The following is a 60,846-nucleotide window of genomic DNA, read 5'->3' on the forward strand; positions in this document are numbered from 1 at the left end:
TGAAATATATTGCGACTGTACACTAGAGCAAAGATGTTGTTCTCTTTTTACTATAGGCCTAAACGAATGTAAGGTGACAGTAAGTAACTTTTCAGCAAAGAGTGCAAATTTATACGAAAACATAAAGTCATTTTCAACATCATGTAGTTCGAAATGTGGCCCAGCTGTGTTCATGCTGAAGTCAATTTTGAAACTAAGAACGAATTAAATGTTCAAACAGGTAAAAATGAGATTTTGTTATATGTTGAAGACCATTATTTGTGTAAGCCAATGATTTTTCAAAGGATATTTTCATTACCTTTAGAGATCAGTTCTGGCGAATGCATCAAAACGCTAAATAAGTTTCCAATTTTGACGATCTACTGAAATAGTGCGGGCTACATCTTCCGAGGTACGCCAGCTCTTTGTTCTGTACGTCGTCAAAACACTGTATATTTATTTGTACAATTAGGCCATGGCTTTCTGTATATTCTATAAAATAGTTTAAAAACCTCTATCTTGTGTCTAACTTAACAGTTACAACGTCTGATAATTGTTTGTAATTTAACTCTAATATTAGGAAACCAATAGTTTATATTTACGATAGTCTATCACAATTTGTTTTCAGGCAGATGAAGTAACATGTGTATTTGAACTCTGGTACACAGATCCAAATTGGCTTGATCGAATATGAGACTTAAATACACGATGTGTTTGCCTGCGAAGACTAAACAACCTTCTTAGTTCGTTTCGGAAATAGGTTCCTGTGATACAGTACAGGAAAAAGTTAGAGCAGTAGTTGAGATAGAAAACTGTCCTTGCTATGTTAAGGAGACCTATCCAATAGTCCCAGAAATGTTTGTCACGAGAGACGGATGGTAGATGTGGCCCGTTGAGTACTTGTAATCTACACCACAGCACGAAATAAGGCATATGAAAGGTAACGTAGAAAAATGTAATGGCAAACAGAATTATAGTAAACTCTAGACGGATTTTCGTGTTCTCTGCAAATAGGTCATTGGTGTGTCGGTTTCGTAAGTACAGAGTTCGTACAATAAGTACATTTAGTGTTGTGATAATAGCAAGAGGTAGGAAAAATATAACTGTAACAAATATTGTATCCAAAACAAAGGATAAAAATATGTGTTTGGGAATGGAGGTGCATGACGTTCGTTTGCCAATTTTATATTCTCCACTGAGAAACGGTTTGTAAATGACGAATATGGCTCCTGTCACGAGAAGGCAAAATAAAATCCTCCTTGACTTTCGATGCATTGTGTGTAACGGAAAACACACGCCACTAAAGCGCTCTGCGGTAAATGCCACAATAATCCAAGATGACATGAACCTAGCGACATACGACAAGTAAAGCAACACTTGACAAATGCCATCAATGTTTAACAGTCTCACAGATATCCCCGGGGATAGATATGGTAGACCTCTTCTAAGCCATTCAGCAAGTACATATACCAGTAAAGTACATATATCCGCCATTGCCAAGGCTGCTAGATAAACACTTGCGGACATCTTTTTCATTGTTGGCGTTCTAAACACAACTATAGAAAGTCCATTGCCGACCAGCCCTAGCACTAACACAAATGGGGTTACATACGTAAATATATCAAAACCGGCTTTCATTAGTGTACTTGGTTCCAACTTGGAACGAGATCTTCCTCCGACTATTAAATTTGGAAAAGCGGCTTCGAGACACGCGTTCGTTGAATTGTTGGACGAAGGCATCCCATCATCTAGCAATCCACAATGCCACTGGCTGTCACTAGCATTCGGCATCTGAAAGTCAAAAAAGCATAATCATTTAATAACATAGATATGACATTGACTCGTCTTCACCAGAACATGTTTTATTCAAATAATACATTTTAAGCTAATGTTTGGGATAAATTAAAACGTTGACACACCTATTAATGAAGACGAGATTTTAGGAAAAAATTATATTTTCAAACCTGAAACGTAAATACTTAAAAAATTGCAATTGAATGACAAAAGCAGGAACTAAACATGACAACAAAAGGTTTGTTCATTGAAGGTTCATTCTTAAACAAACAAAATGAATAATCAATTCAATGCATAACAGATAAGGTGTCTTAAACAGCATTGAAAAGTAAACAAAAAACAACACTTAAACATTATTTAGAGTTGCAGCTAAAATTGATTTATTTAATTCATGATCGAAAACAGATATTCGAATTGCATAGGCTTGTTAAACAGTGATTCTCTTTTTCGCATTTATTTGGTACCAAATTTTGTTTTTAATCTTCATGGTTTCTAGTTTAATCCCTTATGGAAATTTTGAAGCAATTCCAAGATAATTAAAAAATGATAAATTGCTCATGGGAATACAATCAGAGCATTATTGAGATTTTCAATTTGGGTTTTTACTGTTTTAAGTGGTTGTTTCGTTTTGTCTAGTCCGCTTAAAGAATCACGTGTTTCTTTATTAGCGCAACTTTAATTTAATTGATACCATCCGGAAGCGACCGAGTTCTATCAGTTATTTCCGTAGTCACACGACAGGTTTAAACCGATCGGAGTGGTTAGCCTTATACAGCAGTCGGGAAAAGGCGAGTGATTGCAGTATAAAGGGTGAAATTAGTTACTTCTGTCAAGTTTTTATTGATTCGAAATTCACATTATATGTGTACATAGATCGGTTAAATATCTATGAGTATAATAACAATAATTTGATTATCAAACTTAATATATCCATAGATTAATTTCTTTCGCTCTTTGTAAATTGTATAATTATGTCCGTCTGATTATGAAGTTTAGAAATAGTAAAATAATAAGTCCGATACCTGGTAGTAACCAGCAGCCAGATGTATAAAATTTGGATAAGTTATCCACAAAGTATATTGAGTCTAATTTATATGTTTAAAGGAGTATATTTGTTAATATAACTTTTTGGATAGATATTAATCAATTTATAAACATTTTGGTTAACTTTGACAAAATCAAAAAGTTAACCAATTATTAGGTATATATTAGGTTGTTGTTGACCTTTAAAGGGCCAGAAGAATGTGACACAAGTCAGGTTTAAACCAAAACGCTTAATGATAGGCGGATCCTTCATTTATTTATACCAGTTGACCACTCACACAAGCTGGTGGCGGTTGTCAATGAAACAATCAGTTGATATTTTTAGTAAAATGATATTTTGTTAATAAAGAATAACATATGCTTGGATTACCCAATACATTACCCATTCAACCTCCGCCTAATGATCTCGAAGACTTGCAATACTTGTTTTGGCGACCGTAAATTGCCCATTGTAGACGGTAAAAGGCTCATGGCAGACGTAAAATTTCTAATGAAAGACAGTCGATTGCTCATAGCAGACGTTCTTATTTTAGAGATTTGAATACGGAATCACCGAACTAAGCTTCCAAGGTGATTGCAATTGCATTGAAGTTCAAACAACACTATTTTGTTCAGGCCTCTCGTCTTTCGAATTGTGAGTTAAGGTTTTGTTAACATATCAAGTATTTTTTTTTTCGGAACATAAAAATAAGTATATTTTGATTTAGAAAGATCATGAGAAGTCGTTTATAGTAACAGAAAGTGTCAGAAACATAGCACTATTGGGGGCGAATATGTCAATAGCTAATCTTGTTTTTCTGTTATTAATCACCTACAAACAGTTGAAGTATTTCGCCCAATTGAGCTATGGCGCTGACAAAAGTCATGTTATTGAAACATTAAGGTGGTTATTGAATTGTACCCGTGTGTTTTTCTCTTCGGAATGTTTTTTTGCCGCCTGAAGCAACAAGTTAAGTAGTTTGTATTATTAGCAAAATGCTATTAGAGTACTCTTTGCGAAAACCTACTGCTTAAATTCAAGGTTACAAATGTCCGAGTATGTTGACTATCGATTAAATGTTTGATAATTTAGTAATTGAACATCAGAAAGCAAAATCCTATGTAACTAGTAATGTTTTAATCGTTCTAATGTTTTTAATTTTATCAATCAATATGGTGGATTTACGAGTCCAAATCAGGCAAATGATAAGTGTTATATTTTTTCGTTTTTCTCCATTATAAAATGAGTTATAAATACCGCAACCGCTACCCAAATTATTAAAGTAATTAACAGGCACGAAACGCGAGTTGTATTATTTAAATCAAGAGGGTAGTTTGTTTACTAACTTATTATTGCACGGTAGGAGATTTGCCTATTGATTTCTTTTTCGATATGAGAATAAATGAAGGAAAAAATATGCTTTCCAAAATAGTACAATAACAACTTGTTCTCGTCTGTAAAAAAATAATATCCATGGTGTCTCAATTACGGCATCATGGCAACGAGGATGAAAGTATGTTAATTATCGCTGACATGTTTGAATTAATACCTCTTGCAGCACAAACATGAATGACGCTAGTGATCTTTGAAACCCTGTCTTTTCCATCCTGGAACTATTAAGAGTTATGTCCCGGTTATTTAATCGGGGAATTGCAAACACTACGAAACTGATCAACCTCAGAACAGTTCATCAAATATGATTGTTGTTATTGTATTATTTATGCTGGCCGTGGACCAAAACGATAATGGATTAGAAATTGAAACTGTCCCGAGTGCAGGAAATGTGTCAATTCAGAAGCCTTTGCTGACGTGTTTCCTGGACGAGTAGAATACAATTGTGTATTAAATGACGATGAAAGGTGTTGTTGCGTTGATTTATTCATCCGACAGGTTAAAACTAAGTAAGAAATGTAATATGTAATTTTATTCGATGCTTTTCGGTTGTTTATAGAGATTTATCATGTAAATAAAATTGATGTTTGAACTAACATTTTGATATTTTTCACTTTTATTTTTAGCCTACAATCCATTCCAATATTTCAATGAAACACTACAGAAACAAACTCAGTTGTCGAAAGTTTAAACATAATCAAATGTCAGCGCGGAGAAGGCTGGTGCACAAACTCGATGACGTCATTTTAATTTTTAAATAACGTAACGTTCGAATATATTTTGGAGATTTTTCTGAAAACAACAACAATGAACTGTCTTTAATATCATTTTAAGGCATGTTATAGAAATTGTTCGTTTAAGAATAAGATTTTAGAATTTCACTTTTTAAACCACCAAAAATTGTCCACATGTTTCACAGATTCATGGTTACGCCACTCGTGAAATATAGATTTAGGTGCTCTCTCATTTACATATATTACGATCTTACACTGAAACGAAACTTTGTCAAACCAATAACCGAATCGTTTTAATACCCATTGCTGCTAGAATTTAGAAAAAGGTACGGCCGGTTTTTTCTTATCAAATCTATTATTACACTAGCTATATTGATAAAATTACTATGAATATATTCCTTTGTAATCCTATCAATTCGAAAGGAAAGGTTAGAACCCGGCCATTAGTCCATACCTAAAACATACTCACCACACAACTGCGAAAGGAGATAAAGGGCAATCATTGGGCAAACGATGTATTAGGAAAATATTGACAAATGAAATTGGGGCACTGTCATTATATTATATTTATGTCACACACGCTAGCCATCACCTTACGTATGTAGCCATAAACATACAGTATATAGACTGTTTAACTTGTAGTCGTATTATTGTTTAATTGTGACTCGGACAATCCACTATTTGTTTGACTGTTTGTTCTTGTGCCATTTGACCAAGTTAAAATAAATTCTTAGCTACTAAAAGTCTTCGCGTAGTTTCATTTATACTACAAAAACGTAGTTTTTTGTGTGTGTTTTTATATACTCCGTAGTATACAGTGAAACATTTACTTAAATTCATAATGAGAAATTCAAATTCATTGCACAGCTCATGATAAATGTATTTGATGAAGATATATCAAAGGTTCACAATACAGCTTTATTGAAAGATAAATATGAACAGATAAATACTATATAGGGTATATTTTGGCGCTTTTTTACTGGGGATTTTGTGGCAAAGTAGCTTTTAATATACAAAAAAAAATAAGGCTTATTTTTGTTGATCTGTACAATAATCATATGTGTTTTTGGTTTTGATAATTTAAAGTAAATGAGTAAAACATGACAATGTATTAAAATTTCAAACAATATATTTTTGCATCAACCTATAGTGTGAAGATTCTGCCCGTTTCTTTACGAGTATTGCCAAGCACTCAAATGCAGCATAACATTTACGACTTAGATATCATATTTTGAGAAGCGGCCACGCTTGATTTGTTTTGCAGCATAATATTTTTTTTTCCTTTTCTTTTTTGTAACCGTTATGCAGTGTTTCAGGAATGAAATAATGAGTAGGCCCCTTTCCCGATCGAAAGAAAACTGTGTCTAACCTTGATGCAAATAAAACCTAATAAAACTACGTTGAAATAAAAATGTGCATTTTACATATTTAAAATAAATACATGGACTTGTTTTAATGCTCTGGCAAATATTGATAATGAACATATCCTTACTAGGTGTTTACATTCAGAAAACAACTTACAGTATATCAAATAAAACACGGGATTTTAAGGGCAAATGTTATGCCAAATAAAATAAATATCATAACTTTAATTCATAATGTGGGCTCAACATGATTTTCGATTTTGTTTTGTCAAGTTTAAATACATGTTCGTACACGTTGCTCTTTGACAGGATAAGTTATAACGGGAAATAACACTTTGTAATTCTCATGTGAAATGAATATGTAGTAATTAATTTTCAATCCTGTTTTGTGTTTCCGATCAGTTGAAATTTAGTTTTCAAAACCCTTGAGAATGTTATTTGCAACATGTTCTTACTATTATTTTCTTCGATGTCTCCGTTCGTACATAGTTTGATAAGGATTGTTTCTTCGCTTAGTGGCGTCGACCTTTCCGGAATATGTAGGATGAAAAACGAACAAGAGCGTCGCACGCTGAATTGTATGTTTAGAATGTTTCATAAACCTGCTTTGAAGTTATTAGTTTGTATCTTGGAAGTTGTAGATATAATCCATATAAAGAAGACTCCAGTCGTATAATTTACTATTCTTTTCAAGGTTTCGTATATAAGCTGAAGAAGCCAAAATAATTTTATGTTCATAAAAACGTTTGTTAATTTTCGCAGTAAAACAAATCAGAAATCATTTATTATCGGTGACTTCCAACATTCTAAATAGATAAAGGGGGAAAACCTCGCATTTTCCTGTAAAAATAGTATTATAATAATCCATTCTTAACGACAGTTTCAGGTTGGTCTTAAACCTTATACGACTTCATACACTTTACATCTTCTTCAGATCTTGTACCTGATTTTATATTTCAATCATAAGGTGAAAGCAATTGTTTTTGGCTACTCTTGTTCATTTGGTAAGTTAGTTTAAACACATTGTATTCAACATTTATATCCAACATTGTAATATTGTTATAAACATGCTACAATGAAATGGATTAAAACAAAATCATAGCTTGTAATTGATGTTTCTCGCCGCATAGTTTTACTTACTCAAATAAGCAGTGAAATACTTTATAATCGTATATTATATCATGAATGAATAAGTATTTAATATGTTAAAAATATTTCATTATTAACATGGTCGTATGCAAGGCATCTAATTTAGATTGGGAGATGTCCTTGATTCAATTTTGACCAATAGTTAAGACTTTGCAGTTGTTGTTGTTTTTGTTGCCGAGGAAATTAATTTCATTGAGAAGAAATTCAACATTTAATTCTGTTGTTTATACATTGCGCTTGACATTTACGTTTCTGATACGTGAAAACGCTCGTGTGTTAGATTTGCGTGCTTCGTGACCCCATTTTATAATGGTAACATTTCAATGATATTACATGATTATTTTTGAGAGCAAACATGTAAAATTCATACCAAATTAACATTTTATGCATGCTGTTTGGATTTTTTAACAAAGCAAGTTATGTAAATTTAAGTTCGATTACTGTTAAAACAATGACAAAACATCCAAATGCAAAATCAATTAGCTATACCTTATTTTTGATCATTTATTATTATGGTACATGTTCTCATTCGGATGTTTAAACCCTTTAAGGCATACAATATTGAAATGGAATCACAAGTTTTAACATATACCCTTGTTTTATTAGTTTGTAAAACGCCTGGTGTAAGTCAAAATGGTTCTAAAAATAAGCGTTTCGTTGAATAGCTCTGTTTGGATAACGCTTGTCTTTGATGGATGTATGGTTACAATGACATAACCATAATATTTCTTGCTTTCTTACGAAAATTGGCAAAATGACCTGACACTACGTATCTACGTATGTCACACTGACGTCGTTTTTACTGCACAGTTATAAAAGACATGTATTTACATAAACATTGTGTAAAGATGTCGATACTTGACAAAAATTATTCGACGAATTGAGATTTTGTTCTATATTTGTGCATGCCATGTTCTTTTAATTTATTTTTATTATTATTATTATTATTATTATTATTATTATTAGTAGTAGTAGTAGTAGTAGTAGTAGTAGTAGTAGTAGTAGTAGTAGTAGTAGTAGTAGTAGTAGTAGTAGTAGTAGTAGTAGTAGTAGTAGTAGTAGTAGTATTTTTGTTATTATTATTATTTTATTATTATTATTATTATTATTATTATTATTATTGTTTATTTATTTAATTATTTATTTATTTATTTATTTATTTATTTATTCATTCATTCATTCATTCATTCATTCATTCATTCATTCATTCATTCATTCATTCATTCATTCATTCATTCATTCATTCATTCATTCATTCATTCATTCATTTATTTATTTATTTATTATTATTATTATTATAAATTTTATTATTATTATTACTTTTATTAGTATTAGTATTATAATTGTTATTATTATTATTAGTATTATAATTATTATTATTATTATTATTATTATTATTATAAAAAAATATTATTATTATTTTAGGCCATACCAAATTAATAACTTGTTCATCGGATTTCCCGCATCTATTTCTTCAGAAAAGCAAAAAATATATTTTTATTTTTTTATCACTTGTGCCCGCACCATCTAAAAAAAAAAAAGTTATTTTTTTTACGAGCGCTAATATGTTTAGTAGAATGTAGCCTTTTCCCTTATAACCGCGTTTTTCGATCGTAACAATTATCAAAGCACCGGCTCAATCATGCAGCCGCTCTCATTAGAGTCAATGAACGATATAGACAAGCGTCTAGATGATCGAGGGTAAATTGGCAACATTGAAAACATTTCATTTTCTGATTCTTGAAAATAACGTCAACAAATGACAATTCTACCACCATTTAAAGTTTGATTCAATTTTGGACAAATGTGTTCGTTTTAATTTGGCTCACGCTAAAAGTAAACGTATATATACTGGACAAGAAGTGCTTAATTATATCGTGAATGACAGTGATTATCCAAAGTTTGAATTTGGTTCGGACATGTTTGACGGGAATTCGGATGACCGATACAGTGAAAAGACAGTTTCCAATCGTTCATCTATACCTACTGCACCTGTCCAGGTAAAAACTTCAGTGTGTATTTTAACTGCTTTGTTGTTTTGCTGTTAATATAGCAAATATGATGTATTTTTTGTATTATTTGTTTCCTTCAAAAATAATTATACATTTAATGATTTATGCATATTTGTCTTTATTTTGCTACATATCAGAGTATAGTGTTTATTTAATTCATATGCAATGCATGTACAGTAATAAAAAAATAAAGTTTGGCCAAGAAACGAGCACCACCTTTCTTGTGCTATCATCAAACTGTTTCAGTAATGCATACTACATTATACTACAATGAACATTTATGTATAATTTTGCTTATTAAAATTTCAGATTCCTCCGACGCAGCGGATCATGAAATTCCTGTCCCGATGAGGCAACAAGGGCGCTTGTGGTGAAGGCCTTGGTCGCCGATGAGTCAATGTTCGTGGACAGTAGGATGACGCTAAAAATTAACCTGACTGACATTCATATGTGCTTCATGCAATCCCATGAGTTTTACCATTCCCACAAAAACATCAAACAAGCCGGATTGTGTATATTTTGTAAATATTAGTCAAAAAGGATAAAAAATGGTGCCAGACTGTGTGTTTGGAAAAAGGTATTAATCACACTTTGTGTTGCGAATAAATGTTTCTAGATTTTTTAGATGTTCATGGGTATATTTAAACTATATTTATGGAAAACATTCAAGTGTTAAATATTTATGCTAATTGGTTTTTGTCTATGAATTAATATTGCTTATTCTTGTATTTTCTTGAAATATTTTTTGCTATACCCAGTATATGAAAATTGACACAATCAGTATTTGCAGTACAAAAGAAGTAAAAGTGTCTTTTGTATATATTGTTTATGTCTTTTATTACTTGTCTAAATTTGAACAAGATATCTAAAACAATTAAGGAAAATCTGTATATTTAAAAAAGATAGACGTTCAATTCTGAGAAAGCCTAAAATCAAACTGGTGCTGGCTGGAATTTTCTGTGACTTTTTTTCAGCTGAAATGGTTTACAATACGGTGTAGGTTTTTTGTAAATTCTATTCCAGAACTTAGATGGCTACCAAGGCCAATCGTGTAGTCAAAGAAAGAGTGATAGCTGTAGTTTATATTTGACTGCAATTGCCTATATTCATTTTGTGAGTTCAAGTCACCTTGTCTAGCCATTTTCATGGCATGATATATGACAATGTATTTTAATAGAGAATCATTTTTAACCAAGTTTTCCTAGGGAAAAGTGGAAAACCTAGCTTATAGATTTGGATATGCCATTGGGCAGGCAGTTGGCTGTGACCATTGGCGCTTGTATCCAGTCTTTAACTTAGCCATGCATAGGATATTTTGAAAAAAAAAACTTTTCAAAAAGGTTTGAAAAACTGGATTTATAACTGTGGTTTTGAGTTCTCTCATTTATGAAAAAGTTTAAAAAATTACATTTGCTTGATCTCAAATAGCATTTGTTTGATCTCAAAACTAATATTTGTATAGAATTATCTTTTAGTGTTATCATTTTTTCACTGGATGTTTTCCTTGTACTGTTTAAAATATCATTGTTTAGTTAGTAAGTGAATAAAATGTGAGCAAAAGTGACTTAAATAACTATATATATTTGTTCGCTCTTCGCTCGCTCCTCTTTTTTGCTAAATGCAAAACAAATATTTTTATTATTATTTCGCTCGCTCGCCCAATTATTTTTTGGAAAAAATCCAATGAATAATCAATCAATTTGGTGTTGCCTTATTATTATTATTATTATTATTATTATTATTATTATTATTAATAATAATAATAATTATTATTATTATTATTATTATTATTATTATTATTATTATTAATAATAATAATAATTATTATTATTAATAATAATAATAATAATAATAATAATAATAATAATAATAATTATTATTATTATTAATAATAATAATAATAATAATAATAATAATAATAATAATAAGGCAACACCAAATTGATTGATTATTCATTGGATTTTTTCCAAAAAATAATTGGGCGAGCGAGCGAAATAATAATAAAAATATTTGTTTTGCATTTAGCAAAAAAGAGGAGCGAGCGAAGAGTAATAATTATTATTATTATTATTATTATTATTATTATTATTAATAATAATAATAATAATAATAAGAATTATTATTATTATTATTATTATTATTATTATTATTATTATTATTATTATTATTATTATTATTAATAATAATAATAATTATTATTATTATTATTATTATTATTATTATTATTATTATTATTATTATTATTATTATTATTTAAAAAACTGTTACTCACCAGGTACCCAAGAGTTGTGTTCTCAAATAAATCCATGCTTCCGAATTTTCACGTATCATACGATTTTCACGTACTTAGTGTTAATATATGTTTATTTCAAAGTTGATCACTCCTCATATTAGGTATTTTATTTGCAAGGCACATCAAGGAGCGCGGAACTTAAAACCGCCTTCGATTCCCTCTGAATTTCAGTGTCGATGGCTGTTTGTGTGCCACAGCAGAGTATTAGAGAACCCAAGATAATGATATTCATTTCATAGTGGCTTCCTGTACGAAGACCAATACTTATAGAACAGAGATTATCAGTTAGCTATGGAAATTGTAGTACACAAAGGAGCTGTTTCAGACGATCTGTTTATCTAATCTATTCTAGACTATTATACCTTCCGTCATTTTTTACATACTTTTCATTTGATAAATCTTGTGTTTCTTTGGGAGGTTCAAATAGTGAACGTATATTACTAACTTAACATATACAACACAATATAATAATGTCCAATCATTTTGTACTTGGCGGTGTTTTAGGGTCAGTCGGTGAAGGTCACGATCCCCATTCTTCAGTAAAACTTTAATTTTGCAATTACCTAAACGGTGTGATTCGGAGACAAAGACTATCTTCACAGCAAGGGATTGTGCGTTACGCTCCTACATGGGGCAGAGGTAATTATAAAAGCTAGGTTTAAGCGTCTCGCTCCAAGTATACCCTTAGTCACTGGTAATTTAGTTTTTAATGTGAATGGATTGAACGGTATCTGTCGTATTGGTAAGGCAACACTATGAAACTAAGTCGATGGGAACGAACTCTATCTAGGAACAAACCTGAAGATTTTAACAGAAAACATACACGCAAAGGAATATTTATGTGAATTTATCATTTAACACTCCTTTTAGTAATCATTAGGAATCATGTTCACTTCCAGTCCTTAGCTTAATAACATAATGTCCTGATCATTAGTGAAGTTTAACGTAACGTAAGGACTTAACAGAAGTTATAAAAGTTTAATCAAAAGGCAAGGAAATCTGAAACTATTTAGATTGAGAGAAAAGAAATTAAATCAGCCATGCACAATTGTTTCAGTTATTACTTTATTGTAACATTTTAAGATCTCACACCTGAGCAGGAACCTAATAACTTGTAGAGTAATAGGAATCTTCATAATAACTTTTATTTATTGTAAAGGTATTTAAATTGAAATTCAGGCGGATCAGAGGGGTTGGAAAATGATGTCTCAAAGTAAACTGAACAGGAATTGGTATCAACAAACACCTAAGAGCAAAATAATTATGAAGAATCTTATAGCAGGGTTCTTTAAAAACTTACAGAGTTAATAAAAATATGTCAACGATTAACTTAAATAAATAGAATAAAAAACTATCATTCGGCGAATGTAATGTGACGCCGGCTTAGAACGTCGTCCTTTTGGATTGGAAGACAGTAAGACAGTATTTAATTTCGATTGGGTCAGATGTGAGATTATGTTATTTATTTTGTCAATGCATTACATTTCACTTGAACTAACACCTTTGCATTCTCGAGATTAATAACAAGTACAAAGGGGAAAACATAAATAAGATGTGCCTTTATTTCACTATTTCAGCACTAAGAAACATTAGAACGTCATCTTAGTTTATATAATCTGAAACCTACGATTTAAAAGTTTGGTAAAAATTGAATATAAACTTATTGACGTGATGCTTATATACCACTTGACCACATTCGAAAAAGATTGGAATGGATGAAATATGCTCAGGTAAGATAGGGGTTATCAGAAATCAGGAAAATTTGTCAAGGGAAAGAACTCGAAAGATAATTGTGAGATCTGCTACTAATAGGACACAGTAGAGCTAACAGACAACGATGATGTCAGAACGTATGATCTATGAGTGTCTGGCATCATATTTGTGTGAATGATTTAACACTAAAAGCGTACAACTCATCGTAATAATTCAATTCTCGGACCTAAATACATAACTCTACATAGCGTTAAGTGTAGAATAAAATATGCAACAATTTTACACAGTTATGAATGGTTATGTGAAAAGTAACTATGAACAGACGAGTGAAATCCTAATTGATTTCAATTGTTGCATAACAACGTAAGGCAGACATTAATAATGAAATAGATGACAAATATTCCTTACCCCAGAATGCAGATCCAACAATATTATGATTGGTAGACGGGTAAACAAAACTGGTTCATACCTTGCGTATCGTATATATGGGTGCTATTTTTTTCTAATTAAATAGAATACTTTGTCAGCCTGCTAGCAATCAATATATATGTTAAAAAACTACAAAACAAGCTCAGTAGCCAAACGTTTTCACATTAACCCCGTGTAATGGCACAGGGTAAACGTCAAAGACATAGAACACAAAAAAATAATAATCACAAACAAGAAACATCGAACAAAAGCACAAAACTCAACTAACTACACAGTGTATATATATATATATATATCATTTAGCGTTTGAGTAGCTCTTACTTCAAGGACATAAACTCAATTCAAAATAAGCATTATTCAAACAAACAAAAATGAACAATTGTCTGAGCTGCAGGAGAAACAAAAATTGCTTAAGCAGTGCAATCTTCTGTGATAGAATGATTCGCAGTTGATACAGATGTTGTTAATAATCTCCTCTCGCTGCGTCCTAATGTACATTTCAGTGAGACATTACGCCATTGTCACGTTTACTGTTTTATCAGCACCATATGAATCATGAGTTAAGGTTTTATAATGAGGACAAAATACATTTTCTCAGCAGAGCTGTAATTCTATTAAGAATTAGTTTTAGGGGAAACGTGTTAAAATTTAATTCTTAACTTTTGTAAACATTTCAAAATTTAATAACCATCGAATTATAGATTTGAATAAATAATTCAAACCATAACTATCAAAAATAATAGAAACGATAAGCTTTGAATAACGAAAAGTGGTTTGCTGATACCTTTGATTGTGTAGAACACAAAAAGTCGTTTGAACCAAACGACAAGTAATGTCACAGGAGCATGTCTTCAAAGGTCACACACATGCATATTTGATCCAACTATTTTATCAGATACATTACAATTGCATACCGTATCAAGGGTTAAGAGCCAGAAATCATTAATAATTGATATCATTTATTGTAAAAGGAAATGGAATCCATTAGAAACTAGAATGAAATTGCTCGTTCTGAAAGTGTTAACACTCTGAGTCGAATACGTGTGTCATAAAATTTGCCTTTATAAGGGCAGAAAACAGTTATACTACTCAAAATTTGGTAAGGATCACTTGATTAGTTATTTGTAAAAATTTAACCAAATAAGCATGCTTATTTAATTTCAAAGCATTAGTTTTATCCCTTCGTAGGCCTCCAGAATGTTCGATGATTTTGATTGTATTGCTACCAGCGCGTGCAGGGGCGGCACGGAAAACTGCATACCCACGAAATAAGGCGTTTAGAAATATATGAAACAACTTAAAAATGTGGTCATTTCTTATTTTTCGCTTCGTGTATTCGATTTTTACTCGGAACATCTACCACATTTTGTTCAAAATGCCAAACAGAAGACGTTTAACTCCTGATGAAATGCATGTTTGCATTGGAATGCTGAAGGCAGGGTTGTCTCAGAGGACTGTGGCAGAACACCTGAATGTGTCACAAAGTGTAGTTTGCAGGATGTGGAATCGTTATCAAACGAATGGAAATGTTCAACATGGTGGTGGTCGTGCAAAGGTTACATCTGACGTTCAGGATTGTTACATTGCGGTTTTAGCCAGATGTAACCGCTTTCGTAACGCCACTTCGTTACGTAATGACTTCCAGAACGCCAGAAACGTAAGAGTTTCAACGCAAACCATCAGAAATCGTTTGCATAGTGCTGGCTTGATGGCACGACGACCGGAAATTCGCATCCCAGTGACCCGATACACATCCAGGACCGTTTGGAATGGGCACGTCAACACGTTGGATGGCCGTTAAACGAATGGACCACAGTGCTTTTTACAGACGAGTCAAAATTTTGTATTGACTTTACAGATCGACGTTCCAGAGTGTGGAGGGGACGTAATAAACGTTTTGCTCCAGTTTGTGTCGCCGAACATGACCGTTATGGCAAGGGCTCAGTCATGGTATGGACCGGAATCAGCCTGCACGGGAAAACAGTTTTACATGTAATTAAAAACGGTACGTTGACGGCTGATCGTTATTGTAACGAGATCCTGGACGTTTATGTTCGACCGTATGCAGGTGCAATCGGTCCTGATTTCATTCTCATTAATGATAATGTGCGCCCACACAGAGCAAACATCACAAACCAATTTCTGAAAAATGCTACCATCGAGAGAATGGACTGGCCACCTCGTTCCCCCGACATGAACCCGATCGAGCATGCCTGTGACATTCTTCAGAAAGCTGTTTCTGCTCGTCCGGCCCAGCCAACAACGGTTCCTCAGCTCAGAACAGCGCTACAGAAGGAATGGGCCAGACTCCCTCAGCAACAGCTCCGGAGGCTTATCAGCAACATGCGGGGGCGATGTCAAGCTTTTATTGACGCTCGTGGACATCACACACGCTACTAACATGGTCAAGAAAAGTTCAAAGATATTCTGTTGACTTTCCAAATTTGTTAACAACCTGATATACGCCTGCTTTTGACCCCTTTAATGTTAGGAGTCCGTTACGCTTGAACGGAATTGGTTTGGTACTGATATCTTATGACATTTGAAACATGAAACAATGCCATTTGATAACATTTAGTGTTGATATATCGTTTTGTTGAAATACGTATGTACTTTACATTAAAAAACATGACCCCTATCAAATTTTGAGTAGTATATTTGTTGCAGATTAACAGATTAACAAGTTTTAACAATGCAGTCACTTTATATGCATCGGCGTAGCTCCAATAGGCACGGTAGGCCCGGGCCTACACTTCGTTTCCAAAAATGAAAAATACAAAACGTCCAAATCTGCTATAAAAGCTGAAAGGTAAGGGGGATGACAGCTGATGCCTACTTTATATTCAAGTTAACTCTCAAGGTTAACTAAGTATATTTTTTCTTAAAGTTTAGTGCCTTTTTTGAAGACAGTCGAACCGTTTAACAAATAGATTCGATAATATTTATACAGCAACCGGCAAGCGTATAATTTCAATGAGCGTCTGTTTTACTCGGCTTTACAAGTATAAGATGCGAAGCGGGAGTATATTTCGAAAGTCATTCAACATGTTTCCCCCTTACCCCGATCCTGGGATTCCGATGGATCGTGGAATGATGAATTGAAACTCAGACTTTTATCACAGATGTGGGAGTTAGGCAGTGTTTTCAAATTTCCATCGAGGTACGTGTGGGAGACAGAAAGGAAAACAAAATCTGTTTGCGTTCGTTTTGTTTCCAAGGTAGAGGATAGGCATGTCGTTCGTGAACAGTCTTTAGGGTTTGTCACTTGCAAGTCAATAAAGGGAGTATATTTTGCACAAGGCGAATATCTGCAAGGCACCGGCTTAGATATTTTGAAGATTCGGGGCCAGTGCTATGATGGCGCAAGAAACATGGCGGACAAGTACTATGGTGTTCAGGCGCTCATCCGTGAATGATTACCACTTGCTAACTACATTCATTGTAAGTCGCTTTGCCTAAACCTGTCATTTGTCCAAAGCTCCAAACTTCCATGCGTCAGGACCACGATTTCTACAGTGTAGGATATCGCATTTGCGTTTGACTACTCTGCAAAACGCCTCACAGCATTTGCAGATGAACTGGCAGAAGACGTTGCTACAAAGCAAGCGATGGAAAGCTGATAAAAGTTTAAGACCTTGTGTGAAACAAGTTGGATGAGCAGGGCAGATGCGCTTCGTACATTCAAGAATGCCTACCGGGTTGTCGACAATGCGCTCGAAGATCTTCAGGAAAATGGTGACGTCAAAGCCCGCGATCACCTCAACGCTTTACTGTAGTTCCAGTTTATTGTTACTCTTGTGACAACAGAGCACATTTTGAGCAATCGAGTAGGTTTTACAGCAGAACTTAGCGGTAATAGTTTGTGCTTATTACTACATGCGACTTCAGTTACCAATTGAACAAAAATGGGAAAAAACACAGCAAAAACATAGATAATAACTTCAAAAATTTGAAAATTATTCTCAGAACAAAACGTGTTCCATCTAGAGACTTATGTATGATATTTTATAATTAAAAGTAAATCATCAGTTAAAAAGTATCTGTCTGCTTTCTTTTATTTTTCATACACGATGAAAGAGTGAATTTATGCATGAACATAATACATACATATCTCATATACATCTAGGTGGACATGGATCTGTTGGAGGCAATCGAGCAAACGCAGATGGCCATGCAGATATATCGAGCTGAGAGGGTTGACCCCCTTGTATGGATTGCCCTTTATCAGGAAGCTGCGACTTTAGCTGATGAATTCCATGTACATGTGTAAACATATAACCTGTATTTGCAATCCGCCCGGTTAGCTCAATCGGTAGAGCGTTGAACTGTGAATCGGATAACCCGGGTTAGATTCCCAGGCGGACCAGGTCACTTATGTTGTGATTTGTTATGAACTCCTTTCTACGACCATTCGCACTGTACCACTGCCCCTGGCATGTACAGAAGTTGTCAGTTCCCTGCAAATGTGAAGGCACCTAGTACTGGTTAACCGCCTGATAGCCTGCCCAGGATAGGTGTGCGGTGGTTGAACTGTCACTCTTGGACCCTTCAATGTGCTCACACCGGGACCCGGAGTATAAACTACTAACACCACCACCTGTATTTGCATGTTGATTTTATGTGGTTGCCAATAAATACATGCATTGATCCACTGGTGCTTTTAGCAAATCGTCTTAACGCAATAATTTACAATTCAACGGAACACAAATAAATGATAAAAACACGTTTTTGTAACAGTTCGAAATGCATCGAGATCCGTATTCAGATATACGAGGTAAACTTCTATTAGGTATTTTGCATTCTTCTACCTAGAACAGATTAATCGATTCGGCTGTCTTTTAATATCGATTGAATGTTTTATTTTTGTTTTACCTAGATTGACCCAGCAGTGCCAAGACAAGCAGCCAGAGAGAGAAACAGGGTGAACTATGATGTACAGGACCCCGGTCGGTATTGGACGGTTTCCCTCTTCTTTGTTGACCACCTGCTTCAAGAAAGTGATACTTGTATCCTAAAGAATGAAGAGCACTTCCAGACTCAGTGTTTAAATCCGACCAAATTTGAAGGTCTCCAGCCGGCCAATGTGGACAGGATCTACGAGGCATATGAACCGGACATGCCCAAGACTCGGCAAGAGTTCAGCGAGGAAGTTAGAAGGTGGAATCTGCGATGACAGCTGAAAGATACAAAGCCTTCGACACTGCTGGCGATACTCAACAAGACATCGGAGGCAGCTTATCCCTGCATATACACTATACTGCAGATACTGCTGACCATGCCTGCCACATCCGCCTCATGTGAGCGCTCCTTCAGTTCCATGAGTCGCATCAAGACATACCTTTGTTCTACAAAGACCGGCGAGAGGCTATCCTCACTTGGCGTCCTCCATATTCATCGCGATGTTGCGATAGACATAAATAAAATCATAAAGACATTTGCTTCAGTCAAATGCATGAACTTGGATTTCATTTAAAGACACTCGATATACCAACTGGACACGCTTGTTTAACCATTTAGCATTACAAACATATTTTCTATTTTGAAGCTTTTTTGACAAGTTAGTATCAACCTTTGTATTTCAGTTCTGTTTTTGTGAATCATACGTAAGACAAAAACTGAAACTATTTTGAAGACTAAAAAGGCTCCAGATATACGCCAAATCGCACCATATCGGATCTATAGTTTAAAAAACTCTAGGGGGAGGGCCCCCAAACCCCCCTACCAAGTGGGCCTATACTTCTAAATAGGCCCAGCTACGCCCCTGATATGTATGAACTTAAATCATTGATTTCAATTTGTTGGATATATGAAGCAAAATAAATATGTGTTCTCATGTTGACACCACATCAAATAACTCATATGAACGTCAATAATCGCATTAATAGATAAGTGTTCGTTGCATAGAATTTATCGTCTACAAAGGCGATTTTAGCGAAAAAAAGTCGGCTTTCAATAATTGCTTATTTATTGTCTAGTAAAATCAAATATTTACTAGAAGAGCGACTTACTCCTACCACAAACCTAGATATATTTGTTACCTTCGGGCTCATTCACAAAGTTTAAATATCAAAACACGATAACGTGTTAGCAATTGCTATGTGGAGTTGTTTCAAAGCTAGCAATGAATATTTTGAATAAATCTGAAGTTGCTTATATCATATTTCCGATCTAGTAACTTGTATTGTCTGATTTTATATAATTTGTTTATAAAAGAGCTAAGCGACCTGTTTGGATGTATACCTCCCATTGTTAACTATTGTTTACTAAATTGAACAATGCAAATTGTTCCTAGGTGATTGAGTAATGTTTTAAATGTTACCGTTTGCATACTCATTACACAATGTCTAGTCCATGAATAAGAGAAATTCATAAATGGAATAAATGGATTTCGTGGTAGCGAGTCTTCTGTTCAATTCTAATTCACCTATTATAGAACGGGTAAACTGTATAATTCATGAATGCATTGAATCAGTACATTTACAACCAACTTAAATGGAAAAATTAAGTTGTTAGGGAAATTACCGACAAGGATAAAATCATATTAAATTAATGTTGTAACAAGCATACGACCTGTTATCTATAAAATATTCCATTTAATTAAAAGCTCATTTCCTTAAGTCACTTCCTACAGCTTCTTACATAACAAATAGCTATCATTCGTGAGCAGGGAAAATGAGACCTCTTGTGAAAAAATATAACTTCAAGTGGTATTGCATCTTATATGGATTCAATTGAAGCTAAATTGAGACGGTATGAAAATTATGTTGCATTATCACAACGTGATCAGATGTTTCTTTTGTGTCTGCACTGAAATATCGCTTGTCTCAATAGCATAGCTGCGACAAAAAGATGAATTGACATGAATGTGGACTATTTTTATGTTATTTGATTTGAACCACGCGTTGTCACAAAAACATATTTGTTCGTTGCTTTTTGGTCTGACCAATCAGTGCAAAAAAGCATTCGAAATGCTGAAATTTGCACTGTAAAAATGTCTCTGTTGACGAAGAAGTTCCAGACACTTACTTAAGTGATAAAAAGGTGTTTAACTACCTTTCAAATAACAATAAGTATCCCCTACTTTTCACGTTGGGATTTATTCGGTTTGTTTTATCCTTGACAATAAGGTTCTGAGGAATTGAAATCTAAGGAACAATAAACAGCGAACGAAAAGTGATGGAAATCTCATGATAAACTAACTTCACCTCAAGAATAGAATGTCGTTCTGCTCGATACATTGTTGAGCCAGGCTGTTAATGTTCTTAATACAGTTTAAACAAATTTGGTATTATCGTACTCACATAAACATGGCTGCAACAAAGACTCAGTTTGATAAAATCTGTATGATATCTGGACAGCGGAAGGTTTTATTTATTTAGAGAGCGTGCGGAGCATTTTGATTTTTTACGATCGGGTATCATCAATATAGATACTATGCAATGACGGAGTCTTTTCAAAACCATCAAATCTGTATTGACTGATAAATGTGCAGCAGATATGCACGTGGTTATTTTTTCTCTGTATTGAGGACCAAAACACATGTTAGTGTTCAATCCAACACTAGCGTAATAAATACACCGTATAATACATGTTGAGGTGTTTTACAAACTTCACAAATTTTATGATCGAAAGGTTAACAGAAATGAGTTTTTAAGTTCTACAACAATATGAACTGCTTTTAAGTGGTAAACAGAAATATCCAAACAACTGTTTGGTAAATGCATATTTGTAAACAGGGAGGGAATTCAAGCTACTATTTTCATAACTATCACGCAACAATACATTTTGTTTGATCACTTTGGAACATTTCAGCAAACACAATTACTCTCTTATGTTTTCATATTTTTGAATTAAATTCACTAAATAATTGCAAAAGAGTTACAATACAACTTTGATAATTTACTAAATGTTCCTTGGTAAAGTTAATTCGACTACTTCGCACAACAAAACATATTGAACATATAGGTTTTGCCCTTGCCTAAGAGCTAACCTTAAATAAAAAACAATAAGTTGAAAGGTTTTAAGTCATGTCCTTCCCTTTCCACTAAATATAATGGACTACTTTGTTTCATGGAAATGAATACGCTTGTATCAATATTAGGTTGGCATCCCACTCAGTTAAGAATACACTGACCTACTGCCTGGAATTACTGGCGTTTTACCAAGTATCGAATAAATAGGAGTTATAGAAACAAATATATTAATCAACTATCTTCAGTATGTCCGATTGTGTCAAAAATTACCTATTCTTAAAGGAGGTGATTACTTTTGAAAGGATAATTCTTTAAATGTACGAATTTGATTGAAACGGTACTACTTATTTGCACAAATAACACCAGATTCACTCCTTGAAACGCTCAATTTACCAATTTAATGAAATTTTTCTTCCAAATTCATTAATTATTATTCAAATTCATTATGTTTTAATACAATCAGCTAGTTTCATAACACTAAATAATGAACCTACATTGACCAGGAAGTACGAATATTTCTTTCATCTCGCAATTGAATTGCTAGTGTAAAATCAATAAAAGCAAACCCGAGATTGATAGAGGACGTTTTGACTATTTGTTCTAGGCAATCTAGGGAGGGTCTTTCAGTCAACACATTTCCATTTTTCTTCGTAATTATTTATAATTATATATCCTCCTCTGTTCCTAATTCATTTAATATTATACCGCTTCCTTTCATATTCACATTAACATTCCAATTATATGAACGATTATATGTAAATATGCACTTTTTAAACCGCCAAACGCCATAAGTCCCATTTTATAATTCCGGTGCATTAATTGATTTTACTTGTTATGTTAAAGGTTGATATTGCTTTTCGGGACTAAAGTATTTAGGGCTGTGGCCTACAGCCTAAAACTAAGCCTATTATGCCCATAATGTAAGTTTATTTGTAAGCGCTGTGTCCCTCGACAGAAAATGTGTTTGTTTGATTTTTTCAAAACAACGGCTACCACTCCGACTCTTAGAATCGTTAAACATTTGGTTTTATCATTTCATACCTCATCAATTTCTATAACTAATAAATTTCGGATGTTTCTTTCATATTGATAAACAATAACACGGATGATTCACATTTTCATAAAAACAACCAGAAACTACGCAGTTAAGTATTTGATTAAGAATGTCTTAGTATGTTTTTATAATTATTAGAAATTGGAGCGGACGCTGAAAAAAAATTCACATGAGTTGGGGATAATGAAATATGTTGATAGATTATTAGAGACATTAATAATTATAAACTCATACTGGCTCCAAACCGTATTTTCATATATGATTTGAGAACCGTTTGACAACTATAACTGAAAAAGAACACATAACAGTTTTATACGAACTAGGGTTTTAGTGAATACCGGGCTTCCGTTCATTGCACCTGTATTTAGAAAAGTCTTTTTGTATTTATAAACCGAATTGTACCGTAGGTTTTTCGTTTCAAACATATAAGGGTGTTCATCGATAAATAACAACGGTATCAATTTAATATGTCTAAATAGTTTTGATTCCTTTACGAACGGCTAATGTCGAGTTGAAAAGCTTTCATTACAACTTAAAAAAAAATATTTCCTCGCGAATTAATTTAAGATGCAATCTTACTCCCAAATAAGTAGCATCACAATTTATACAATTGTTTTAATTTACCGTAAGGGTTGTGTATTGACTAGATGCAAGGTATTTGTCAAATGAGAAAACGTAAAAAAACCATATCAACAAAGTCTACGATTTAGTGGTACAGCCCTCGTACATATCGAACACAGTGGTTCTCATGAAGGTTACCGTGTTTATGTCAATATGGTAGTTGCAGAAATCCCGACTGGTTGTCTGCTACGCTTTTTTGATTGATAAATAAATAAAAATGATGCTGTCGTATTCTAAATATAAACTCACACCAAGGGGACGGTTTTGTGTCATCTTTCAGCGTTAGCAGGAATTACAAAAACAATATTTAAACGTTTAAACTTTCTCTAACAAAGTGTTCACTGTGTTTTAAAACATGCGGTCAATATATTTTGCAAAACACGACGTACGTTTAATTACACGAATTTTAATAAATAACTCGACCTTCCTGATGGAGCTGATAACCGGCAGAACATACACAGTGCCTCGTTTCCAAGAGACATCAAACACACAGTTTCAATCTTGTTATCAGTAATTGATATTTCTTATAAATGCATTATTTAGTAGTAAGTAGAAAAAGATTTATCACTAAAAATATATGTGTGTTTAATTGAGTATGAATACTGGTATCCTTCAAAGAAACAATATCATTTATATTTAATTTAAAATTTTAAGTTTGTTTTAGATAATTAAGTTTGTAAAATGAACATGTGAACGGTACCGTTGACTGCGCACGGATTTAGAAATACCGGAGACGCAGTCAACTCATTTAACGGTTTACTTAAAGCACGGGCAGAACAGCAGTGTCAGGTTGACGGAATGAAATTGTACTTGATTTTGTTGCTTGGCGGAGCAGATTGACATTTATCCATGATATGTAGAGTAATTGCAGACTCTGAAATGCCAAGGGTAGGAAACGGAGCATTATGTTCCATTGCTAAAAAGTGTTTGCAGTCAGAAGAGTAGTACGAGAGCTAACTATAATACATAAAACAATGGAAGAATAACGCATTATTTATTAAAGTCTAATACAGATATGAGGTGGAGCAATATATATACCCGTCTACGGTTTAAACTTGCCAAGTACAGACAATGCCTATTTTGTCAAATTATAATAAAAGGCCTTAAAAACTCCTTGGTTACTTAAGCCTCCAGTTGGTAATGCAATGTGCCTTATACATTATGTCCAAAATAATGAGTCAAGCGGTGTTGTCGACATGTTTTTTTTATGTTCTCTTTAGTATCAAAGTGTTACCAAACCATTAGAGATCAGCTTATCCTGTCGCGTATTTGATGCATTGCATCACTATAAGTATTGTAATGCTTTTGATTTTTAAGGTTGCTTTTCCATTGGCGACGGGCATTATTTGCCAAAAATTTAACTATAGCGGTAGAATAGCGGTAGATGCCTGAATTATTTCACGATTGGTATTTACGTTTGTAAAATATCGCGTCTGAACAAATCAATGTTTTGCCATTATGAAATGATCGGTGACTTTCACAATATTAATAAGGAAAAGGGGAGAAAGAAACACGTGAAAATAAGATTGAAGTAATTGATTCTTGCCAATAGTTTTATGTTTGTCTTCCTTTGTCATATCATATATCTAATTAGTTTGTGTAATTTTAACTCTATAATGGAAACTATGATTAACTTTGATGCCAGCGTCTGTGCATTATGTCTGTTTGCGTGTGATTTGACCTAAATGTGTTTGAAATCTGATAAACAAAAACGCTAGTATGTGAGTTTTGGATGCCTTGTAATAAAATAATAATTTGGTGTTATAAAAGGTGTGTTATATGATCACTTTAGCGATATCATATCTGGAAGGTATTCCAAAATAATATTTCAAACATGCTTTTTGCGCTTTCAACATAGCAGTTACAAGTTTGATAAGTGTTGAAACAAGGACAAACTATCTGAAAGGCGATACCTATCATGTGTTTCACAAGTACACGTATGGGTATTGACGGCAGCGTTGCATTGTATTGCTCGGGTTGTTTTACTTTGTTCTATCGAAGTAATATGGTATTGGTGTCACAAAATGGTTATTGACGCGAGCGTTGCATTGTATTGCTCAGGTTGTTTAACTTTTGTTTCGTAGTTATATGGTATTGGTGTCACATTACAAATATAAAGTGAGATTTGCTCTTCTTAAAAAGCTGGCTTATCGGTTACGTTAAATTATACATTTATACATTAATACGATAATCCCATCATGGACTTTGGACGAGAACGAACTGTTAGTAAAATCCCCGCCAAATGCCCCCGCACCCCAGGGACCCTAGGTAAGGCCCATTCCCCGCTATATTTTGCACTAAGACAAAACCACCGCATTTACCATGCACTGCGGTGCCACATTGAAGGTAAAAACACGGTCCATTACCCCGGCTATCCCCGGTATACCCCTGGACCTGGGGGCGTGGTTACAATTGACTGGTGTATATGTTTGTGCCTCTCATTCAATATCGTTTTAAGGCCCTTACCTTGTGGCTTCAAACAAATTTTCTATAGTTTTCATTGTATTAATTTGGGATATTGGCTATACAATGAACAAAATAACTTAAATGTTGCATCTGATAACCTTTATCATTGCACCTGTCGATGTTTTTATTTCATAAAAAAACACTAAATATTTCGCCATGACCATATAATTATCACATAAGTTGCAAACAATTTGGCGTTGACCATATCGTTAGTTAAAAAAACAAATATGACCAAAGCCATTCCCCAATGATGAGCATAACGTTCTTACATAACGCGCCATACAAAACGAAAAAAGACCTACCTGTTTTTCGAGGCCTCATCCGTTTCTTTCGCCTGAACTTCGGTTCTTATTATGTTTAATTTTAACACAGTTGGTTTGACGGTATGTCTCTCTTTTAGTGTCTTTATGCCCTTGCTGCGTTATGTGTTTGTCAATGTGAATGCACACTGTTTTACTGTTAGTTAACCAAGTGATTTGACCTTCCGATGACCACATTTAAGATAAATAACGTAAGGCTTCAAGCAAACCATGTGCAAACCATGTGGTTAAAGTAGGTCAATATTGTACATGAAAAACTACAGAAATAAATTCAGTAGTCGAAAATTTGAACATAAGCCCCGTTTAATGGCACAGGATTGTTATATTTCTATCTGAATACCTAATAAACTATATTGTTTACTCTCTTACTTTCAAAAACGAAGGAAAACTAATTATGTCCGAACAGTTGAAAAGCAACATAAGAATAATACCAATGCTATAAAGATGAACCGATTTCCTTTAACAAGAAAAGCAAAAAATGTTTAAACCATATAATGAAAGACAGACAGATAACGGAAACGGTAATTGTTTCCGTTGTGGCACGGTTTATTTGTGGTTCTCTCTAGATCTTTTGAAAAATCAATGCCTTCAATACAAGTAATACACTTAATTGAATTGCTTTTATCCAACCCTACGCTGGTGTTTTACCGGATGGAGCGCAAATAGTATCGAACACATATTTAATATAACGGTCACAGAATCCACAGAATATCAGTTATATCACTTCAAGTTTATTATATCCTATCAACATTTCATACGCATCGCACGTGCACGCAAAATGCACAAAACTGATGTAAGTAAAAAAATTTGTCATATAAAACATATCAAGCAAATTTAAAAATGTGTTACATTTAAACAACCATTTATCTTCATATTTAGTAAATTGGGCATCTAGTTAACCTAGCTTTGGAAAATAATGTCATGATAAATAATATGACCGCTATTTCATGGTTTTCTCGATATTAGTATACCTTTGAAAACGTCAGCTCATGAATGCCAGCATATTTTCGCTTTTAAACTTTTAGGCATGTAAGAGAAGTTAAATTACGGTAAATTAAAACAATTGTTAAAAAAATAAAAGAATATAAATATGAAGTTTTTTTACCATTTAAAAGGAATTGAAAATCGATTATTTATCCAACTTTTAGCCAATGGGTCATAAAATGTTGTCATAACTGGTATTGATAGACACTCAATTTCGATCAAAATGATACCCAGCATCTCGTCTTGTTATACTCTAGTATTTTAGTCGTCTTTTGCCATGCAAATTTGATTATACGGCACTGTTTCAGAAACACATTATTTAATGAATGGCAAGAAAAATGATATGTGAGACTTATCGTTCACACTGTACCTAGTCCTTTATTCCTTTGGTAACAATTGAACTAAATTTGTTTTGAATCATGGTACAGCATCCGTAAAGCCATGGTATTTCAAAGTGGATAGTGGAAACCAATTGTAAAATAGATAATCTGGTATATTGAAATGATATCATTGTTCTTTATCTGTTTAATTTTAAAAACATAGGAAAAACTATGATCGAAAAGTGTCGACAATCGGTCAACGGCGAAAAACGAATATGGTTTTTCAAAGATCGATGTTTACTAAATGAAATCTGAAATAGGATATTATGTAAAATTAGTATGTATGACGCTTTAAACATGTATGTATTAATTTTTTCACCAAGAAATAAATTTACAAACGTTTTGCACTTCAACATGTAATGTTTATAAAATATATGCCGTTGGGTGATCAAAATACGAATGTATCTTTAGAAGTTATGCTCTGTCGTTATTTAATAATTTATTAGTTAAGTAGGAAGAAAGGCATGAACATTTAACTTCCGCTTAATCTTGAAATTAACACATAGTCCTCGAAATTGGATCATGTTTTCCTTGAAGTTAGAAATTTTAAAATGCCATTAAGGATTTACCACAATTATTAATATTGTTTTTATATTCCAAACAAGACAAATACGAATATCATATATGAATATGAATTTCAAAAACAATGGTTCTTATTAAGGATATGGGGTTGAATTTGAAAGAAATACGTATAAAACACTTCTGCCTTATGCGTCTCAAGTAGACCACAGTAAACCTTTTAGCATTAAACAATCATTTAATATTTTTGCGCTTTCTACTATCAAATACATGGTAATTAATATTTTCGATAAAAGCATTATTTAGTAAGTAGTAAAATGTGTTTCAGTCAAAATTTATGTTTTTTATATATGTGTATGTATTGATTCTGAAAGAGAGTGGCACTTAAAAACATATCAAAAGAGCGTTTAACCTTATGTTTTTTTAATTAATTAGTTCTTCTATTAATGAAAACAATTATTAAAAATATTTAGCCCACTGAACCGTGATATTGGATAGAAATCGTGGACACTGTACATTTGTGTTACTACCAAATATCTCTTAACTTTGTATAACCCTTAAGAAGCGTCTGTAATGATCATAGTGTGGGGTAAATGGTGAGGAATTATAACATGTGTCGATAAGACACCAACGTAGTTATTCCTTATTCACAGTTGAATGTGGTTTGTGTCTCGATATTATTTTTCTGCTCTTGAAAACACAGATAAGGGTGGAACTTTTGGGCGTTGAGCGTGTTCCAAATGTAATTGCTGCCAGTTATGTCTTATGGCCAGTCGTTCCACTGTCTTTATATTACAATAGCTCACGGCAAAATTGTAATGGGGTATTATTATCTTTAATCCTATAAACTCGGTTTATGAAACCCTTTTATTTGTTTTTGTAAAACTTCATTAGGATTATTGGTAAATCATTTAACAGTTAAACAAAGTTTTCAAGTTTTACATTAATATTATTTCACTGATCAATATATAGAGGATATTTGTTGAAGTCAGTATAAGATCGAATTTCATTTAAAAAAATAATTGCACGAGCGGCGAATGACGACGACAATAACGTTCTTACGTTATTTAAAAAAAAAGAACTTGAACTTTGAACTTTTATGAAACTACTCATGGCCTTTTACAGGCATACAGAGTGCAATAATAAAATGGAATGACGAACAATGCATACACATAACATACACAGAATGACATGAAATTACACTCTCAACACTACAACAAGGCATATATATGTACAATGAACAATGACAAAAAAGTTTGCATAAGAAGAAACAAAAAAAGATAACAGAAAAGAATCTTTCACATTTGAACAAAATCATTTTTATGAATTTAGCTATTCCAATTATATAGTATAGGTGTCAGTGCTACACATTATTTCTGAAACTTTAGTGTATTTGGAAACTGATAGTAATATTTATTAATAAACTTTTTCCTATCTGCATCAACAAAGAAAACCATGATGTGTTTAGTTTTGGTCTTGTAGAAGTAACTACAATGGTTTTCAAAGTAGTTTTTCAAGTTGTTGTTCACTCCTATGTTTGCATTGAAAATTTATAAAAACATCCATGTTAAAAAGCATAAAAGAAAAACTTAATTAAAATCATATTGACTGCGTATTTTAAATATCATCACATTTATTTTAACCATTTTAACATTAATTAATCAACATGTGTTATATTATATACATGACCATGTGTTTAATGGCCATGCCATTTGTATGCCGATTTCTGCAAATAAACTTTGAACTTGAATTTGATTATTATTGAAATTTTAACAAAATATTTTAAGTTTCAATTTCGAAAACCTAATAGGTGCTCTTATCACTTATACTATTATTATCATTTCCTTTGAAAGAAATGCCAAACTACTTCGTATTTGATAGGGTTTTATATTACTTAGGGCCATTGTAACTTTGTATTTTTATTTCATCACAACATATATAACCCTCAGCATATTAAAGGACAACCTTTTCTTATGGGTATATCTTATATAGTGTCGGAGGCAATCAAATACATTTAAATTCAATTTGTACAGATGCAGTTAATGTTTATCATTAGAATGAGAATAAATAAAGGAAAAGAAAACTAGCCATTTATGGGGTTTAAATAATAAGGTTAAAAAAAATCCAAAAACGCATACTAGAATTATGAATTTGGTATAGTATATATATATATATATATATATATATATAGGCCTAAAACGTGTTTAAAAATGAAGTACAAAGTATGCATTCTAATTGGATTTGGGTGAGGATGACAACAGATTATCGCTATTCAATGGCAAATGTGGCAAGGACACAGGTCAGAAGTTGTTAACTGCATATACAGAAAGTATCTCAATGTGATAGAATATTCACTTCGATTTCACTTAACATTATCATTTTGTGATAATGCAGTAATAGTCTTTTTAGACAGGAAGTGGGCTCCCCCTTGATAAAAAATGTTTTACTGGAAAATGCAAAATCATTGCATTTACCTGTATCATGTCCATTTCACAAATTGTATACCGCCCTTTTAAATTAAGAGGTGAATGACTTGACAATATAAACATGATATTTCGTGATATGCTTATCCTTCAAAAAGACACCGTTTGTATTCGTTCGTTGGTACCTTTTGATGACGCGAGTAATTCGTGGTCCATGTCCATTTACAAGTTGGACTGGCTTTAAATTTTTATATTGTTGGCAAATAAGGCTTATCCTAAACGAGCACTTATAACTCAATCGTTATTCGAAAAATCAAGGGGCCGGTTAGGTTGAAATGGGAATATTGATACTGGAGTTAGTCATATTTCCATGACAATACCCCTTTTTAAGATTTTCTAGCTCACGTAGTGCTTAGGGTGACTTTTTCCAGTCGCCCACCGTTTTGCGACCGTCGGTCAATAATTGCTTCAAAGGACATCTTCTAATCGATTTTTATTTTAGATGACACTTCACTGGGATGATGCTTGGATGGTGACCTTTCAAAATTATTCAAAGAAATGAATTAGGTCTAGAAATCTGGTTTTATGTAAACCAAATGGAAAAACTTCATGACTTTACCCAGCGCTTAGACAATTAGTTGTTACATTGTGTAGTTGTTTGCTACAGAGTTTGTTCAAAAATATTCCACCGGAGTCAAAACTTGCCCCGCCTACGTGGCCATAAGTATATTACAGGCTTATGTACGTAAATCTGTGAAAATCTTATTGTCTGAAACCGCTTGGCCCAACTCCTTGATTTTTTGTACGAAGCATCATATAGTAGACCTCTATAATGGTTGATGCAATCGTATCCCCGGAAACAAAACTGACTACGCATATAGACTTATACAAAGAACTTTTTTGAAATAGTTTTTCTCAAACCACATGGCAACGACATTTGATATTGGTAATGTAGTATCATGTGTTGACTATCTTCCACGTTTGTTTAAATTATGCCCCTGGGTTCCAAACATGTTATGGGTTTTGCTCCGATATACAAATTTACAAACTCCACTTAAATGGATGAACTTATTTGGTGTTGAAGGGTTTCTTCACAATTGGCTGACCAAGTGAGTTCAATATAAAAAAATAAAACCGTTTGCGATTGTATGAAGATCATTATATTTGCTAAATGAACTTAAATGTGACAAACAACCAGTTGGAATGTGTTACTTAAGGTGGTCCTTAATTCATTTTGAAGGGCATACATTGTTAACACACAGTGTGTAATGTTTAAGTGTAATACAAATATTTTGCTAAATCTAACCTGTATTTAGCTGTAGATTTTTTATTTGGCTTTATATTGTCCACGCTTATAGCGGCCATATTTTCAACGACCGGACGAAATTCAGCTGTATACTTACCGAATGTCTGAAATTGAACTAGGACTATATATTTCAAAATTAGATGAATATAGTCGAACAATTCCAACCTCAATTTGAAAACAAACAAACGCATAAATTGTTCGTCTTACGATCAGTTTAAAGATTACAAACGATTTAAGAATATGTAAGCGCAAATTTCGTTAATTGTCATTTCGCTTTGCGTAATAACGATAGCTTTGTTCGTAAGTGTGCATTGCATAAACATACCTACTTGTTGTAAAACATAGATTGTTAATGTTGTCTTGCAAACTTATTACATTTCAATACACTAATAACAAAACCGTTTCATCAACTAAATATTTAATATCAATCGGCCAAAAATGAATGAATGAATGAGTTGTTTACGCTTATTAAAGCAAAACACAAACGATATGATTGCGAAACTACCCGTGTTTCTATTCACTGTCCGAAATATTGTGTAGCGAATCCCTCAAATGAAAAAGAAAAGGAAATATAACACGTCTTGTTTGAATTCAAAAGTGATATTGTTGATGCAGGTTCAATACTATGGGTGGTTACAATTGCTTACTACTATATGTACATATCTAGACTATAAGTACGCATCCCAAAATATTCAAAATAGCTGAATCAAGTACACAAATTACTAAAGGGTCAATGTATGAACCATGCTACCCTTAGGAATCCTTAAACCGATAGCTACTGTGAATAGACGGATTGAACTTTGGTATGTTAAGCCGAAAGCATATGTTATCTTGAGTGTCTTGAACAATACAGAGGACACTTTATTATCTTTGGACAAAGAGACCGACAAAAACATACTGGGCAATGTTTTAGACTGTGTTCTTGCATTAATTTAGTTATCAATACTTGACCCTTGGTCTAACAAGCACACGTGGGCAAAATGTTGAAATAACTCTGACTCTAGTTACATTGCATCATGCAAACTGATACTACTCTTAAACCAGGTTTATCTTCCTTATAAAAACCGATGGTTTATATATATATAATATCTGAATAGACGATTTTTAGGAGTGTTTATATTTTTTGTTTATGTCCCCTGCTATGGAGATTCAGACTTGATATATTAGTTTGTTAATAGCATTGATAAAACCGGTTTTTTTTTAATTTATTAGTCTGTACTGGACTATAAAATATTGTCAAGTATGTATTTTTGTATTGAAGTGGAGCCTTTTTGAGAAAAAAACCTATGTAGCACTCTTTACAAAAAAGAAAACTTTGAATTTAGTCACTCTATTTTGTTTACAACTCTGTAAATGATAAGGAGCAACGTAATAACTTAAAAAGTTATGTATACACAAACTTAAAGCTGCCCCTCACAGTTTTGACATTTCTTTTCTTTTTTTATTTGTCTTGGAATAGGCCATATTTTGTGTACATGTGTAGCAACCAGTGCAATAAGATTTCTCACAAAAGTTTAAAACGCAGTTTTTCATACCATCCATCGAAAATTGATATTGTCGGCAATTTTCCAAACATTTGAGATATGTTCTATTTGTGAGTTATCTAACTTGACTGATTTGAAGGCAGTGGTGCCAAATTAAGCTGATTCTGATACAATTTTTGAAAAGAATGTCAAAACTTTCGATTTGTGAGAGTGCAGCTTTTAGCCAGGCAGTGCTCGAATTAGGTTTAGAAAATCCCCGTAGTGGGTATATATGACATTTATACATATTTTGTCATAATATCAGTATGTTCACTTAAAATTACGTTGGCTGGTTTCTTTAGGCGTAAGTACGTAAATGCACTATGTACTGTTTTTTTTATATTTAACATTGTAAAACATAAGATTACTTGGGTAGATAGCCTTTATCGCGTTATCGCTACAATCAAAAAATATCTTAGCCGATGTGAATACGTGCGGAATACAGAAATTATGAGCTGCCGATATTAAATGGCTAAGTTTTTTAGATACTTCAACATTAATTTATACTTATTAAAAAACGTCTCGAACTCAAATCGCTAGCTGATCGTAGCTTTAAAAGTCAACATAAAAAACCTCATAAATTGATGATTGAGTTTAATATTGAACACTTAGGTAGTCGATACAATTATTTATTTTGCACCAAGCTTCAACATAGACCTTTAGTTTACATATAACATATGTATATGCAGCTAGCAAATATATGTATTGAAACTGCGTGATATAAGGCTTCGACTGTGTTTTCCCCTTGTGTACTTGAAGATACAGAATATATAGAATACAATAAACGTTCCACCATTTGAAATAACGCCACAATGTTAATGCTTATGTATTAGATACGTTGACCCATTTTGCAGGAAAGACAGCACACATTCATAAGATCAAACAGAAACTATTCAGCCTCCATTTCTCATTCAATTGCATAAGAGAGAGCCAGAGAGCCATTTTCAACGGATCAATATCCGAAAGCAATTATATACTGGAAATATACAACATATCGTGAAAACCCACGGAAATTTTCTTTTAAATTTCGAGCAATCACTACTTACTCTTGAATGTTTTATTCATAAAGCACATGTTACTATATAAAGTAAGATTTTAATATAGAAATTCGTTCCCGAAAAAAAATGCAATCATGGCCACCCGTGAGATTATCGCGGTACGTGAGGGCGATTATGACGTAACACAACTTTAAAAGTACACCTAGTTATGAAAGAAGCTGTTACACAACGTGAATGATATTGTGTATTCGTTAAGAAACGTCCTTAATAAAGTAAAAAAAACACATTTAAGTCACGAATTAAAAGCATATCAAATTAATAATCGATGGTTACTTTTATGTGCAAACCTTAGAATGCATAACTAATTGATTGGTTAAACACTATCAATTGCGATAAGGCAGCGTTATGACTTCCTTGTTTTAAATGCGTAAGTCAATAAGAATATATGTATTGAAGTATACAGTAAAAGTAAACATAAAATAAATGTAGTCCCTGTAAAAATATACATATATAATATACATATATCATAACAAACATACAATTGCACGAACGATGCCTATTTGGCAATTGTTTATTGACAATTTCAGCATGAACTTCATATGCGTTAAAAACCGAACAATGAAAAACAACTTGTATTTTATAGGTTTATAAAATAAATCGAATAGGCCTAAATGATGCTACAAAGTGTTGACTTTCGGATAACCATAGCGCAACGCATGAGCACACAGCGTCATAAAACCTTGGAAGCAGAGATAAGATACCTATGCAAAGAACTGTATTTAGTTTGTCTCAAAGAAGCAAAAAATTAGATCATAAATAATGATTTAGTTTGTCAGCATTATCTTTCAGGTCTCGCTACAGTACGAACTGTTAATTGAAAATCCATAACGGTTACATATGAATATTTGGATAAATTATGGTTTCTAAGATTAGATGGTAATACTTAAACTTAGTTGTTAATTTTTTAAGAGCACCGCGTGGGGCCGGCTGAATATACGACCGCTACTCGCGGGTTCCGTAGACCACTTAGATATCCGTGAAATCTTAAAATAGTATAAAAACACCGTAATGAAGAACAAATCGTACCGAGTCCGGTTGATATGTAACCGTTCAAGTACAGGCAAATCAACAAATTGTTTTTATTTATTGTTCATTAATCAGTAAAAACATAAAATGAACGCATTTAACTATATTAAATATTTGTTCTAGCTTATCTTAGTATTTACAACAAATTATTTTAATATTTACTACGTGCACCTTATTAAAACATCCCGGGGCAAAATAAAATCCCCGTTGTTAAACCTTAACCAATCAGATATCGTGTTACCGAGTTGTCTGTTTAATATGTGTTTTTGCATAACATGATCACGCGTATTTGCACTAATAGTACCAACAGTATAAAAGGGGTTGGCAAGTTTCATTATCAACAATGATGCTGTGGGGATTTGTGTGTATCGTGATTGTGTTCTTAACATTATTCAGGTAATTCTATTCAGTTATATTATTTGATCATGTTCTCAAGTATAAGGTTTTAACAATATTTAGAAACGATAACAACAACATCAAAGACTAACTTAAAGTGACAGTCTTATTCAAAATTAATACATACATTTTTATAACAAACATAGACGGTGAGTAGCATTATATACATGGGAATTATAGCATGATGTATTGATGTGTAGTTGGTAAAAATGTTATAATTAATCTAGCTTGATAGGAAGAATCTTTGTAAGGTGTTACTAAGAGGAGGTATTGTATTTATCATGTAATTTAAATACCACAAGATTTACTGATATTATCAAAAACAGTAGCGTACAAACGCTTAGCATATCATAGCATGTCTTTTACTTTAATACAACTAATAAAACATGCTTAATAATTTTAAGAATTTATCCTATTTATCATAAAAGTTATACGTTGCATAATGCTTGAAATCAATAGTATCATATGAAAACTACATTTAACTTGAGACAACTCGATCTAAGGTAATTTAACAGAAACCATATTTTTATCAGTTTAATTTAATCGTCTATAAATGTGGTTCTTAGTTGTATTATTATATTTGTTGAAAGGGATGAATATATATAAAAATTTTTTATAAAGGTTCACTTTCCTGAATAGATTGAGTGTGTGTGCGTGTGCGTGCGTGCGCGGGCGCGTGTGCGTGCGTGCGCGGGCGCGTGTGCGTGCGTGCGTGCGTGCGTGCGTGCGCGCGCGCGTGCGTGTGTGTGTCTGCCATAAACGCTGGATTCGATATGACCACATGTTTATACTTCAAAATCTTCAATGAATTCTTTGTTCTTCAGAACATATTTATATTTGAAAGATTAGATCTATTTAACAGTTTAAGTACACTAACAATTTTTGAGAGCATAAAATACATTAAACATGTCAGGAATGAGTTCCTTCATATTCGTTTAGGTTGGTTTGAAGTTTTTTCATATATTCAATGTTTAATGTTTTCAAAATCCTGTTCAACGGTCAATATTACTGCGCTGTTATTTCGAAGATGAAAGTTTATGGAAAAATAAACAATGTCTTTTTAACAGAAAATCCCTTGACACTGATGATATATAAATATAACATTTTTTGCAAGGAATTGATAACCTTATGCTATAAATGCGCTAATTGTTATGATGTTTTAAACTTTAGCCCTGGAGAAGCTGGGTTCTGTTCCGAAGCTTACACTTGCAACAGGGCATGTTCAAAGAGTGAACGCTACACAACTAAATGTGGAGCCTTCGATTGGCAACGCTGTAATAGATACAGGTAAATGTTTAAAATAGTTGAACAACAATGTATACTGCGAAAATGATCGACCGGCGATAGCGGTCATGGGAAATGATGTGTGGAACCATTTGGGCCTGAGGTATTTGTAAGCGAATAGAACGGTATGAAACGGTAAAAGTAGGTGAAGAAATAAATTTTGAAAATTGGCTTTTCCGCAGTTAACAATCAAAACAAAACCATGATTTATGTATACACAACTGCATTGGAGTGTTGTGCTTAGTATTTACAATATTTGTATTATGTCACTGTACCAGCAAGTAACGTTCGATCTTTCATATACTTGTTTTATACTTGTGAAATTTGTCGCAGTGAAAATGCAACCGTTTTTTTTGGTTTCGTAATTGTTAAATATGTTTTAAAAGGTTTATGCGTTGCATGCAATTCAATATGTTGGTTATAAATTCACAGGTTATAAACAAAATGTCACTGTCAATTATTGAATTCTCTTAAAATGTCTGAATGTTAACTTGTTAAATGTAAACACTATATAAGATTGTCATTTTGTACAATTTTGCATTAAATATGCCTTCCAAATTGTACAATTCAAAATGTAATCATTAAGTGACATAACGTAGAACTTTAAGTATTTACTATTTTTACGTGCTTATACATTAAGAACTTGGAACTTAAAACAACTTCACATGTTTTTTAACCTTTTGAATTGAGAAAAATCTCATTGTTAATGTTCTGTTTCCTTTCTGATTTATTTGTCGAACAAATTATGTTTTATGCATACACGATGGATGATTTCATAATATAAGTCCATATATAACAAAAAAGCATTGCAGTTATAGTTAAACTTTCAATAACCAGTGGGATTCTCTTGCATTACATTAATGTATATTTATTATATTAAGAATACATTTTACAGGACGGTGTATTACACGTGTACGAGCACGTGTTACCGCCAGGTTTGCTGTGAGGGATACAAAGGCTCCGACTGCAACACACGTATGTTTTTTTTCTATTAAAGCCCCTTTTATTCATAGCAGAACATGTCATGAAACGAACAGTTTTGAAAAGGGTTTTCTAACTAACCCAACTACAACGTTAGAGTTTCATAGTGTTGTTTTTACAAACATTTCTAACTCTGTTTGTGTACCCACAATGCAAATTTAGAATTCATCCACTAAGCCAGTATTTCTGAGATTCATATTATCAAATTTCAATTTCTTTAAAGTGACACTCCTATTTAAAATCAATACATGCACATGTATTACAAACAAAACGTTTGACTGATAAAACCTTAACTACTTACTAAATAATGCATTTATGGAAACTATTAATTACTGATAAAAAAATTGTATCCGTGTATTTAAAAGCTGAAAACGCACAAGCAACAAATGACTGGTGGGTTCTAAATCATTTACAGTGATCAACTATCATCTTATAAGGTAGAATAACCGTGTTTGATGAACCTTTCTTTCAAAACAATAAACACGGTTTCCTTCATAAGAACCATTGTTTTAGATAGTTAAGTCATTTTTTTCGGTAAATTAAAACAATTGTATAAATTGTTGTAAAACTTATTTGGGAGTAAGAGTGCATCCGTAATGAATTCATTAGGTATGTTGATTTGTTTAACACAGCCTTGTGTTTTGGGTCTACATCATGTTTGAACAACAACCAGTGTACAGGTCCTGACCGATGCAGCTGCAAAAATGGCTACCACCTTCCAAAATGTGAAGGTAGGAGAAAACTATATTGTATAGGTATTGAATAAACAAAATGTAATACATTTTAACAACTTACATATAATGTTTACTTAAACATCTTATATCAATATTAATTAAGTATACCTTCTAATAAATCAGGAAAAGGTTGGCCGATATCAACCCAAGACAAATTCACACCGCATTGTTCTCGGTAGTTTGAGTACGTACAAGGTGTACCGATCTATTGAAGACTGCCATGTATTAAAACGTGCCAAAACGTGTTGTAGATACAAACGAGTGTTCCTCAAACAATGGTGGCTGCCAGCAGGTGTGCAGAAACAACGTGGGATCTTTTGTGTGTTCATGCAATAGTGGATATACGCTAAAAGATGACCTTAAAACTTGTGAAGGTACGCTTATAAAATCCTGGTAAGACATAGCATATGTAACATTATCAATCTACTCGGGTTTCAAAAATCACAACAAGCTGCAAGTTTAGGCTCAGGCGGAAACAATTTTGCCAATATTATGGGTTTTTTTTGTAGAGTCTGCTATATATATCTGTTTTGTTCGATTTACACAGAAACGATAGACGTATCATCTCAATGGAAGCAAAAAAAACATCGAGAAGTAATAATACGTCTTAAAATTCAAATCTACACTAGCATTGATGTTTGCTTACACAATTGAGTCATCAACATGTCATCATTCTCTAAAGTAAGCCAGTTGAAAATAAATCAATGGAAATACAATCAAAAATAGTTGTCATACTTTCCACAGCTGTAACTTTGATTTTGAGTCTCAAAGCATTTAAATTTGTATTTGACAGCTTAAAAATAATAGAAAAAGAAGCGTTTTAAACCGTTCGACGAATAGCCGCGTGGTCTCATGGTGTGATATTATCCCCAGAAGTAAATGATCTCCCTCGGGCTATTGAAGGCCTGTCAGAGATATTAACAACCGATGCCACCACTTTTTTTAAGCAATATACCCGAGAACATATTTTCGATTTGTATTGAAATAACAAGATTAAGCTTTATATACTTATAGTTTTATAATTTTAAAGGCTTACTTTACAGACAACCAAATGTCTTGTATTGTCTGAAGCTCTTATTAAATACGTATAATTGTATTATTTTAAAGACTTACTTTTCAGACAACCATATGTTTTGTTTTGTCTAAAGCTTTATTTATATACTTATAATTTTATAATTTTAAAGACTTACTTTACAGGCAATCATATGTTTTGTATTGTCAATAGCTCTGTTTATACTCCTCATTTGATTAAGTAATCCATGCAGATTTATATTATCTTTATATTCATATATTCTGATATTGCATTGATATATTGACTGCTTATATATATTTATATTTTTAACAATAATAATTGTAATCTCATGGACATTTTGACTACATGTATACCTGAATAAACTAAACTAAACATAGTCGTTCACTGTGTTCTTCAAAGATACGAACGAGTGCAATTTAAGGAATGGAGGATGTGCTCACACGTGTACTAATAAGCCAGGGACGTTCCAATGCAGCTGTAGAGATGGATATACACTTGCTTCGAACGGACACGGATGCAGTGGTTAATATTATTATGTTTACTGAATTAATGCAATGCGTTTTATCGAGTCTAGCATTATTTCATCGCAAATTGTTTCTATTTTGCCATCTACCCAAAGTACAGCATATCAAAATAGCAATCTGGAAACGATCGGAGAAAAGATTCTCTCTGACACCAAGTAGCTTCTCTTTAAATACTCACAACATACAATGTTGATAAATGCTCATTGTTAAAAGTGAGATTTTCTTAGCCGAAAAGCGTTATTGTCTTGTTCTGTCTTATAAAATATTAATGTTGAAAGAACACGTTTTCAGATATAAACGAGTGTTCTGTTGGAACCTCTCAGTGCGGCCATAGTTGTACCAACACAGATGGTTCTTATACGTGTTCCTGTAGAACAGGATACCAACTGGCTGATGATAGGAAGGCATGCGTCGGTAGGAACATAACTTTCATAGTATATATTACATTGTTAGCGTAATTCCATACGTAATTTATCTTTACAAGCCTTAATATAACATGAAGCACGTACAATTTAGTGCTATTTATTCACAGACATAGATGAATGCACCCTAACTCCGTTCCCCTGTGACCACCAATGTCGCAACACTCCCGGATCTTATACATGTGGTTGTGAAACTGGATATTACCTTGAGACTGGTACACAGTCTTGCAAAGGTAATCACATTATAAACCTTGTACAAAATAGAATAAAGCAGGAGTTCAAGATTGAACTGTGTGAATGGTTATATATAGTATGGAAATAAAATTCCACACTTTGCACGTCGGGTAAAATCTAAAAGACATGGCCGTAAATGTTTGCAGTATATGAATGTTGTTTGATAATGTTATTTAACCCAAACCCGAAACCTACTGTGTATCAAACATCAAACAGGGGCCGTACGGCGCTGAATTAAGTGTAATAATTTTTTACAGTTATCGTTATTAAAACACAGTACGCCAGTTTTGTAAACAACCCAACAGTGATCTGACCTATCAACTAATATAAATACCATGGTTAAAAGAAATTAATCGCAATAATAAGTTTATTACTCATTTTCTTAAAACTCATGGATTTTAAGCTATGCTTTTACTGAAAGCAAGAACTATAACTATTGAAAAACAAATTTTATTTTTCATTTCAATGCATTATTATGTTTAACTCGTTTCACTTCCATTATCTTAACATAAAATAGCATATGATTTGTGTACAAATAAAAATACATCTACGTGGCAACACATTTTCAAGTTAAACAAGCGCTTATACTGCTTATACTGATACATCTGTAGACATAGTATAAGTTTATTTGTCTTGATCATTAAAGTCAAATGAGATTTACAATATTTAATACAATTGCTTCAATTTACCAAAGGGATTAATAAATGTCGAAACCAATGGTTCTTATGCAGGATACTGCGTTTAATTTGAAAGAAAGGTGCAGAAAACACGGTATTTCTACCTTATGAGACGATAGTAGGTCACAGTAAATCTTTTAGCATTCACCGATCATTTAATGGTTTTGCGCTTTCTGCTATTAAATACACGGTTATAAACTTGTTATCAGTAATTTATATTTTACATAAATGCATTATTTAGTATAAAGGAGAAGGTTTATCACTCAAAATTTATGTTTGTTATACATGTGTTTATATTGATTTTCAATAAGAGTGTCACTTTAAACACAATAATGCATTTAATGAACCAAATAGGCATCAACCTATATTATGCCCCTTTAAATGTGTTCATAACTCGTTTTTACGTATTACAAACAAAAACTATTGTCAATGCGTTTTGAATATCAGTTTAAATCCAGTCCAATGAGTGAAACAAATAAAAGCCTCCGATTTTATGGAATATAATTCATAATTTGAATCATTTTATCTGTATGTACTAGTATAAACATTGTTGTAAACGTACGTAGTATTTCTACAACCGATACGTTTTTAACATTTTAAACTGTCAGTTTAGTGGTGAAAAAAAAGAAATACTATTAAATATAACAAGTGATGTTTCGTTCTTTTCGCCTTTTTGATTTTTAGTAAGAAACAAACATAATATAAATGCTATATGTTCATTCATTGTTTAAGGCCACAAGCATTCATTTTGATGAACGTATCTTTCGGATAAAACATTGAAACAAGCAGTCTGTTATTGGACAACAGTACAAGACATGTAAAATCATATCTATGAAATGTATGTATAATAAGATGCCTGTAATATAATGTTGAAGAACGATTTGTACACATGATACATAACAATGCAACATATTACACAGGATCATGGGTATGACACCGACCCCATGATCTTATTTACGGGGAAAATAAAAGAGGTTATTGTGATTTAAAAAAGTATACAAGTTTCCTTCCTATTGACGAGACAAATGGTTTAATTGGTCATAAATGGTCATTTAAACATCGTGCAATGATGCCCGTTATGACATGCCGTCTGAATTTGAGGGGAATACGGACAAGCGTACTTTGCGATAGGTATTGCGTGTGAATTTATGATGGGTATTTACTGTATCGCGGTTATTGCAAAACATCGCTTAAGTGATATGTTTCTGTACGTATGAGTGACAGTTATTTCTGTTGAACAGACATAGACGAATGTCAAGGCATCATATGTGAAAATGGTGGATTTTGTTTTGACAACATTGGAGGGTACACCTGTTCCTGTGCTAAAGGCTACACGGGAATACACTGCGAACTCGGTTTGTGATAACCTTGATTGAAACAATTTTAGATAGTCCCAGTCACTGCGAAAATTATGCTTTTTGTGCATGTACATTTGTTGTTTTGTCATAAGGTTTTGTCTTTCATGCCTAACTTCAGTTAAAAAAGTTATGGTTCATATGCTATAACAGTAAAAATCTAGTACATAATGATCGTTAGAATCATAACTTTACCATTTCATTTTTTTCAGCTCACATCAACCTCTTTTTTATATTGTATTATACATCAAATTAAACACTTTACACAAACGATTTATTGTATAAGCTGAACGTTTTTTTCTCAAATCTGAATTGTTCTACAAACACTTAAGCACGCACGTACACTTCAATATTTTCAACGTGGTGATTTCCCTGCCACTCAGTGCTCAGATAAAAGTCATATATTATAATTGACTTAAGATATTGAGGGAGGTTATCACTGTAAATATCACTACATGAGTCATGATGACTCTACACAGGGTTTGCTAGATAGCTTTCTTGAAACGTAACTCGTTCTGCTGAATCATTCATTTTTAAGTATAGATAATTAAGCATATCTGCAATATATACGTGGATTCTTTTCTGTTCACAGCATTTTGGATTTAGCGAAAAACGCCGTTTTCTGTACTGCAATGTTTTCTTTTACCTAGATATAAATGAATGTTCTGGATTTGTTAATGGCGGCTGTGAGGATAGATGTATTAACACAGTGGGTTCATTTGCTTGTAAATGCAGCGACAACAACACCCTGAACGATGACGGTTTCACTTGTACTGGTAAAGAAATTATCTTGATTTAATAAATACTGTTTTGCTTTAAAAGTAATTTATTTGATTTTCAAAAACATATTTGATATCAAAACCTAACTCATGGAAAAATAATCTGATATTACTCAGTTCGTAAATATTCTGCATATATGGACAAGTATAAGGAATAACTTAATACGCTTAGCATTTGCACCAGTTCTACTTACGTCTTAGTGCAAATAAATCATGTAAGACATCAACATAGTTATATTAAGTGATTAATCATTGCTTATTACTGCATTTTTATCAGGTTCAACTGGACCAAGTGTGTTCTCAAAGTATGGGTTGGTGCGACAGTTTCTACCCCAAGGTTGCTCAACAATTCTTCTACCAACCAACGGCGAGGGAGCTGATGTTTATATTTTACTTTCATCAACATCCCAGTGGTACAGATTAAAAACTGATCAAGAAATAATTTATACCTATGGTGTCGTATTTGTTGAAACTAACGCTAAATCGCTACCTTTGTCTTTATCAGGCATGGAAGTTGTGATTAGAAACGAAAATTTTAAGATAACTACCGGGTCTTTGGAACGTGATGTCAATGATGGCGTTCCATATGGAGAAGAAAGAATGCGTAATTGCTGGACATTCGATGTAACGTCACGAGATCTAAGAGAATTTCTAGTTTCCAATTCTTTTTTATTATCATATTTTCACAGTATTGGGATTTCATTTCCTGACTGGCTAAATTTCTTACCAAATGAAAATGAAATACTAAGTGTTAATGATTTGCAAACCTCTCTCAGTACTGGTGACGATATTCAAATGACAGAATGCAAAGGGGCACCTTTGTATTCTGGACGCCTTTATACTACTCTGAAGTTTGGCAATAGTTTTGCGATGTCTATATATGGTCAGGTAATTACTTTTCCAACGGCAGTCAGTAACAAAAAGTTTTGCATCATTGTTGATATCTTCAATGATTATGGTGGATCTGTATTCCTTATCTTGCCTGAAGAATCAAGAGACATTCTGGACAAATTTGACATGTTCAAAAAGCTGCTCAACGATGCTGGTGTTTACATCCGTCCGATAGGATTAGGGTTCTCTCTTCAGAAAAACATCAACGTCCATGCAAAGACAACCCATTTACAGCAATGGAACGGGGATGAACTTATTCAGTATCCGTAAGTTGACATATAATTTTAATAATTTTTGTTTTTATAACTCAAATTTGAGTATGTACGTTATACACGTTGGACCGTTTCAGAATAAACTATACGTGATACCATCAAGTAATGGTAACTTAAATCGTCTAATATAACAAGCTGATATTGTGCAAATGTCAATTAAAACAGCGGGTTCGTATTAAAAACGTTTAGTGGACATTATATATTCGTTTATAAAAACTTTTCTTTTCAGAGTGTTTCAAGAAGCAAACATATGGATTGGAGGTGATGCCCGAATAGAAACGGACATATTAAGATTATCAGGAACAGCAAATGCGTTTATTTCTATTCCTTTTCCAATAAAAGTAAATTGATATTTTAGCAAACTGTTTAATTTTATATAAAATCTCATTATATTTATAGAAACTACCATATCGTTATATCCTTTATTCACATAACCTTGTGAATAACCATATTTGAATTTATTTCTCATAATAAAATAATAAAAAATAAAAACGTGAATCATGTGTAATGATAAAACTTTAATTAGAGAACACTTGAATAAAGAAATGAACCTATTATTTTATAATTGAAAATATCCTTCTATTCAAAACACCTTTCTAAAAACAGGATGAACAGTTTAAATGCCAAGTACCATATAATAAGACGTGCGTGTTTAATATAAGTTTATATTTTCAGATGCTGGAAAGTTTATTCCTGGAGGAATGGAATTTTGTGGTGAGACTTCAAGCGCTTGGTGATTTAGAATTTACCTTTAAAACTCCGTTCGGAAACCAAATTATTCGAGGCAGTAGCAGTGGTGAACTAAACGCTCTTGCATCGCTTGGAGGTAAGAGGCACTTGTATTCATTAACTTGGATAGGAAAGCGCCCTTAAAGCTATTTGTTATTATAAACTCCATATCATGTCGCATCCGATAGTTATCGAAGAGTCCGTTTACACATGCCGAAAAGTTTAAAGTATTTCTATATTTGCAGAATTATCTGAATATTTTCACTAACGTCTTTCTATTTCTGTTTTTTTATCCCATCTCTCTCCACGTAGCACAATTCATTGCCCATGTGCTACATATTCTACATACAGTATACATTCAGCAATAAAGAAAATCTAATATTTTTGCTTTACACATGAAACTCAAAAACGTCGATTTAAGTGCAACAAACCATTTATTAGTATCAGGTAATCATCACAATGTCACAATAGTGTCTCATGAATGAACCTTCAATTGGTTGTTACCCAAAGCAAGGTTTCTTTATTGAAATTTGATTTTCAACGGAACGTTATCCTTTTAAGGATCTAATCAAAGAATCCTTTGTGGCCGCGATGAGACACCTGCAGGAGTATTCTTGTCGGTACTTTTCAGCGCTGAAGCCTTTCTCGATGCACCAGTTTTGCGAATAATTAAACCAGGTGTCAATGTAAAAGCCTACGTTTTTCTTGCCAGCGATCAAAAAGCCCCTGCATTCAATCAAACACATATTTATGTAGCAAACGAACTACTTGATTTGAAACACATTAGCGTACGGTTCGTCAATCTTACACGAGACATTTTAACTAGGTATCAAACGCTGTTGACGAATCATTCAACCATACTGCTTAATACGGTAATTGAAACGAGTCAGAATCTTTTGGCCATTGTTGGAAACGTTTCACAAGGAATAAGTTACTCAAATATACACGATTTGCAACAAATTATTCAGCGAATATCTTGGGTATGGCAAGTTGGATGGACACAGTTACAAAATGATACGAATGTGTTTTTGGATTCGATAATAGACAATACACTAATTGCCAAGCATAACGTAACACAGAATATAAGGAAAGAAACAAATGCGATACGAAACAGAGTAAATAGGTTGATCAAGCATGTGACTGTTCAAGCCTCTGTGGTGTTAAGGGATATGAATGGAGCTGGATTTCGCTTTACGGGTGACCTTGATATTTTTGGTCTGAAGATTATAGGACTAGAAATTGAGCTTGTGAGTTCCATAGACAGTCTGGGGGCATGCAGCCGCTTTGAGCGCGCGTATAGTGTTCTGGAAGGCGAAAGAGCCATCAGAGCTATGGCTGTTCTCTCATCTGGACTAGTTAAGATCGCACCATTCCTGCGAATAGATGCTGGGGTAGGAATTGGACTAGCAATGAGCTTGGATGTAAATGGTAAATTTGCTGTTTCTGTACGTGTAGAAGCTAAATTTCTTGACATGAGGGCCCAAACAGACATGTTGATAACAAATAAGGGTTTATATCTATATGTGGAAGGAAATGTTTGGAACACATTCAAAGCACAACTACAAATATCTGCAGAACTTGGAAAGGAATGGTACCTTTTGTCATATGATGTGAATGGAAGTTTTGTTGCCGATGCCGACGGAGATGGTAGTTTCGGTGATGGTTATTTAGCTGCTCTTCGTAGATTTACAAAAACAATTGGTGATGATGCCAACAAAAGAATCAGTAAATTACAGGACGGTATTGCAAAGGCTCAGACAGGGTTAACATCAGCTCAGGACTGGCTAGAAGATAAGAAGGTCATTTTCCGTAGTGCAAATTCAAAATTCGACGATGCTGTACGAGCATTTGATAGAGCTAATGATAAATTGGAAGAGGCAAAGAAACCATTTGAAGACGCATTGAGTCAACTTAATGAAGCACAACAAATTGTTGACAATTTATGTAGGATTAAAAACTGCAAGAAAATCTGTATTCCAGGAACTAAATGTACCATATGTCGCAAACGGGTCTGGGGACGAACAATATCATACCCATGTTGTAAATTTACGAGCTGCATGATTTCATTTCGTGATCCAGTTTGCACGGGACTTAACGTCTTATGCAGTGCTGTTCGAGGCATTGCATATTTAGCACTAGAAGCAGCCAAGGTATTTGTTCGCATTCCAATGCTCGCCTTGGATGCTGCAAAAATGGCCGTGTCGGCTGCGCAATTCATTGTTGATCAATCAAGGGTTGTCTTGGACATAGCTGAAGCTGCACTTGATTTTGCTAAACTTGGATTAGAGGCGGCTAAAGGGATTTTGGAAACTGCAAAGATTGCTCTTGAATCCGTTAAACAGGTAGTGAAATTAGGTGTTACTGCTTTAAATTTTGTGATACAATATGGATTAGAAAGTATCATTGATGTGCGAAATTGCGGATTTGAAGTAAAACTTTCAACACATGATAAAGCCGTTTTTGATGTGAATTGCGAGGTTAACGCCTTTAAAACCGGGTTTAAAACTATTAAACTACGCATCAACTTTAAGGACAGTTACCAAAGTTTGTGGTATGCTGCTAAAGAAACAATTACATCTATACTAAATGGAATCGGAAACTTCGGACGCAAACGACGAGATATTGAATATGATTCTCTAAATTTATTGTACAAACATTATAGAAAAACAAGGGATAATCATATTAATTCCACATTTAACAATGAAACCATTGACATTATTGCTGATACATATGGCTTTAAAAATAATCAGACGGACACTGAATATGGCATACGGACAGAAATTTTTCTGCACAATTGTATTAAATTTAAAAATATCCATAGTTTCCTGTTGGACACAACACAGGCCTTGCACGACATGGCGGACGAAACAGCGAGAACTGTGATGAATTCGACATTTGTACAGGATGAACTTCTGGATTTAAAAGAAAACAACTTCATAGCCAACGCATCGCTAACGGATTTGGGAATTGATCTGAAAGTTGCAGAGACTGAATTCAATATAACCTTCACTGAATTAACTGAAACCATTGACATCGCTAAAGAAAACTTCTATGCTGATTCGTATATATCGGATGCGGACGCAGTTTCTGGGGCAGCGGCTTCAATGTTTCAAAATCAAACCGATGATGCAAATAACATAGAAATTATCAATTATTGGATTGTCGCCATGGAAAATGTAGCAAACGAATATTTCAGCGCCGATACTTGTGTCTCATTTCTGGATTGCGCACATTACGCTGTTGCATCACTCTATGAAATGGTTTTACCATCAACGGATTTGCCTAACAAGGACGACTACTTACAAAGTATATCCACCTTAGAGGACATATTTCTGAAATTGACTAGTAGCCATTCGCTGAAAATCCTGGAGGTATACAACATGTCTCTAAGTCTTCTGGACCACATAGATGCGATTAATGACTCCAACGTTTTTTGTTCAACTTCACCTACCCAGGTTTTCCAAGTTGAAAACCAAACTGCAAGAGAAGGCCAAACAGTTTACCTTGCATGCAATGCCACAGGAAATCCTTTCCCGACATTCATGTGGTTTAAGGACGATGAACAAATCACCAACTCGTCGACAAGTATTATGATGACCATCCATAATGTGACCCATTCTGACGAAGGTAGTTACCACTGTGAAGCATCCAACTTGGTCACAAGCCTTATCATGCCGGAGATGTACATCCGTGTGACAGGTATTTGAGTATGTTACTTATAAAAACAGTTTAGTTTAGTTTAAACATATTTAGCGATTGTGAAACAAGTTATCACAACATTATATTAATCACTCTCGTTGGCACGATTTTACGCGAGAGTGTGGTCTTGTGTTGTGGGGGAAACCGGAGAACCCGGAGAAAACCCACTTGTCCGGCTTGGTGACCACAGACCAAACTCACATGCGCCCAAGCCGGGAATCGAACCCGGGTCGCCTAGGTGAGAAGCGAGTGCGCTAACCACTGCGCTAACCGGACAACCAAAAAACAGTAACAAATAGTCCTCTATTTTCTTGAACAATACTGATGCAAAGGTCAACAATAAAATAATCAATACTTAAGTAACGTTGATGAAGTTATATTTTCACTGTAGCATGTAAGTTACCGAAATATATTTCTACAGGAATTGAGGAAATACCTGATGCTTCAACTTCAACTCCAAACACTGAAGGTAACACGTTTAAATACTTAAATTGCTTTGTCAATAAAGACAAATGTAACCATTGCTGCTACAATCGGGACTGAATGCTTTTTATTTGAATCATTATAAAGAAGGGGGGTATTTTCGTTATTGGTTATATTATAAGCAATCAAATGATTCAGGGGACGTATTCAATTACAGACTTAGGTCTTACTCAAGTTTAAGAGTCAGTTCTGAGTGTTTTGATTTGACCGAAAAAATATCTGGTCAATAGACGGAATGAAATCACTGAGGCATATTTCTAAGATAAGAATGATTATTATAATGGATATTGCCCCCAGGACAGCAGAATGTCCGTGAGATATACTAAACATATTAAAAAAGTTGTTTGTTAATTATGGCGAAAGTTTCTTTGATACTATAACATGTTCATGACAGGTCTGTTTCTGTAGTTTCTGTGTTTGTTATTGAAGATTTCGAGATTTAATTTTACAGAAATAGAGGAAACATTCGACATTGCATCTTCAACTCGAAATCCTAAGGGTAAGACGTTTTCTAGTACTTAATTGGTTGCCATAAAAGACATATTGATTTTATACATATTGTTATTTTCGCATCATGTTGGTGTTGTAATAAACCATAGTAGTCAACACCTTCAGTAATATGCCATTGACAATAAATTAAGGAAAGAAAACAGTTGTCTTTTGGGTTAAGTGACGTATGTTTTGTTAATTATAGCTTGCATTCCTTGCTAATTTAAAGGTACACTGCACAAAAGTTACACTCTAAACCACTTCCGGTTCAATTGGAACTTAATGCTTATATTGTAAATCAGCATTAAGAAGTGGCGTGTTAACAAAAGGCAGATAAGCACTATATATTAAGCAATCAAAATAATCAATATAGAAGCAGGTTCTTGAAAATACCATACATATATGATTAAATTTTGTTGAATAAACTATGGCTGAAATTGCTTTGTTTATTCATATATTTAATTGTATGTCTGCTTCTGTTTCTGTTTAAACAGTCAAGTATCATCATAGTATGCATTTTCTCTCCAGATTTTCGATTTTAGAAATATTAATATTTCAATTAATTTTATTCCAGATGCGTTTCCAATTACCCTTGTGTTGAAACTAACGACAGCCGTCCTTGTACTGGCTGTGATAGTTGTGGCATGTGGAGTATTGTGCTATAAACATTCGTTGAATAAAAAGTTCAGAGTAAGTTACTACATGACACAAGGCCGGTTTAAAACGGAAACCTAAGTATGATTTATGTTTGTACTATTTAACGAGGGCAAGACATGTCCTTAAACACTTAATAGCGAATGTACTGCATAACATATTTTGCATGAGTATCTTATTTTATTGAAAAGAGTATATGGTATAGCATTCGCCTAATCTTACTAGGAACAATGCTAACGTTCCAGGGCGGTACCTAACAATCCTTGATAAACATACCTAGTTTTTTATATAAAGTATGTATGCAATGTGCTGTTTGTGGAGTTTTGTGCTGTTCTTCCATGTTTCTTGTTTGTGATTTTTTGTTTTTATGTTCTATGTCTTTGGCGTTTACCCAGTGCCATAAAACCGGGTTTATGTTTAAACTTTTGGCTAATAAGCTTGTTTCTGTACTTTTTCGCATAAATATTTATCTTCTCTTCAACGTATTTATATAAAATTCAGCTTCTCCCCGCTTTCAAGTCGTTTTTTATATTGAATTTTTCATAATATCATATTGTATTTGTCTTTTTCCTTATTGGAATATGTTTCAACTATGGTTTTGATGTGACTTTTTCAGGCTGTTGGAGCGATAAAGACATAGTCAATCCAGTGTTATTTCTGAGAAAATAGGTAGTGGCGGATATAAACAGGCCCATTACATCAATTTAAGGACATCGCACGTTTAGACATTCCATAGCCTCATTATTGTTCATATATCATCAGTGTGTACCTTACTGCCTCAACTAGGTGAACAATAATGTTTGTGAGCTTAGCAAATATATATATATATATATATATATATATATATATATATATATATATATATATATATATATATATATATATATATTACCGTTAAGGTATTTATTTTATGAAAAAACAACCTTTCTCTCATGACGATATCGGTAAAATGTAGTTTAAAATTTAGGCCTAATGATAAAAAATGCAAATTATATTGGCATTTTTTATTTAAATGTAATAACGGGGGTGCAGTAACTAATAGAATTCGGATTCATATTACATTACGTGTATGTGTTGTAAATATTAAATTTCCTACTCTTCTAATTCACTGTCTGTTGTAGTGGACATGTTCAATTGTAATCTCTTGATTGTGTTGGATTTGTATTGCTATTGCTCACTGCTTAATAAAAGTGCATGTATGAGTTTCACTGTTGGAAGTTGCTTCATCGCTTTAAGTATCATGGTTTGTTATTATTAATTGATTGTAAAACACTGCTTGTTTCTATAAGTGCTAATGAATGGTCATATTTGTACTCGTATTAAAATGGTAATCAAACTGCGTGGAGTACAATATTCTTGTTGTATAGAAGTAGCAACTACATACACTATATTTGACTATTTATTGTTATTGTTTACTGCTATAGTGCTATTTTCACAGTAATCTCATTCAGAACAAAATGTTTCCTTCATACGGATACGTTGGAAGAGGAAATGTGTTTGATATTCAGAAGGACAACGTCTGTTATAAAACAGGTAGCATCTTTTAGGGAACTCGTTTAAAGTCCTTTACTATATTAATACTTTGATGTGGATATGTATAATATAACAGATTTCTATTTATAATCTCTTTTCTGTCATAAAATCTTTTTGTGCAAAATCGACCCAAAGAAATATATAATTATGCTCAGATTATGCTTAATTTATTTCACCAATTTGCCTAGTATAAACCCTTTACTGAATAATGCTGTTCTTTTATTGTGGGATACATGATAACTGTAAACTTTTACCCAACAAGTACACAGTAAATTAAAAATGCTTTGTCTGTCTCTATGCATGAACAGAAACGGAATAGTTTCCTCAGAAATAAGGTCGGTCTTGAAATGAACCTTTTGTTGTACACGTGCCTCATTGAACGGCTTACGCTGTTTAGTTACTGTGAATGAACACCCAATGATTGACCATAGAAAGACAACAAATTAACATAGAGGTTTTTATATAAAGGGAATATATAGTCCAGATAAAACCTTTGATAGTTTCGATCTAAATTAGATATTTATATTATGTAGAAAATTATGTAGAAAATACTTAAAGTTAATTCTTTCAGGTAAATAGTGTTTGAAATGTGTAAGATAATAAATTTGCATTATTCTTATTTGCATGTGACTGCACTGATCATGGTAAAAATTATTTATAGGAATTGCTTTTCACTTAGTTGCAAACTGTTTGATTGTATTGCTTTGCATATACACTTATGCTTTCTATTGTGACATGTTGTAAGCATCATTCTGACTTAAACTAAAATGCAACATGAGTTGATTGTCTTATTGAGTCTTATTTTCCTTATCCTATTCCTTTTCTTAATTATAGTATATTGTTGACTGCAGACAATTAACAAGGGTTTGAATGCTCACAACTCAATACAACGGCACGTTTGAAATCAACGTTTACATACATTCCGAATAAAAAATGTTTTATTCAAAATTAAATCATAAACTATGCATAAACTATGTATAACAGTCACTATATGTTAACAGAAATTGAAATATGAGAGGGCTGTTCAAAAAATGTTATATAAGTGTAAGCGTCGATACTGTTCATAAATGTATATTATCATATATATGATATACTAACACGTAATTATGATATACAAAGTCCTAATAAAGGCAGTACGAAGTAGGAAATATTAGGAGATTATAGGCCCTGAATTAAGAATCTCGTAATGATGACCTATTATTCAATAAAGCGGACTGCGTGTCTCCTTATACGGTCTGAGCATCTGATAATAACGAAAAATAATACGCGTCTAAAGAATTCGTATCTCTTTAGCAAATAAATTAATTATCATGTTAATAAGGTATCCTTTTTAAACAAAGCAAAGACCTAAAAATGATTGTTGATTGAAAGTGTTCATTGATATCATTAAGACCTACTTATTTAATAGCGTTTGTTGAGAGCACCAGGTGTTATTTAATAAATAAATATAATATTTGAGTAAAAGACTAGATAAAAAAGCTCAAACATGGCATAAATGTTGTTCATATTTGATAATAAATTCTAGAATGTAAATCATCATTACAGAAATTTTACCGATGGACGTGGATGAAACAAAGCATGAACAGCAGCAGGATAAACATCAATAAAGATGAACATCTATTTAACGGGAAAGAAGCATATGTTCAAGAAAAACCGCATTAGGCAACGCACGATGTTTAATTAAGAACATGAACATTAAGTAGGATTATGGTTAGGAATAACGTTAGGTAACGTTGAATTCCTCAACCGTTTAGTCGATCTTGTTGATCAATGTACCGTTGTTACGGTCATGGCGTGTCCCGTTTACAACCAAGGACAAATTATTTCTTATATGTATGTACATCTTACGGTTTCTTCGCAAAAACTGAGGTAAACTAAAGCACGAGCAGATCATCTTGCAATAACATTAAAGATACAAAAAAAAGATTATTTTTTCAGAGCATGATCGCCCTCAGGTGTCTTGGATTTGCTACCATTTCTTAAACACCATGTTAGTCATTTAGCCATTAAGAAAATGTCATCTTTATAAGAACAGCGATGGCGTAAGCACAAAACATTAAACTAAGATATTCATGAGTTGCACATGTATGTGTTTTACATGTGATGACGAATACACTTGCGTTGATCCCCACTACGAACGCGGTCTTGTGGCCTCTCGAACTGGATACTTATTCGATTTTCAATCAGCAACACGTGTTCGTCAAAATTAAGCCATTTTTCTTATTAAGTGTGACAGCCCAATAAAAGGTTTTTTTAACAATTAGCTATCATGTTTTTATCACTTTTAAGATGCAATGTTGTTGTTTTTTTCATTTCCTTAGCTTATGTTCGTAACTGCATCAAATGCATTTGTTTTATGAATCACGTTAAGGCTATTAAGCATATCAATGGCTATTTAATAGCACACTTCGATTTCACATCATAATATCGTGGGACTGTATAATAACATTGGAAAGTTTGTTAAACCCGTAATTTACCTTACTATCGATGATGTCACAATGGTGGAAAGTGTTATGTCCAGTGGAAGATATGGCGTGAGAATTGTGCAATTTGACACACTTTAGCAGTGTTGAAGGTCCGTAAAGGTATCCAGAGTTAAATATGGACTAAAAGCTTATGCAAAACACGAATGAACTATACCTTCGCAAAAGGAAGACATTTCTTGCTTTCTTACATTCATAAATTATACTAAACAGATTAATACACCATCGAGTCTTTAAAAACATAAATAATGAACCATTTTGTAACAGCTCTAATTAACATAATTTGATTTATTCCCAAGAGAGAGTAGAAAAGCCACCGAATGAACACAATACGATATAAACATTATTTCGAATAGCAGTTTGGTCAACGTTATGCTTTCTTTTGATGAAAGTTTGTGTTTTCGATTGTTCTATAGCCGCAATTTCCTTTTTTCAATTAGGACGGCATTAAAGATAAAAGCCAGGTAAGTGTCTTTATGAAACAAATGAAAAAAATAGAAAAACTAGAGATTGCTTTTTTGAAAAAGCGCTTGTCTCCCCTATTGTGTGGTCGTAGCTGAGAAAAAATAAATGATGGACATGAAATTTGTAACTTTGGACTGGAGACAAACCAACAGTGAAGTTTGGTTTATTCGATTATATTAAATAGTGAAGAGAAGAAAGTGTTGTTGATTAATCATGGAAAATGTAAACGAAGTTTGCATTGTATGAAGTTCCTGGGCGCAAGCGTTATTCAATTATTGATCGGAAACCATTTTTCAGCTCACAGTCATCGTGACCATGACCTTTTACCTACTGATCACAACATCAATAGGGATCATCTACATAACCAACTTGCATACCAAGTATTAAGTTCTTGGGTGCAAGTGTTCTTTAGTTACTGAGCGGTAACCATTTCTTCAACTCAAGGTCATGGCAACCTTGACCTTTGACCTACTGATCTCAAAATCAATAGGGGTCATCTACTAGTCATGACCGACTAGCGTACCAAGAATGAAGTTCCTGGGTACAAGCGTTCTTAAGTTATTGAGCAGAAACCATTTTTAAGCTTAAGGTCACCGCCAACGTATCATTTTTTACCTGAAGGTAACCTTGACCTTTGACCTTTTGATCTGAAAATCAATAGGGGTCATCTTCTAGTCATGAACAACTAGCTTACCAAGTATGAAGTTCCTGAAACCAAAGGATCTTTAGTTATTGAGCGGAAACTTTTTCTTCACTTCAAGGTCATGGCAACCTTGACCTTTGACCTAGTGATCTCAAAATCAATATGGGTCATCTTCTAGTCATGACCAACTAGCATACCAAGTATGAAATTCCTGGTTGCAAGCGTTCTCTAGTTATTGAGCGGAAACAGTTTCTTCACCTCAAGGTCACGGTGACCTTGACCATTGACCTACTGATCTCAAAATCAATAGGAGTCATCTACTAGTCATGAACAACTATGAAGTTCCTGGGTACAAGCTTTCTTTAGTTATTGAGCAGAAACCATTTTTAAGCTTAAGGTCACTGCCAACATAACATTTTTTACCTGAAGGTAACCTTGACCTTTGACCTTTTGATCTCAAAATCAATAGGAGTCATCTAATAGTCATGAACAACTAGCATACCAAGTATGAAGTTCCTGGACCCAAAGGATCTTTAGTTATTGAGTGGAAACCGTTTCTTCACCTCAAGGTCACGTTGACCCTGATCTTTGACCTAGTGACCCCAAATTCAATAGGGGTCATCTACTAGTCATGACCAACTAGCATACCAAGTATGAAGTTCCTGGGTCTAAGAGTTCTATAGTTATTGGGCGGAAACGAAGTGTGACGTACTGACTGACTGACTGACAGACTGATGGACTGACTGACGGACAGGGCAAAAACAATATGTCTCCCCATGAATGGGGGAGACATAAAGATATTACACGCAAATGATTTTTACATGGAAGGTCACCACGACCTTGACTATTGACCTTGTTACCCCCAAAACAATTGGGATCATCTAGACATCATGACCAACCTCACTTCAAAGTTTGGTGAACCTAGATCAAAGCATTCTCCTGATATTGCACGGAAATATTTTTTTACATTAGAGGTCACAGCGACGTTGACCTTTGACCTTGTGACCCCCCAAAATATAGGAGTTTTCTAAACCTCATGATCAACCTCCCTACCAAGTTTGGTGAACCTAGGTCAAACCATTCTCAAGATATTGAGCGGAAATGTTTTTTACATTGGGGGTCGCCGCGACCTTGACCTTTGACCTAGTGACCCCAAAAACAATAGGGATCTTCTACACCTCATGACCAACCTCCCTACCAAGTTTGGTGAACCTAGGTCAAACCGTTCTCAAGATTTTGAGCAGAAATGTTTTTTATATTGGGGGTCGCCGCGACCTTGACCTTTGACCTAGTGACCCCAAAAACAATAGGGATCCTCTACACCTCACGACCAACCTCCCTACCAAGTTTGGTGATCCTAGGTCATGCGGTTTTCCAGTTATCGATCGGAAACGAAGTGTGACGTACGGACGGACTGACGGACTGACGGACTACCGGACAGGGCAAAAACAATATGTCTCCCCCAGAGAGGGGGAGACATAATTAACTTGGTCTAACGCTATTATAAAGACTCAACAACAATGTAAGCATATGCCTAAATGTAGGTCACAGAGTTGGTGTTTGGTTGAGGTTTAACAATGAACTATTTCAGCCTTTTCATAAAAATATTGCTCGCCTTTTTCTGAAATTACACCCAATAGAACAGAAACTAATTTCTAGGTACTGCTAAAATACATATGATCAATTAATTGAAGAAATATATAACACCATTGGCAGAACTCACATTTACTCAAACACTGGTCACCATACCTCCCGTCTACACAAACTTTACAGATATCGCCTTGGTAATATTCTTTACATTCACAATTATCATTACTAGAATAGCAATCACAGCCGGCAAAGGAGTTTATGATCAGTAACAACTCATTCGATACCGACCCTGACTACAAGATTGAAATGTTTCACCTCTGTATTTTTTATTACATTTATTAAAGTTGCGCGTTCTATCACTTGAATTGCTTGTGTTTCCCTCGCACCACCTGCATTGCATAGAGCAGGTTTGTTCATACACGCCTTTCACACGCGAATCACATTTGTTTCCTGTATAATAAGGCTTTCAAGGAAAATATTTTCTGTCAGTGTTTATTGTCATCGCATCCAGAAGAACAGTTCTGTTTACATTTATTAATATTCAATCCATAACACCCGTCTTTAGAACACGTGCATGTTGCAAAAACACAGGAAGACTTGCATAAATTCTTTGGATTCCAATGCCAATTCAACTTTGATCTCTGTATTCTTGTAGTTGTCGTGTGTTATTGTGTTTTGTTATGAGAGTGAGATAAGAATGACTTGCAAAGTGAAAATGTTATTTTCAATAACACATCTTTCATATACATGTATTTCGTTATCTGTACGTATCATGTATAGATACCGTTAGTGAGAAATGAAATTTAACTTGTATCTCGTCGAAACTACGACCCATTAAACATTATACATTTGTACCAACATTGGAGACACGTTTAATTATTAAGGTGATTTGAAGGTCTTTTAGCGGTCATACACCTACGTTGATTCAAATTGATGTACAACAATAATCCAACCATTTTCTACCGTAAATCCAATAACCGTCAAGTGACTTTATAAAATGAAACTTCAACAGGGATGCAATAAAAGTTTCGCTTATTTTTAAAAATGTTTTTAACCATTCACTACACTGGACTTTAGTACTGACCATTTATTCACGATACAAGTAACCAACACTTACTTACACTTCGTACAACAAAAGTGCAGACATATGTGTCCACATATTACATCGATTATATAAAGAAAAGAAATATTATTGAACAAATTAAGTTTCGAACATACATTTCAATGTGGCAATTTTATGATATTTGAAAGTTTCAAAACATTGCAGTTTATTAGTTCCAAAACAAAGTACCAATCATTGGGAAAATCGATCATCATCCTTCAAATTGTTAAAATGTTTTTTACGTTATAACTTCTCCAGTAATAACAATCTTCTATTTATCAAAACAACATTCAAAATATTCAGCCCACTGAATTGTGCTATAAGATAAACTTGTGACACCATATAACATCTACCAAATATCTCATTACTTGGTATATCACTCAAGAGACTTCTATAACAATCATTAGCTGAGATACATAATTTGGAGCCATAACACGTGACGATACCCTAAAAGATAACGACGCAAACGTATCTTTTTTCCAATTAGCTTTGAGAGTGTCTTGTCTTTCGAGATCAGTTCATGGTCCAGTTCATTAAATGCTTGTCAAAGAAAGATATCGTTAAATTGAGCAAAATTTTCTTCGTTAATTTGTTTTGGCTAATTTTTTGTTCTTAGAAAATGCTACGTTTACAAATTAGTTAAACTAACGAAACATTTAAAGAAGTTCCAGAGGTATTGAATGTATTTAAGGTGCTAGACACTATAGATGGTCAGAAAATCGACAAATACGTTATTTCCACAAAACAAGCTTAGAATTGTCAGTTCGAGCTGTAATGAGGCAGATCATACATCATTTTACATGATAGAAATAATATTTTGTCGCTGTCTGAGCTAAGTTAATCCCTGTGTATAGTGTGTATATTAAGCATGTGAAAGTCACGTGAATAGTACAGATACATATATACCGACGCTATTTTAAAAGGACTGAAATTTACGTGGTAGGCAACCCCAGTATATTTCGAATTGGAAAAATACACAAGAACTGCGAATGATTCAATGCGTTGTATACAACGATACCAATTTTATGTAAGCTTTTGACAATATTCTTTTTTTCTTGCAACTGTATCATTTGGTGTCTTGTCCTTTTAATGAAATCAAAATGGCTGCCGTTATTGGAGAATTGCTGATTGTTAGAAAAAGAAAAAAAAAAGAATTCCGTTTGATAAAGCTAGGTTGGTAGGTAATTATAACGATAGTCCTTTAAAGGATTTGTTAGAAATTATCAAATGTACTAACAAATGGGCCAATAGTATTTTGCGATTCTTTAGCATACAGATTAAGCTGGTAGTATAGCCAGTGTTGCGCATGTTATTGCTACCAATAAAGTCCCAAATCAAGACTGCTATTTATTTACTTTAAATGTATTCTGTGGGTTCGAACGCTCAGTGTTCTGGGTGATACATATATAAAGTTGAAAGCATTAAACTTCGAAATGTACGGTGTCACCGTTTTTCTACTAGCAGTCTCCTTAATTTGTTTTTATTTAATAGTAAACCAATTAAATGTTTCACCAAATTAGTTAAAAATGGTTCTACAAAATCATTTGAAAATCCTTATATCAAAACACAACCTTCATGGACAAGTTCAGAATTCAAACCACTAATATAATTTCTTAATAATAGAGTTTAACTAAAACCCTTTCGCCTTTAAACACGAGTCATGGCTTGATAACTTTTGTTACGATTTTTAATTAAAGTTGCGCTAATAAAGAAACACGTGATTCTTTGAGCGGACTAGACAAAACGAAACAACCACTTAAAACAGTAAAAACCCAAATTGAAAATCTCAATAATGCTCTGATTGTATTCCCATCAGCAATTTATCATGTTTTAATTATCTTGGAATTGCTTCAAAATT

The 60,846-nt window shown here is 33.5% G+C and overlaps 2 protein-coding genes across 2 annotated transcripts; one reads left to right on the top strand and one right to left on the bottom strand.

The window, feature by feature from the left end:
* Nucleotides 1-603: 603 nt before the first annotated feature.
* On the bottom strand, nt 604-11,756 carry LOC128204466 (P2Y purinoceptor 1-like). The gene is made up of 2 exons (XM_052905880.1): nt 11,721-11,756; nt 604-1,770 (listed from the first exon to the last, which is right to left on the bottom strand). The coding sequence occupies exons 1-2, from the start codon at nt 11,754-11,756 to the stop codon at nt 604-606; spliced, it is 1,203 nt and encodes a 400-aa protein (XP_052761840.1).
* Nucleotides 11,757-19,052: 7,296 nt separating this feature from the next.
* On the top strand, nt 19,053-51,958 carry LOC128204467 (uncharacterized). Its single transcript, XM_052905881.1, has 17 exons — nt 19,053-19,180; nt 38,112-38,191; nt 38,830-38,928; nt 39,183-39,305; nt 40,364-40,486; nt 40,780-40,902; nt 41,021-41,143; nt 43,063-43,176; nt 43,827-43,952; nt 44,233-45,112; nt 45,348-45,459; nt 45,794-45,944; nt 46,409-49,546; nt 49,968-50,015; nt 50,481-50,528; nt 51,093-51,208; nt 51,789-51,958. The coding sequence occupies exons 1-17, from the start codon at nt 19,053-19,055 to the stop codon at nt 51,810-51,812; spliced, it is 5,556 nt and encodes a 1,851-aa protein (XP_052761841.1). The 3' UTR covers nt 51,813-51,958.
* Nucleotides 51,959-60,846: the final 8,888 nt, after the last annotated feature.

The sequence above is a fragment of the Mya arenaria genome, chromosome 10, assembly GCF_026914265.1.
Source record: "Mya arenaria isolate MELC-2E11 chromosome 10, ASM2691426v1".
NCBI lineage: Eukaryota > Metazoa > Mollusca > Bivalvia > Myida > Myidae > Mya > Mya arenaria.

Coding starts and splice junctions, on each gene's coding strand:
- LOC128204467 (XM_052905881.1), top strand. CDS start 19,053: ATGACAGCTGAAAGATACAAAGCCTTCGACACTGCTGGCGATACTCAA. Junction 38,192..38,829: donor AGGCTCCGACTGCAACACAC/GTATGTTTTTTT, acceptor TGTTTAACACAG/CCTTGTGTTTTGGGTCTACA. Junction 45,460..45,793: donor CTATTCCTTTTCCAATAAAA/GTAAATTGATAT, acceptor TTATATTTTCAG/ATGCTGGAAAGTTTATTCCT.
- LOC128204466 (XM_052905880.1), bottom strand. CDS start 11,756: ATGGATTTATTTGAGAACACAACTCTTGGGTACCTG. Junction 1,771..11,720: donor ACACAACTCTTGGGTACCTG/GTGAGTAACAGT, acceptor TTTGACTTTCAG/ATGCCGAATGCTAGTGACAG.